General features: G+C 38.2%; 1 protein-coding gene across 1 annotated transcript; it reads right to left on the bottom strand.

Moving 5' to 3' along the window:
* Positions 1–944: 944 nt before the first annotated feature.
* Positions 945–26,918, bottom strand: SLC7A2 (solute carrier family 7 member 2). Its single transcript, XM_054295511.1, has 13 exons — positions 26,888–26,918; positions 23,362–23,418; positions 16,423–16,813; positions 15,038–15,193; positions 11,958–12,123; positions 11,468–11,604; positions 10,599–10,821; positions 7,994–8,133; positions 4,205–4,307; positions 2,823–3,022; positions 2,369–2,535; positions 1,675–1,783; positions 945–1,123 (listed from the first exon to the last, which is right to left on the bottom strand). The coding sequence occupies exons 3-13, from the start codon at positions 16,796–16,798 to the stop codon at positions 945–947; spliced, it is 1,956 nt and encodes a 651-aa protein (XP_054151486.1). The 5' UTR covers positions 16,799–16,813; positions 23,362–23,418; positions 26,888–26,918.
* Between the last annotated feature and the right edge of the window lie 34,030 nt (positions 26,919–60,948).

Genomic DNA, 60,948 nt, shown 5'->3' with positions numbered 1-60,948 from the left:
CTAATCTCAGCAATATCAATTTTGGGACATGTATAAAGGAGAAAATATAGGGGCAGAAGTGAGTAGTAAGGAGGAAAACTGGATGACTGCTGAAGGTAAGTACCAGATTATGTAAGTACCAGATTAAGTACCAGTCAGATGAAATTCTGGCCCTTCTGAAGTCAAAAGCACAAAATTTGCTAAATCACATCTGACTGTCACTGTCAATACTGTAACCAACAGATTATTTCCCTGATGATTTTGCAGAAAACAAAAGAGCTTCTGTTGTGAGAAGCATCCTTCAAAGAAAAGGCATGCACTTAAGTAGAAATCTTGAATGCTACTTAGAGGGACTAAAAACCTCTTAAGTATCTTCACTGCTTAAGTTCTCCATGACCACAGATTAATAGTCATGATTAGCAAAGATAAGCAATTACTTTTTTTAACATAAATAAATGCTCCTCTAATTTTTACCAAGTATCTCATCCATACAATTACCATTCATTTTGCAAATACTTTCCAGGCCTGTAAGAATGAAATTTATCTCCCATGAGTTACTTCAACAGAAAGAAGACAATTTAGATTGTTACCAAAACACATAACAAATATAAGGAAAAGGTATGAAAGGCACTTATGTTCACAGTAGATTGTCAAATACTCAGAACTTCTTGCAGACAGTTCTAAAAGTCCTCATATCTGATGATTGCCAGTGATTTTGGATGACACTTCAAACAATGTCTCCAAATTTTTGCTTGCTATAGGGTACTTTTAAAAAAAATTTAAATATTAATCTCCATGCTGTCAGTTCTGAAATTATGAAGATGGATTAGCAGCTTGTCCAAAATATCAGTTAGGCCTTGTAGTAAACACTATCAAGAGGCACTTGTTGGCAGAAAACTTTTGAAATTTCAGTCTGCAAGTATAATGCAAATTGAAGCTTTAAAAGACTTGTGTGTTTGCAGAGTTTAACATTCACTTGTCCTTTCAGGTGGAAGAAATTGATCCCTTTCATTTGCATTTTCAGGGTCATCCACTGGGTTCTTTTCTTGCATCCCACTATTTTCTGAACAAGAATCATCATCTCCATTGCCTCGATGACCTTCAACACTGTGTCTGATGCCATAAGCAAAGTAAATGAGGAAGCCTTCCAAAAGGAAAAAAACAAAAGTTCATGGGGTTTTCAGGCAAGTAGTGCATTAAAAAGTATATATTTTTCTCTGGCTGAACAGATTTTTGCTAAAGACTATTCTTCAGATATCTGAATCCGAGCTCATGTTTCAGGTCTTCCCTGTTTCTACAGGAAACTCCAGTGCATCATTTTTGCATAATTAAATGCTCTAATAAGTTATGGAAAATATTATCTGTAATTCATGTCTAGATGGAATTAATACCATTTTCTAGATCTAAAAGAGGACAGACTGATATACTGGGAAGAAATCTGTTTTAAGCAGGTTTCTACATAATTTTGGCTATACTTGGCTTACTGGAATTCTTCCTATTACCTAGAGACTATATTTGTAATTTTGACTGCATATAGATACTTCTGAAGCATGCTCTTCCTTTTTATCAGAAATATTAGCTGATTTTTATTAAATCACAGAGATTTTTTTCAAATATTTGAAGGAAAAGAATGTTTTAAGATGGGAATCATGAGTTCTAGTGTATGAAGTGACTGAAATGAACAGAAGTACATACCAAGTAACATCCAGAAGCTAAATCTCATCCAAGTCTCTCCACTTAATTGTACCATCAAGTAAATATTTACCAGTATACTGAATGATGGCAAAAAGGGCAATAGTGGAACCTAAAAGGAAATATTTAATATGTTCCTATTAAACATAATTTTTTTTTGCATGTCACATTTCAGGTATGTAACACAAACCAGAGGTACAGTGTAATCAGTACTAAAGAATTGAATTTTTTTTTGGTGTTGTAATGTAATGAAATTTTTACTGTGTTTAACCAACAGTCTCTATAGATCTTAAACTTTTAAAATACATTATGTTTAATATATATTCTCTAAGGCTATAAAAAACTTTCCAGTTTGTGTGGAACATATACTAGTGAATTTCTGTACTTACAGCTGAAAAATAGTATATCTATCTCTCTTATTCTGAAATGCTCCCCCACCTCCACCAGATTCCTTGACCTTCATCACTACACTTCATGATTTCCATTAAATAACTGATCTTAGAACATAAGTGAAAGTGCAAAATGAAAGGATTTATAATGTGTATTAAGTCCAAAGGATTGTAGATTACACAGACAAGTGATTGTACACTCATCAACTTCTGATGAAGTTGTTTTCCAGCTTTAAGTTCTCTGTCCCACTCCTTAGAACCCATCCAAAGCTGTCATCAGAGAATAACATAGAGAATAAGTTATTCACCATAAAGGCTACTTTCTGCTGGTTCTGAGGCTGCCTTTGGATGAGGAGAATGGTAACTATGAAGGATATCACCAATAAAGCAAGAAGGCCAATACTCCAGGGCTCCAAGTTAGCAATGAAATGAATCCCGTATGTAATGAGGACACTGAAGCCACAAATCAAGCAAGCTGTATGAAAAACAAAATTACAGAAATAGGTCACTTAATCTCTGTGTTGAAGAGGAAGTGACTTTTAAGAAGAGTGATAGCAAGCTTCAACATGAACTGTTGTTATGAATATGTTTAATTAAATGAAAATGACCACAGATTAGATTGATTCATGAATGATAAAACCACAGAATGACACATGTATGACTGGAAGAGGGCATTTTATCAGTGGATTTTTAATTCTGTCTTTAATAAAATCCCACTACAAATGTTAATGCATACATGAGTTTGGACAGCCAAATACTTACCTAAAAGGCCCACTAAGTAGTTAACTATAGTTGCAGTCCGCTCAGTTGGTAAACTGGATGGATTAATCAAAGCCTGAAGACGGAAGTGATTTTCTTCTATCATGTTTATCTGTGACTCACTTACTGCAGATGCTCTTTCAGCTGCAGCCAAAGCTGCTTTTTCTGGAGAGTATTTTGGTTCCTCATAGGTGGGTTGGTACCTATGCATAAAACAGAGTAATAAACATAAAGCACACTTCTAAATTTGAAGCAATATGAATCTAGGAATGTACTGAAGCACTAAATTATTTTCAGCAGACCTTTGGAATTTCCCAAGTTATAACTGCATTGCAACAACATTACTAGTCAGTGTCATATATAAAAATACTATGGCAATCCACTTTTTGGATTGGTTTGTTTGGAGATTGGTTTGTTTTTTTTTTTTTTTCAGTTTTTAAAGCTACCTGAATGTACTAATAGCTCAGATAAATGAACAGTTCCGTACAGAAAGAAACTACAGGGTCTGGTAGTCAACAGCAAGAAAAGAGTAAGGGATCTTGTTTCTGACTTGCTTTCTGTACTCTAAGAGGCTTCTAACTGGCACTAACTGAAAATTGGCATCTGCTTTGTTAGCTTTCAAATGTATTTTAAAAAATACTTACCGTGAGTTCTTTTTAAATAGAATAGGCTTCTCTTCTGAAGTGTAAATTATTGCAACAAGGAATTTGAGCTGAATTTAAGCTGTTATACTTTTCAAAGTTAATTACTTAGCCTTAAGTAATAAAGGCTGACTTTTTAAAATCAGAAGAGCAATACATAATAAAGTGATCTGTAGCTAGGAATATATAATTCTATAGCTTTACAAATATGACCAATACCAGAGTTTTGCTGAGAAGTATTTATCATCTCACATACATTTTCACTCTCTTCTAGGGCCACCACATCTTAAAACACTTGTCTGGTCTTATATTTCTGACTAGGATAATACAAAGCAACTATTAGAGCTTGTACATCCTGCGAACCACCTGGAACGTCAACCCTTTTCACATATGGTCTCCAAAATGCAATATGCCTGATGTACAGCGTAGATTGTATTCATATACAAGTATCAGTCACTGTACTCAAGCTTCTATTTAGTACCTTTGGGACTAATGCTTGGACCAATACTACTTCTGGAAGATAAAAGGTTCGGTTTCACCAGAAGCTTTAACCCGACTCACTGCTATACTTATGTAATATACCATTGTTTACTTAGAGGAGTCACTGCTTATTAGAAACCATTTATATGCTTACAGCTACTGGCTATCTAACAAAAAACATGTCTTGTAAATATTACTTCTGTTTATTTACTGACAAACCCAAAAAACCCCCAGAGTAGAATACAAAGGATGTTTTTAGCTCACCTAAGAATGAGGACACAGATTGCCACAAGTGAATAAGCAAGAAGTGTGCCAATAGACATCATGTCCACTAAAGCCTTTAGGTCAAACAGAAATGCCATTACAGCTAAAAAGAAAAGAAATGGAAAAAAATTCCAGGAGACTGACATAGAATTGTAGCATCATCTACACTGGGAAAGAAATTTAAGATCATCAAGTCTAAGCATAAGTGCCAAGATTAATATTAAAAATATATTAAGCTAAGATTTTAAAATCTGTCTGCAACCTAACTTATTGTTTTACTGACAGCAATATGAGTGAAATCATGATAATCCTTAAAACCACATCTTTTAAGCTACTGGTATCATTCCATACCTGATTCCCTACAGCTGGGAATCTCATTCATATAGACAGGCCCTGATGAGTCCTACAGTCATGCTGCATAACCAAATGCTTATGTCAGACTTATTTGGATGTAAGTGTTTGCACATATATTGTTGAATTTGGGCCATATTAAAAATACATTTTTACAGAATGAAGTTCAGATCCTGCAGTAGAATCTCACCAAAGCTGAAAGGATGGATCCCACTGCCAAACTGAGGAAAAATCACTGAGATGTAAAATTTCTGCTGAGCTGGTAAAGAGCTCTATGTGAAGAGGACTTTCAGGAGTTGTCTCAAATAAAATAGTTTTGTGGGGGTTTTTTTAATGGTTATCCTACTAAAAATAGTTTTCACTTCACCTTCAGGAACGACCAGTAACATCTCTCAGGAATTAATACTGTTATGACCACTGAACTCAGAGGCAGAAACTTCCATGGCAGTGGAAGTTATTCTAGAAGTCTGTTTCTAAAAGCTAATCCCATATTGATTTTGAGATTCTGGAATACTTTTTTTGTCTATGCTGTTTGCAGACAGAAGCACATTATTTATAAAGAAATTAGGAGAAGCTATCAGTAAATGAAAGGCTAATTCCAATTGATTTGAAATACATGTGTTCAAAGAGCCTCTTAAGGTATTTGTATTTTATTAATATTTTTGAGATGCAGATTTTTTGAATCATCAGTAATCTCAACATCAACAGAAACTACTGAATGTAGTCTTTATACACTGTGAGTATATGCACACCCAAATTATTCTATATTCAAAATATTTGTATTTAATATTTATGGTATGCATTTGTTAATGTATTTGCAGACAGCTGTATGAGTGCACAAACACATGGACACATACTCCCGTTATTTGATCCTAAAGGAGGAAGGAAAATGTGATTTTCTGAAAACAAGACTCCTGGATTTCATAACTTTTATATAATCTGGGAGTCTCTTTTTCCAATTAAGACCATCCTTATTTCCTCAATGAGAGTGGATGTTCCTAAATCCAAAAAGTAATTTGCAGTGTAGATTTTTGAATACCTCTAAGCTTTTCATGCTCTAAAGAGCAAAGCTGAGGAAGAACAGAACCTACTAAAACCTCATGAACAGTAGCTGTATTTAATTTTAATCCCAGCTTCAAAAGGCCGCTCTGTAGCCTAGATGTTCTTTAACTTTAGAAACAAGGTGAAAAATTGCAAGTTTCTGAAAGGCCTGCAAGTTTCTTCTTAGTAATTCTTCTATACCAAGAGAAAAAAAGGCAGAGTATCTCTTTTCCACCTCTCTTAGTTCTACTCCAAGAGACAACAGTAGGTACACTAATGGTGAAACTGGACTGACACCAAAACATTTTGCCATGTGCAGAGGTCTGCCATGGTGATTACCACCTGTAAAAAGGTCAGTCATGTAGTAACAGGTGACAGCTGCCTCAGCTGTAGTCTTAACTTGATAACTTTAATTAGGCACCTCATCTTAACATTTCTTACAGCTGTAAAATTATTCATGCTACAAATGCACAGCAAAGTCAGATAACATAAGCAGTCACATACATCCACAGCTATTCTGTCAAAACTATTTATGACCACAAATTACCAAATATAGATTAAAAAAAAATAGAAGAAATGCTGCTCCAGCAGTAGAGAAAGTTGTTTTTCCAGTGAGCTGTTGATGCACCAAATTCCTAAAGATTGTCTAGAAGTCCAATGTGAGCTGCTGCAGAGCTACAGGCAGGGCTGTGTAACTATACCAATCACTCTACCAGCTGGGTAATAGACTATTCTTTCTTCTCATCATTCCTGTGATTTCACATAAAGATCTTTATTTCATCCCACAAAGGTGCACTTTCAAATTCTTATAGGAGAATATGTCAATAAGATAAATTCAAATAAAATAAAGTTGAAATAATAAAAGTAATGCTATGCCATCTATTTGTACTCTGACCAAAGAAAGGGAACTGATAATAATGCTTCATGTGGAAACTATCTGGACAATGACTGTGCCTTTCTGCATTATTGTCAAGTACACAGTTTGAGCAGTTCCAGTCTTGTGGCATCTGAGGATGACTCTGACTATAAATAAAAAGATGTTTGTCTCATTCCTGAACTTCTTATTTAAGAAAAATTTTCTAAAGGTATGTATTTGATATTTGAATTATTTAAAAAACTTATCTATTTTCCTTTGAGCTAAATACTTCTAAAGCTTCCAGTTTTCCCGGGTGATTAGACATCCCACTAAAATGATGATGAAATTTGGGCAAAGCTATATGTACCTCTGCAAGAAGTATGAACCTAAGTGAAAGAGTTGTATGTTAAGAATTTATCTTAGGAGTTGGCAATGGCTCCCAAAATACTGTTTTGGTAAAATATATGTAGGCACATATGTGTATACATATATGTGCAGACACATAAGCTCTCAACCACAACCTGGTAAGCCTATACAATAATTTTCTTTGGAAGACAATTGAAAAAATCCTTGTAGTTGACACAAAAGTTGATCCTGCTGCAAATGCAATTTTTTTCTTATATCTCATTTAAAAAAAAAATGAGTTATTTTCCCCCCATTACAGATGGGATAAATATATTAGGTCTATATGAGACAAGGAAGCCCTGTCAGTACAGCATCAGCCTGAGGGACTCAGACTAAGTAACAAGCTTATTCACCATATGGGTGTTAATACTAAAAAAAAAAATTAAAAATTGAATTCTGTGGCATTAAGGCCATCACCACCACCATGATTGGCTTGATCTGGAGTTCTTACACCCGTTGATTACTCAGTAATTTTTTTCCCATTGTACATGCAAGGGAAGTTAACAAGTAGCCCTTTTCAAAAATATAAAGTACCATGCACGTGCATAGAGTGTTTAAATCTCAGTTTGAAGTAAAACGGGCTTTGAGAGCTTACCAGAGATGACCCCTGCTGTCAAGGTGGCAGAAACTGGTGCCTGCCTCTTATTCACTTTGGCAAGAAAACTAAAGAGTAAACCATCACGTGCCATGGCAAACAGAATTCGGGGCAAAGGGAACATAGAGCCGAGAAGACTAGAACAGAAAAATGTATAGTTCAAGTACAGGTTATTCAAAGCACAATGCTTTCCTGGTAAACTCAACTACACAAAAAGAAAGTTTGGAGGAGTTAATGGGTTTAGGTATAGTTTTGCTTAGGCTCTGTGTTGCTGCTCTTAGGATTTTGTTTGGTCGACTGATGTTCTTGGTTTTGGGTTACTGTTTATTTTGACCCTAGGCTTTGAAAGAACTTGAATAAACCAATAAGTGAAAATCTGAGGTAGAAAAAATTTTACTGGTAGACTACTTTACCTAGCAACAAGCAGATTTGATTATTTCAGTCCAAAGCAAGTCAAAGCTGCACAACAGTGGTTTATTTCCATATATTCAATGTGTTTAGCAGTGCACCTTTCTTTACAAGGATCAGCTCTTAGTCTCACCTGCTACTGCACCAGACGATAGAGTAGCAACTAGTGGGGTCTTCGTTTTGGAATTGATTTGAGCTAGACATTTGAAAAGCAACCCATCCTTCGCCATAGCATAGATTACACGTGGTATTGGGAAAATGGATCCAAGAAGACTGAGTAAAAAGCAAACACATGCAACATGGCAAACACAATTCATGCAGAGTTGTATTCATGGATAAGATAAAAAATGTTAATTAATGGCATGTATAGAAACAAAATGTATGGTTGTAAGACAAAACCAGAAAGCCCCATAGCTCAAGGTATTACAGATCAGACACAAATAGGTTTTTTTAACTGCAAAGTTGATTTATTATTATTATTATATTAATTTAGGTAATAAAATTGCTTCATCAGACAGAATCCAGATTAGCAAGATAACTCTCTTCCCATCACCATAGTTCTGGGTTATTAATGGACCAGGAACATGTTCCAGATCACACTAACTATGCAATTAAGCTTTAGTATTCCTGGAGAAAGTCTGTCAGTCAGCAGCAGCAAATAAATAAGCATAAGCAGCATCCCTTACACTCTATATTTCCACGTAAGCCTGCTGATTAAAGTAATTCACAATGAGCACCATACAAGTGTACTTGGGCAGATTAATTCTTTCAATTAAAGCACCTCTAGGCAAGCTGCATTAAGACTTTTTTTCGGAAGAAGTCAAGCTAATTAATTTAGATGTTATTAGAACACATAAAGCTTTTAAACTATTGATAACTTGAAGCTCTTAAACATACTTCTTAAATTAGGTGGTTTCTTTCCCTCAAAGAGAAATACTTTTAATTAAGAAAAAAAAAAGGCGACATCATAGCCAGTATAACCTCTGCAGCAAGCACACAAGTTTTTGACCAGGTTAAGGGTTTGCTTTCTTACTTTAGAGAAGCAACTATATCACTTAAAGAAGGCACAGCTCTTACATGCCACAGGTGCTGGGTACATCCAGTAATCCTTGTGGGACATAAGTATTAAGGGTGGACAGGAGAGAAGTTTTATTGCAAATGAACTGATTTTGATGTATAACTGTACCTTCCACAAAGAAGGTACATTCCAAAAAATTCCAGAAGTTTTTTGTTGTTTCAGCTTTGTAAGGTTCATTTATCCTACCCTTCTTTATGTACATTTGCATACATAATGGCAGTATTAACAAACATCTTTACCTGGCAAACAAGTTCATGACATAGCACAGTAACAGGAAACCAAAAGTAATTCATCCCAATGTTTTTTCTTCATTGTACCTCTAAACTGAGGACCATGAAATACAGTTTCCTTTGTTTTGTTCTAGACTAACATCAGTCAACAGATTGAAAGATTAATCTCTCCACAGGAGTACATATAATTCTTCAGAATACATTGGAAAAAAGACTGACAGTTCAAATTTCTAAAATTTTCCTACCATCTCAGTTCACTTTGTTTTTCAGTATTAATTTATTTAATCTGGTTTCTTATATATAACTTCTACTATTTATCAATGTAAAGAAAAAAAAAATCAAGGAAACCCTCCAACCTGAGGGGACCATGACAAATATATAGAAAATAACAAAAATAATCCCAGGATGAACTGTGTAACTGTGACATTCCTCAGTCAGTCCTATATTTCTTTTAGTGTCCTTCTGGAACTACTTCATGTTTCTCGCCTCTCCTGCATCTAAATGTTCCTTTTCCTTAAACCATTGCCCACAGTCAACGAACTCATATTCAGGCTAATGCCTGCAGGGTTATGTTGGGAGTGCTGTTACTGTTGGTGCTTCCACAGGGATCTTGTTTTCCTTCATGGAAAGGCAGCCAGTGCTCTTACCACTGAAGCTCATGGAAATGACTCCTTTCCTACATAAGCTCAGGTAAAAGATTGGCATCAGCATTTTTCTATCCCTAAATTCAAGTATCAAACAATTTTTTATTTTATTAAAGTGTTTGTACCATATTAAAATTGGGGCTTAATATATTTGAACACATACTAATATATATTGTGCCTTCCCTGATCTTTATAATCAAAATAATATGTTAAGGAACATTCACAATTTCACAAAGGGAATTAAATTATAATATTTTCACAGCTATAGTCTACATCTCAAATACCCACACAGAAACCACAGGAAGGGATGATGTCAGAAGACAGACTGGCTGCTGGAGGAAAACAGAGACAGGCAATGAAGATGAGGAGTGGAGCTAGTTAATCATGTCTTCAATTTTGCCTGCAAATACACAGAGCCCATAAAGTTGCTGAGTCACTGGGAATGGACAGCAAAAAAAGGAAAAATGGGGGAGATTTACTTTGTCAGTTAATAAAGATAACTTGCAGGTCATATGTTTGAAAATACTTATACATTAAAAAAAATAGGTGTAATAAGCTTCTACCAAAGAGGTAGAGTTCAATAACAGTACAGTTTAGAAAAAAAGGAGCCCAAATTAACACAGCTACTGTCAACTAGACCTGCTTAAGTTTAATACTTGCTTATAATACTTATTGTTAATTCTTTGCATGGACTGAGCCTTCAAAGTGAACACACGAACATACATATAAATGTAACGTATTATTACTCAGCTTTTCCCAACAGAATTAGTATTTCAATGTCTTTACCTTGTAGACAAAGCACAGAGGGATCCCACTGCTACAACGTATTTAGCAGGACCCCATCCAACATATTCAAATGCTACTGGCAGAGGACTTTTCTCATCTAGGAGATAGTATGGCATCATAAGTGTCAGTGCAGCTGAAACCAAGCAATAGGCCATGAAGCAGACGAGTAGGGACACCACAATTCCTATGGGTATGGCTTTCTGAGGATTCTTGACCTCTTCTCCTGAAAAAAGGAAAAGAAAATGCCCCACCAAAAATTTGTATTATTTTTCCCCTTCAGCTTTTAGAGACAAGATCAAAGACAAATCACTTGTTAATCTAAGTCATGGGAATCAGATCTGTAATAGAAGTTTTAAAAACCTGAGTAAAATAAACTGAGACATACAGAAGAGAACTCAGTATTTTGTTGTCAGAAATAGCGTTAAAATAGTGGTAAATTAAAGGCCATAAAATACATTTTATATGCAGAGTAGTCCAAGCCCATAATTTTTAGTTATTTGCCTACACTTCCAATGTACTCAATATACTCATTCCCTATCAGGCATTGGGAAAGACACCTTATATCAGAGAACTGTAAAAGTGAGCAGGTGATTAACATTATTTGAGCAGAAAAATATACTAAGCTTAGAAAGCAGCAATCATTTCTTTAGAACAGGAATGAAATAAAAAGAAGCTCCTCCCTCTTACCAGAAAGACAGCCACGTTCAGGAAAGAACTTACACTCAATCTACATTGACTGAAAGAGCTTTGGAAGAAAGCAAAGTAAGAAGAGTAGACTGAGTATTATATTTTTTGTGGTTCTTTGGTTGGTTTTTTTGCAAAAATATCCCCACGTTAAACATATATACACACACATATAAATACTATACCAGTTGTTGCAATGCAGTCAAATCCAACAAAAGCATAAAAACAGGTTGCAGCACCAGCCAATGTTCCTGTGAAACCATAAGGCATAAAGCCACCACTCCCATACATACTTGTCACATTTTCATAGGATGAGCGGTTCCTATAAAGGACAAAAATACAGCAGAAAGATAATTTTTCCCCCCCCTCATTATTGGTAGGATAAATACATGCACCCTCCTACCCTAGAACTCTAAAAAAAAAGTTTAAATGTTCTCATCATAACAGAGGTCTGCTTTACAAAACTGCATGAGATGACATTTTTATGTCCAAGCTTGTAAGAAAGAGAAGAATAACAGCAAGAGGAAGAATGTCTGAATCAAGTAACTATCATCTTACTTACTTTGAAGTTTGTGACAAAACATATTCAAACACTAATAGTGTTTATTATAATAAAGCATGTGTAAGAGGAAACTGCTCGGAATATGAGAAAGTAAATAGATTTTTAAAAATTACTCTGTTACTGCAGTAAAGTTTCTGAGATATTCTTCACTTTTCTTCCAGTTGTCAACTTCACCTTTCACAAAACCAGAAATAATAACGAAGACCAAGACCAAGATGTTAATAGCAGTGAAAATTCTATTCACCCATGCAGACTCTTTTACTCCAAAAGATAAAAGACCTGTAAAATAAAAATATTTTGTAGATGTGAATGGCCCATTAAACTAATAAAATGGCATTTAAAGAAGGGATACATGTGAAAGAAGTGTGTGCATGTGTGTGTGCGTGTATATGTATATGCAAGTACTGTGAATAATACTAAAAAAAATCACCCACCAGATTTTAAAAAAAGCATTATCACAAACTTGCTAGACTCTTTAACAGCATGGAAATAGGCAAATATATAGGAAACCACAAAAGAGAAAGCTTCTTCTTTAAGTATTTAAAAGTATTTTTAGCAATGGCTACTTTTAACTTCTCAGAGATGCCAATCCATATCTCTGTTTTATGCCATGGAGTAAAAGTAGCTACAAGAATACTATATTTTGTAAAAACAGATTGGTAGAATATATTCCTTTCAGAAGAATTATCTGTTAGATTAAGAAAAGAAGCAGAATTATTAAATTAACAATATGACTGATTGACTCTACATTTTTCAGGGCACACCCATCAGAGTGTGCTTCCTAGTTCATTAATAGCAGCTTTAAAAGAATTGCACACCTCGTGTTTGTAACACTGATGCACAGAGATTCTAGGAAAGAGTCAGATACAACATACATATAGCTTTAGATTACAGAGTAGGACATTTAAACAATCTGATAGTTATTCCATCAGGATTCTACTTTATCATTAGATTTTAAACAATTTGAAGTGCTAGAGTGTTAGCAATTTAATGGAAAAGGCAGTAAGCAGATCAGGAAAAATTAAATATAATTGGAAAGTTTTCACAGATCCTTTGCACTCTAAGCATTTCCACTAATATCACATACATACTTTCCCTCATTATTTAGAGATTAAGTCTGAAAATTTTAAGCCTCTCAAAATAATGTCTAAAAGGTTTCTGACTCCTCTAATGAGATATTTGCTATCTTATCAGAACACAGAAATTATGAGCTGCTCAGGTTTTCTTCATCAATGACATTTTTATTGAAATAGATGTATGCTTTCTTCAGCTCAGTTTTTCCCAAAAAGGCAGTGTCTCAATCAGCCTAATGCAGTGTGAATCATAGTTTGTGCATTTTTATAGTCCTTGCATTATCAAAAAAGCCAAACCAAAATAGAACAAAAAAACCCAAACTCCACACAAAAAATAAACCCAAAACCCTCCAAAATTAAACAAACAAAACCAAAAAAACCACACAAAAAACCCAAACAAAACCAAAAAAACCCAAACCCCAGAGATTTCTGTGTACTCTTCCTCATGCTTAGCACATAACATTTCCTGTAAAACATCACCTGCTACTCTTATGACTCAGCTTTACACAGATCACAATCCAATTACTGTATCATGCTCAGCCTACACAGTCCTGAGCCATCCCCACTTCCCTCCTTTCAGCAGTGGGGAATTCCACCCAGTTCAGTCACTGAGGGTTTGACTTCTGATCACAGACACCTGGAGAGGCAATTTGCAGCAAAAATAGGAAAGGAGTGAAGAAAGAATGATGGTAGGGATGAAAAGACAGGATGCAAATGAAAACTCAGTAGCAGTGATGAACAGCAGGGGAAACATCTCCCCTTTTTTCAAGAACCTCTAATTCTTATGTTCTGAAGCAGCAATGGCAATGGAGAAAACTTGAAAGATGTCAGCATCTAAACTAGGACTGTATAGTTTGGTTTGTGAGTTTCAGTGCTCTGCTTTTCAGGGTGTTAATTTTTGTCTCCTTTATTTGGAAGAGGTAGAACTGAAAGGTCTGCTCCAGTTGTATTCCACGTTCATTCCCAACCCTCCTGAGGACATAAGGGGCTGAACTGGTCCTACAGGCAATTCTTAGCCACAAATGTGGCAGGATGCTGGACTAAACCAAGTCAACTCCCAGATCTTCCTAAGTATAGGAAGCTATTCTTTTATGTACAGAGATCTAATAAATCTTCACATGCACTGGTCATTCATTCTAGCAGCAGGTAGAACAGAAATGTTTCCCTGTGTCAGAAAATCCCACTCAAAACAAGAGAACAGGTTATATACATATAACTTATTTTCACTTTCCAGAGAAGAAAAGCTTCTGCTTTGGCTTAATCCAAAGAGAGACTGAACATGACAAGTATTTGAGATAGGGGTAAGACCTCTACTGAATATTGAAGTGCTTCTAGTATTGCCTGAAAACAAACTGCACACTTTAGAATACACTTCCTGCTTCCTTCACTCCCAGAGCCAGTAGGAACATTTCTATATGGTAAATAATTGCTAAACACAAACATGGAAATAAATTGCAGTATTTTTGAGCTTTCTGATCCCTCAAATAGAAGGTAGCTAGTGTCAGGGTTTGTGATTTAAAAGCATGATACATGAGTAAAGACAAAAATAGCACTTAGAAGAGTAGACAGGAAAGGTTTACTCAGGTTTCAAACTGGTCTGTTGGTCCATATAAGTAAGTACCTCGGGGTGCCCTTTAGGTCAACAAACTCTAGGATAAACAACTGGACACTTAAAAAGGGCAACTTTATTTTATACCAAAAAAGTGAACAATTTAGGTTGAAAAACCCCCTTACCAATGCTCACTACATGCACGATATATAATTTAAGGAGACCACATCACCAAACTACAGAGCTTAACCTCCAGGCCACTCCAGAGGCATTTACTGGTGACAGAGCCATGAAAACACTGAGAACTCTGTAATTTTCCTGTTACCATAAACCTCTAGAATGGGTTTTATTGAAAAAAGTACGAACAAGTGATTAGTTCATACCTCAGTTTCAAGAGAAGAGGGTGCATGTGAAAATTTGGTTATATACATGTAATTCACAGAGCCATTGTGCCAGCACAAAATGTGGCTCTGAACTTCCTTAAGGTATTTCCAGTGCAAAACCCTACAATTTAACACTTTTAACTGTAAAATATCACAACCACCATAAATTAGGCCATATATTTTCTTACCTGATAAAAGTAATATAAGGAGTACAGCAAAGAAGTCAGGATACTCTGCTAGCCCAGAGTAATTCATTTTGAAGTAGGCACTGAAGAAATGACCAATCCGTTTTCCAAGAAGTTCATCAAAGGTGCCACTCCAGGCTCTTGCTACACTTGATGTACCTTCATAAAACATATGCATGTTTAGGCTTTTACAGTGGGATACAGCTACTTCTACTGAAAAGGAAACAAAACTAAGTCTGTTGCTACTTGTATTTTAAAAAGCAGAGCCTGTGATGTTTGTTTTGCTGAAGAATTTTAATGTTTAAGAATTTTGCTTGTTAAATGGTAAAAAGTTTTCCTAGAACCAAAATATACAATTTTTTTTGCCTTGTTTATTCCCAAAAGATTGATAAAATGACAGAAATTATTTCTTTGTCATTTATGCCTGATCCTGGATGAAGCTTATTTCGAGCTATTTCTAATTTCCATGACATATGTTAAATAATAAAAAGTAACATAAGAAAGCACTTTAAGAAAGAACATAAAGGAAAGTTTGCCCACCTGTAAGTAAAGCAAAAACAATAAACTAGCAAGACATATGGCACTAGAGTCTGTATTTAAAATTAAACACTCCTGTGGCAAAGAGTGCACGGCCAAATACAATTTGGCCAATCTTATTTGTATAACTCTCCTCTCAGGAAATACATTTTAATACAATACTGGGGAACATCAGTTTCATTATGATTTGAACAACCATCCTGTAGGTACACATCTAAAGCTAGTTCATACACAATATAATGGAAGTTCAGAACACGTTTCTCCAGAAGAAATAATTCTGAAATCAAAAAATGTATCTCTGCTGAAGCACTGAAATAGCTGTTTGACTATCTGCCACATAAGTATTTATTTTATTCAACTCTAGTCAACTTTGTGTTTTATGGGATTACCTCATAGGACAGCAATTAATTAGCACAATGTAGCAAGTTAGTACTTTAACATCATGACTTTCCTGTAAGATACTATAGTGGAGTCCCTGTAAATGTCCTTGCTGTACATACTTAAAAAAAAAAAGTTTATTGGTTTTACTGAAATTATTTTTGCTGACCAAAGATGGCAAATAAATCTTGTTTATTCTTGTGCATCATCACAGCATTGTCTGACACAATCTTCATACAAAGTATGTGCTTCATATGTCACACTGTTACAAAAATATCTTGCAAAAAACCTGCTTGCAATGGTGATGCACAGAAGAAAGTAACCTAATCAAATATTTTGGTTATTCCATCTCAACAAGACTAAAAAGAAAGAGCAGCTAAGTGTAGAGACAGAAAAGAAAAAGAGCCCTAAGTCTGTATCTTTTATCTCCTGTCTCAGAAACCCCTGGGAGCGGTGTTTGCTGTTTAGCTTACCTATGATGTAGGATAAAACGAGGTTCCAGCCAGTGATAAAGGCCCACAGTTCACCTACTGTAACGTAAGTGTACAAATACGCAGAACCAGTCTTGGGGACACGAGCGCCAAACTCGGCGTAGCAGAGACCTGCCATCACAGACGCAACGGCAGCAATGAGGAAAGAAACAATGATGCTAGGTCCAGAATCAGATTTGGCCACTTCTCCAGCAAGCACATAAACACCAGCACCAAGGGTGCTCCCTACTCCCAGGGCTATCAGGTCCAGCGTTGATAAGCATCGGCACAGCTTGGTGTCCTCGAGACTTTCGCCGCCGATGTTCTTCTTCCGCACCAGACACCGAATAAAGGACAGAGCCGTTCCACAGGGCAACATGGTGGATGTAGAGCTCTGAAATAAAGAAAATTATTCCAGAATGCAAAAGGTAGTGCAGACTCTGGTGAAAAACAGTGGGAAAAAGTATTTGCATGAAGAACATTAATCTCATCTACTAACTAATATATTCACACTGTTTTGTCACATTAGATAAGATGGCAGGTGCTTTTTCCCCTGGAAACAAATTAGGGATACACTTTTCCTAATTTTATATGTAACACTTATGTCCCCTGGGAAAGAGATCCATTATCCTTAGGTTTATTACATTGCTGTAAAAAAGAACAAATTGTTTATAATTATCTGCTAATGGCCACTTCTTAACCACTTCTAAAACAGACACAGACTATTATCTCATATATCATAGAGCCTTTTAAGATAAGGATCAACAACATAAATAAAGGGTTTGGGAATCTAAAACTAAGACTATAAACAGCAAAAGTTTAAAATACATTATTCTTCTGAGAGCACCAATTCAATATCCTTTTGTCTTCAAATACATAGTTTTTGCCTTTAGAATTTGCTTCAGTAAGAACTGCTTGGAAGAAGATTAAAATAGTGTTTCTACTCTCTCACATACCAGTGAAGTTTCTCAGATCTAATTATCCTTACAAGAAATCTTCAACATTCTCAGTGCCTGTCACAGTGGAGGATGTGATCAGCTCTAGGACACAAGCTGGAATTCTGTGACCAACCCGGTCCTGGAGGCCAGCAGGTGGGCAGTGCCTCTCTGGCTTGCGACATGGGTGCCTGCTAGGAGCAGCAGTAATCCAGCTTCCCAGCTAAAACAAATGGTCACTGAGGGTCCAAAGCATTTGCTTGGGAGGGATGCCATGGGCATCCCATAGAAAATAGAATTTTAAAGAGGCAATACTAATGGACAAGTTCTATCTTCATGTATTTGTTTGAATTGTATCGTTGACAGCTAAGAGTTTGGTATGACCATCTGTCATCTTCCCAAACCGATGTTTGTCTTTGCAACTCCTACCATAAATATCTATACTCTGCTCTTGATTTGTTATGTGGAACCCTCCTGGGAACTGAAAATCTATTTAATTTAGACAAACATTCTGCTGGTTTATTTCTTCCTGGTCTGTATCAGTTTCCTAGAACAGTAAAGGACATTTCTACTCACACTAGCTCAATCCACTAACAGCAAGGACTCCGTATGAAGATGGATAGCTCAATTAACAGTGCTTGATCCTAAAACAGAGAGTCAGAAGCAGAGAGTACCAGGAACTCTGCCATCTCTATATAAGATTGCTTGGGGAAAAAAAATCACCAGAGAAGAGAAAGGACATTTTCACCCTATATATGTAATAGCTCCCCAAGAACACTCAAACATGCCACTTCTGCCTTCAAAGAGCACCCTTAAGAAAAAAGGTCTCTATTCCCTTTTAAGTAAAGGGAATTTGACAAAGTGTAGTGAATGAAATTTGTGGGATCTCAGTCTCTCAGAACTGGGGTGCAGGGTGAACAAGACCCCCCCCTGGGGGGCTCGGGAGTCCTGGAATGCTGCCAGAAATGTCTGGTGGCTGGACTTTGATCCCACATGGGAGATGACATCAGTATGAGGACGGGAGGATTTCACTGGGGTGAATGGTGAAGGGACAAGTTAATTGGAGTGTGAGATACAGGGTTTAAGATCCCTGTACAGGGGGGTCTAGAGAGGCAAGATGGAGGGATTGGGGCGTGCCCTTCTCCTTCTTCTTCTTCCTCTAGGCCTCCATCTTCTGTGGTGATGTTGGCACTCCGGGATTGGACCTTACTAGGGGAACACTGGTTAATAAGGGTAGAGGGTATTGGAGAAAAATGATAAATATTGTATACGTAACTCCGGGTATAAAGATAGGTGACCGCCCCAGGGGCTTTCAGTGTGTGCCCATGGCTGACTGCTGAGCAGAACTCTGTCAGGCCAAGAGAAAATCTTTTAGATAAGCAATTAATAAACACCAAGACCAAGAACAAATCTGAAGCTTCCTCTCGTCCTTTCGAACCCGGGGGCCCAAGGCCATCTTTGGGCTTCTCCCCAGACCATCTAAACAGCCGAGAAATCCACAGAAATTGAATAGCTGTGGATAGTGATGCTTAATCCCCTTAGAAAAGTGATAGGTGGCCCAGGACAGTGGGAGGAAGCAGACAGGCAAGTTTCCAAAGCTCTGCTGCAATTAGGCAGTCTTTTCAGCACACCAGAGACAAGAATCTGCCCATGGTACACAGACTCATCCACTATGAAAACCTCACCAGTTACAGAACTCCAACAATATTCACGTCAGCCGACATCCACATCTTCTAAAGCAATTAGCATTGAACTGTTCAGGCAAAATTCCCTGCTGCGTCTCCCAAGCTCTTTAGGGAGAGCCGCCTTTCTTTGGGCCTGAGGCACTCCACTCCCACATAGCCAGGTTTACTTTTCCTGGGCTGTACTTGGACAAATATTTTGAGGCCACTTTTTTTTCCCTCTACAGTTCTGAAGCTGTAGCAACCACTTAGGATGTTATATTAATATGCTTACTAGTCTGCAGCCCATGTGAAAGGCAGCAACGCTCTTGTGTCTCCATGCCCTTCACCTTAGCAATTTCAATGTTGCAGAAACATAGCATTTTTTAAGGAATTATTTCTCCCTCCCCACCAGATAATATTTAATTTCATAAGTCATTAACATGAAAAAATATTCTGGCAGATCTTGTTCTCAGACCACTAAGGAATTTGTTGTTATTCAAATGGCATTTCAGCTTGTTTTGCTTCTCTACCATTTGGGACGAGAAGTCCCGAAAATTGTACAGCCATTTATTGCAGTGGCCAGTAAGTGATATTATATTATGGTTATCTCTACTATTATATGCTAATACCTCTGGATATTATGCTTTTCTCTGCTGAGAAGGAATCTCTATGGCAAAATAGGAGGAGTTTTTTCTGCTTCTGATTTCTGCTTCTTAGGGAGAGGAAGGAGGCTAGTTCTTGCTAGTCACAAGCCAGTAAAGACACTACTTCTGACAGAAACCCAGCCTTTCTTCTTCAGCCTTTAGAAACTGGAGCACAAACAAAGTTCAGTATACAAACTTTGTGTCAGTAGAGGAAAAAATAACACCTTGTGCATGGCAAACTTCTCTTTCTAAGTATATCCATCCTAACACGGACTTGACAAACACGTCTTTTTACAACAACCAGTGGAATCCAGCACATCTTCCACAGTTTCCTACACTTAGTATGCCTAAATTCATAGCAAAAAATGCCTGAACCCTGCTTCTCAACTTCTGTTGCTGTGTGCCAAGTCCAGCACTGTACCTCAGGCATGGTCCCCTTTCAGATTTGGCTGAGACATTCCAAGACTTCATACTTGATAAGACAGTGCAGCAGGAAGAACTGATGAATATCTTACAAAGATATCTGGCTTCACACAGGACCAAATGACATAGCTACAAGGTGACAAGTGTCCTCAGAAATAACTGACAAGTATAATGTTTTTCTGAAGTGTCTCTTGTACAGCAGATCCTTTAATGCATTACCCCTGCAAGAGAACAGCCTGGGCAATGGCTCACTGCTGATGTGTGCTCACTCACAAGCAGTTTATCAGAACACAAAGGCAGAGACATCTCATGCTAAAATATAAACCTACAGGAGCAAAGAAGGTAACAGCTGGGTGTGCCTTTTGGTGGCAGCATTGTCCTAGACAAGCTTATACTGACTGCCACCACACACTTTTCTTATATGGGGTCTTATTCCTGCAGACCTACAGATCTTTCTGAGTCGGACAAATAGCAGTTTTCTTCTCTGCTCATCTTTATGGCAGAGAGAAAAATGAAGTAGGGTAAATGAGCATACTAAAAATTATCTCTCCTACTTTCGACTAGCAGGTTTCAGTATTTTCCTATCTGCTCCTTTATTCTTCCTCCTTTCCCTGCAGCCCCACTGTGCCTCATCCTAGCACACGACTGTGGGCTCTGCTTCATCTTGGCCTCCACTGCTGTGAGCTCTGCCAGCGCTGGCCTGGGCCCCTGCTAAATGTGCTGCACATTCAGAGCACTGGCTCTGCTCTGAGCCTTCCTGGGAAGGCATATGTGACTGCTTGGGAAAGGGGGTTTTTGATAACTACACTGGATAATCAATCAAGGAGGAAGTGAGTACTTCCGAGGCATCTCTGGTACACCTGTCCTACATTTCCTGGAGCAGAGTTGGATACCTGCCTGCCTTTGAACAGCAATGTTAGGCATGTAGGCTGCAAGGACCACCAGTCAGGGTGGGCTGTGCTGTTCATGCAGTTTAAACAGAAAAAATATTGAATCCTCACTTTATACAGAGTTTAAAAATAGGCAATGAGTGATAAGAAGCCACAAAGGAAAAACCCCTTGAACTCACCAATAGTGTGCAGTTACTTCTAATTAAAGTGTGGAGACAGCCTGATTAGTGTCTCATGCAATCCAGACTGTGCTAGGCTCCTCTTTGAAGTCTGCTTTACAGAGAACGCTGCGCCACAAGCCCAGCAAGTTTCGCTTTGTTTCACTTCACAAAGCTGTGAAGTCTGCTTGTTCCTGATGCTGGCACGCTCCTGCTGCTGCACACAGCCGAGGTGGCAGCTCTCTGGCTCCCATCTGCTGGCTCACCAGCTCCTGAAGGCTCTTTGGACCAAGTTTTAATTTAGCTACAGGTTATGCTGTAAACGCCGAATACACCTCCAACAGCCCTTCAAAAAAGGCAAGGCTCAGTTCAACTGCCTTAGCCTTGAGGACCAATGACCAGCCTTTATGGAAACCTCCTCCTTCCTTGAAGGAATTCCTAGAGAGAACTGCTAAACTATCCACACTACAGATTAGTTTGACCCCTTCAACCACCCTCAGCAAAGATACAGCAAGGAGGAGAGTAAGACATAATTTAGACAGGAAAGGAACTCGACAGATTTATCTAACAGGGAGAGGATAAAACAAACAAAACTTTCTTATGTCTAGTGGACTTCCATAGCATTTGTCAGAGTACCTGAATAAATAAGCAGGTATTTCTCCAAACCCTTTTGTTCTTTATTGTCTTGGTTATTTTTTTTCTCTACAGCATCTGCTGATAAAATCATCTTATTTCAGCCTCTCCTGGTCAATTGTAAACCAGGTAATTTTAATGCTTGTCCGCTACACATCTGAATGCCAGTCCAAGAAGATGAGTTCTGCCTTACAATTCATATCAGCTCTTTGTTCAGGTGGATGATAGGGAACATTTAATCATCATCTGTTGTCAGCCCTCTTCTGTCAGGAAATGTTTGGTGTCAAAAAATGTGTAACTAAAAACACAAGGGACAAAGTCTCTACCTGAAAAGATTATATTAATATTTAAACCTGCTTTGACTGCTCCAAAGTCATACAAAATTTAACGTTTTTGCAAAGTATTTTTCATGTAAAAAAATCCAATCTAACCTCCTATTCCACACAAAAATTAAAAATATGTGGATATTGGAGCAAAAAAAGGTAACTTCCATCATGTGCCAATAATTTTATTTCCATTAAAATAAAATTTTAATTTGATTGTCTCATACATGGTTTAAGTTAGTACACATTAAACTCAAGCTACACATGGGAAAATCCAAAGTTTTGCTGCAGTTGCCATTCAGCTTTTCCCATAAATTTTTCCATTAAAATTTTTAATAAAAAACCATAAAAATCGCATATGGAAAGCAAATGTTATAAAGCAATATGAAACCTCTGAAAGTTTTAGTACTGTTGAGACTTATGTTTAATGATTTTTGAAGCCAAAATAAAATAAAGATATTTTCCTCAAAACTATTCTGTTGAGCTAGTATTATATAATATACTATTAATATTAGATGCAGTAGTTAAACATGTTAAACAGCATACTAATTAAGGATTAAATACTCCAGTAAGTTTGTAACATACAGAAAATGTGAAAATATAAATATATACTAGTCAATACAGATTAATTTAGCATATTTTTTCAGCCTCATTTTTCCTTAAAAACCTGTAAAAGTTTATCCATTTTTTCCTATTAAGTACATGTAGCATTATTCAAAATTGCAGTACTACATTTATTAGGTCTTGTGCAATAATAGATGAAAACAAGGTCTTGTGAAATAATGCAAGTAAAAGAACACAGAGATGAAGCAGAACTAGGTATAATCTATGATTTGTGTGTATGTACACACATGCACAGGCAATACATTATTTTACTGCAAGTGTCCTAAAAATTCCTGTGGTGCTCAAGACTTTGACAAAACTCCTAACGGCTTGAAATATTTAAAGTATCATATTTCAATAATAAACCATAAAAATGGAAAGCAGCACCTGTAACAAAAGTATAAGATGCATAAAAGGGAAAAAACAAAGCAAATTTTATCATTCAAAAAGCAGAAACACCTTCTAGGCAGACTGGGAAGGAAAATATAACTGCATCTTCTATATATTAACACAGAATTTTTACCAAAGACAGAATAATGCTGTAATGTAAACAAACTGCATACCACAGCTCTTGCTACTCAAACAGCACATATGTTAAAGGCAAGGTTCCCTAAGATAACCTAGGCTGCTTTCAGGTTACTTCTTTCAGCAGTAAACGTCATTACTAACCTGATTCAGAGAACTTCTGCTGGGCAAACTTCTGCTCCTCTTAGTCCCGAACTCCTGCTGTCATAAACAGAAGAGTAATGACTTAAAGTGATTTTATTAAAAGACTTGCTTTGAAAGCCAGCTGCGGACGGTGCGGGAGCCCTGGGCCCTGAGGGGTGGGGAGGCTTGGCTGCCCAGGTGATTGGAGGGCTGCAAGCTGGCCAGCTATTTGCCCAGCCAAGAGGCAGGGAGGGAAGGAGGGAATCTCACTGGCGTTCAGAAAAATCCTATCCACTCGTCATGTTTTCAGTGCACAAAACCCAACCAGAATGCCATTCCCTGCATTTAAAATGCCTATGTCAGGGAAACCAGTCACACATCCTGAAGGAAATGCATGGGGAAATCCCACTATGACACCCTTCCATTGCCCTTGTGAAAAGCAAACTGGTTTTGAAGCATATTGAAGGATGCTTTGCAATGTTTTGGGACCTGAGTAAATTTTAGAAGAATATATGTAATTTTGAAAGTATTGCTGTGGCTAGAAGGAACACAGAAGGCAGTATATTTACAGAGATGGGTCAGAGCCCATTCTGTTGAACTGGGGTAGATGTACCATAGATGATCTTCTCCTTTATATGGCTTGAAATTAAAAATGCTGAAGACTGGACTTAGAACAAGTCAAACATTCCTGTGACACAACCAATAAATAAATCTGAATTTCTTAAAAATTAGCTTCCAGAATAAACCAAACCCCAATGTATAATTTACAGCTCTATTTTTATTACTTCCAATGGCAGACAACCCCAATCTAAACATGCAGTAGTATTTCCAGCCAGTATTGTTCACATCATATTGTTTCCTTCTAACACTCATGTTTCAATCACTTCATTTTTGTTCAGCTAACATAACATAAACCTCGCAGAGAAAAGTGCTATGCTTCTCATCATTAAAAGGTCTTTCCTAGGAAAATAGGTAGAAAAACACATTGTGTAGCAGCCAGCTGCAACTTTCCCTCAGCTTTTACTTTTCCCTTAGTGTAAGTCTGTCAATGCTCCAGAAGCAGAGCATTTTTTGCTTCATGAATAGCCCTACTTCCTGCAGTGACACACAAGGGAAGAATACAAGCTTTCCTCAACTCTCCAAGATCCAAGGAGAAATGCATCCAAGAAAGTTTGCTTCACAAGGATGGGCTGTGTTCAAAGACCAGGAGTCCAACTTATGTTACCCAAGCCAATTATCTTCTGACAGGCAAAAACAAATTAAGAGAAAAGGTCTTTTTTGCTGAAGGTCTGCTGATGACCATGCTAATGCTTCTCCTCATGTTGGCCTCATCCTTGTTAAAGATGAACTTTATCTCTTTCACAGTTAATACACAGTCAGAAGATAGAACAAGAAGTTATGCTACAGATTAGGTTTCTCATGCAGAAATGCATGACAATCACTTTTAAGGAACATCACTCTGACCTGTGACAATATCTAGGCAATATCTTTTTTTTATCAAACTAGCACTCTCTAACAAGTCCATGAGTGACTCAGGAATTACTCAGATGGTTCTTTAATGTCTCCAGTGAAGAAGACTCTGAATCTCTCCGAGCAATCTCTGACAATGCTCTAGTCACCTGCACAGTAAAGAACTTCTTCCTCGTATTTAGCTAGAACTTCCTGTGCATCGTTTTTTGCCCTCTGCCTCCTATCTCTTATCTTTGCCTCTTATATTTTTGCCCTTTGCTGCTTATCTCCTATCTGTGATAACAATTCATCCCTGGTAGCACCACTACACTTATGGATCATTACAATGACAGGACTGGGCTGCTTTGGTTTATCTAACTTTCTAAAACTTAATCCTGAGAACAGTAGCACACAGAAGCTAAAGGCACTCAAACCTAGATGCCTCCTGACTCGCAGTCAAGAGGCAGAGAGCACTCTGGCTGTGAAATACAGTGGTTTGCTTTATTTCTGGTTTACTTTTTTTTCCTCTTTCTGAAATAAAGTGGTTTGCTTTATTTCTGGTTTACTTTTTTTATCTGTGCCACCTCGACCTAGAGCACTGGGGGTAGATCAGTACATCCCCATGACGCGGTGTTTGGATCAAAGGTCCCATGGACAGACGCTCAGGCATAGTTTTGGGTGTGTTTTCAGTAACACATGCTTAAAACTAACATGTTGCCACCCGGGAAAGGTCATTTTTGTAGATTCAGCTGAGAGGTGTATCTGTGTGGCTGAGGGTGTGTGACAAAGCAGCATGAGAGAGACGACCATAAAGGGCTGGGTCTAGTGGGGGATCAGTGAAGGATGCTCAGCAGACGTGCTGCTCTTTGGGCAAGACTGAGCAGACAGTGCTGTCTGGAGGCAGCTTCCTGCGTAGCATACCCAGCTTCTCTATCACAGGACATTGCTGTTTCTCTCCAGGAAAGAGCTGTGGTAGATCCACTTTGTGGCTCCCGGTTTCCTTCCAGTTACAAATCCAGCTGTGTTTGGACCAACAACATTAAGTTCTGACTTTTCTGCTCAGAAACCACATCCCTTGGATGAATCTAAACAGCCTCATCCAAGACGTCTCTGCTTTACATACCCCAAGGACTTTTGTAGCACATTCTTTGCATTAAAAAGTTGATCAGGAATTCTCTTCTTGCCAGGAAGCAGTTGGCCACATCAGAGAGAATTATCTGAAGAACAAAACTATTTTATTTTATTTTCCTATGAAAGTCTCCTTTTAAGACTTTCCCTTAGAGTACATTTTTATACAGTTACACAGAAATTCACACTTGGGGGATTTTAATTTTACAAAAAAACCCCAAACAAATATTTTTGGAAGTCTTGCACAAACTGAAACAGAGTTCTCAGATGCCCAAGGGACAGAGTGATTAAAAGCTGCTCTGTTGCTGATTCTGACTCGTCTCACAGGCACAGCCTCACAGCTAGGGGCCGTGGAGTTTTACATAACCAGAAGTGCTAACTGTGCACACGCACATCCATGTGCTTGCCCATGTCACTCGCCAAAGTTAAACATGAACAAAAGTGCTTGCAGGCCCAGGCCTTAGTGAACCATGGCAATCTCTCCACTTTGCAACCAACTGTAACAAACTCAACTTTTGTCATGCACAATGAAAAAGAAACACAACATGTTTTGTACACTTTGTGCAGCTCTGATGGGTTATGAGAAGATGTACTGGTATGCATAAGAGGATTCATCAAGTAGCCAGAAAGAATCTTTTCAAGATAAAGTAATTACATTTTAGTGGTTCTGACTTGTGGTTCTGAAAATAAAAATCCAGTGCAATCTGTGAGCTAATCTACACAAGATGATCATAAATGTTCAAGAGAGAAAAAATGTTTATAAAGCTCAACAGTGCTGTAGGCTGTCTCTATAACATTATGACAGGATCATTTCTAAAGAGAATAAATTACAATTCAACACTTTTTAAAGGACTTCCTATTTATTAAAATAAAAATATTTTTATTTTAGATTGCTTCTCATGGTTTAAGCAGATTACTGAAACTAGTTCCTACAAAATATTGTATAGATTAAAATAAAATTATCACTTACCAAGTCTCTCAACTTTTCTTTAATAATTCTTTTTTCAGTTTGTACTTAGGAAAATACATCAAATCCTGAATTTCTGTAAAAGAAATTTATAAAAAAGAAAACACATACTAGTAGACTAATCTAGGCAGGAAGAATAAACCTGAAATCGTGCATCATTTCATATGTAGCAGGAAGAAGGGCTACATTAGCACAAATTGCAGTTATTTTTTAATCCAGGAATGAGTAATTTAACCTAATATTAAGCATGTCCCGAACAGCTACTAGCTGCCATTTACTGAATTCCAAATATTCCCAGGGGTCTAAAGGAAATTTTTGTAGTGTTGACTCACAGTGCTGTCCCTTAAGTCTAAAATCAGATTTTTCGAGAAGGAAAGTATCTATTTAAAGCCATACTTTCTATAAAAAAAAATCCAGACATCCTTTTTTGACCTTGAATGCAGGATAAATATAGATAGGAAATTTCGATTTAAAAGTTTGTAATATATACAAGGAAAAACCAAGAAAATCAAATTTAGAACTAAGACTTGATCTGTAATTGAAAATAAACTATGATGCCATGCCTTGCCAAAACTGAAATGATTCTGTTTGCTTCTCCCTGGACACCTGGGAAAGGTGTGTCAGATGCAGCTCCACACTGCAGCTTGGGCAGGAGCAGAAGGCACCCCCAGCCAGCTGAAGCATGAGGACACTTCTCCCTCAGAGGCAGGAGGTTACAAAGGGGCTTTCAATAAGAGCAAGGACAAAGATCAACAGAAAACAAACTATTAAGGCACGGTTGATTTTTGCAGTGTAAGCTATTGGGTAACATCTTACTCTGCTTTTTTTTTTAATAAGCCTATTAGAAATTACAACATATTGGACTGAAGCAAACGTTAAAAGAAAAAAAAGTATTCCATTTCTGACAACATCCATGTTTGAGCCAAACGTGGGATTGCACATCTAAAGGCCACTTAGGTTGGTAACCAGGCACATTTCATAGAAATCATCCCAGCCTATGGAAATTTAACTGACATTTAAAAGTAGTACTTAATGTCAAAAAAGACTAAATACCAAACTTTTTAACCCAAATAATGAGGCTCTGGGTTATTAATTATTAAAAGTTGTATTATCATGTACAGAGATAACAATTTTTCAGTTGTTTTGAATGTGCTTCATTTATGCTTTTCAAGATCACCCTGTTCTAGTTATCACTTTTATCACTACCTGAATTAACCAATCCTTCTGTAATATAGGACTTCCTTTGACTTACTGTTTTTCACCCCAGCCAATCAATCTCTTTCCTCAGTTTACTTGGATGTTCTATTGCTGGAGTATCGGTGAGGGGTTTTGGTCATTTGTTTTATCAGGAGTTTTTTGTTGTTGTTGTTGTTGGTTTGTTTGATGGTTTTTTTCTGGTTTTGTTTTTACTTTTCTTTAAAAATTTTTCAACTGGAAAGGCTAAAAATTATCATTTTCTCTGTATCAAAAAGGGAAATCTTTCAAGTTACTATCTTAAATGAACATTTTTTTCCTATTCAAAACAGTTTCATCCAGAAAATTTCTATTAACTCCATTCCTACTTAACAATCACTTTCCCTTCTGGAAAATGACATGAAGGTTGCTTTTTTCACTTACTCTTTTTAATCAGTAACAGAGCTTTACCTTTCACCCCATGGTTACCAAGTTTTCAGTAACAGCCTCTTGTGTAAAACACAAGCAAAAGCCTCTCAGAAAGTTAAATAAGATCAATTCCCTCTATTCTGTTCTATTGAAAATCTGACAGAATCAAAAAAATAAAACTCTGAAAAATTAGTTGAGATGTATTTACAAATATAGTCCTGGAATATTTTTTTCAGTGATGTTAGGAAAGATACACAATGACTGCAGGATCCAATTTCAGTCCCAAACATTTCCATGATGAAAATTTTACAGATTTGCACAAAAGCTGGTGATTCTTTAAAGGGACTTAGACACTGGTTTTAAAGTAGAAATAGTGAGAATCTTTTCACTTGCATAAAGTCCTGAGGTGGCTTCTGGAATGAACATAGAATCTGTATTTTTTAAATAGCTTTGCCTGTGTGCTCCTGGGCACTTCCAGAGGGGAGTTAAAAAGCCCAAAAACCAGCCTAATTTCATGGTGGAAGAGTGGAAATTAGGCAAAGAACTCATGGTTCAGCTCCACTTCTCTCTCCTCCCTTCCCAACCTCAGCTGGCTGGTTTGATGGCTTAGGCAGCACCAGCTCCAGGGGTTCCTACTCTGCTGGGATTGTCCACTCCCATCCCTCTCTGCCCACCTGACCATACACTAATGGCTTCCAGTGGGTCTTTCTGTTTTAAAAGGCAGTGCAATTAATATTCTGTGCTGAGTCACTGAAAACCCTTTAAAGTAACTCGATTTCATATGTATTAAAAAGTGGCCTTTCTCCTTATTTTCTGTGGGGGCCAAGAAAGGAACAAGAGCAAGTGGAGGAGAAAGAAAAGCTGAATATATATAATTTAAGACTAAAAGGAATCACAGAAATAGCCGCACTTACAAAAATATCATGGAGCAGAGGAAAGAAGGGAATTCCTATTACACATCTTGTTTCTATACGAGTTTTTAAGGCACATGGAAAAGATGCCATCTCAAATAGTTTAAAAACCCAAGAAAAATCTAGGTCTAATCAAGGTGGCACAACTTTCTCATAATGCAGTCTAAAATGAAGCATGTAGTATAATAATAATAATAATAATAATAATAATAATAATAATTATTATTATTATTATTATTATTGTTATTGTTATTATTATTATTATTACTATTATTATTATTATTATTATTATTAGCCAAGAGTTCAAAAATAAGAGTTTTTGAAACTTAAGTTTGCTTTCTTTTGCTTACAGAAATCCAAGAATTAGATGCACATTATTTATATTCCATATTTCTTTTATCTTAAGCCAAAGCCAGTAAGAATTAATTTAAGAGATTCTTGCATAAAAGTTTTGAAAAATCTCCTTTGAAACCAAATATTACTATGAAATAATGGCTAAATATTTAAATTAGGATTCTTCACTGGATCTGTACTGGACTTTAGATATTAAATCAGAGTTTGCTTCCATTCTGTGTGAAAATGGAACTGTGATATACCCAGCCCCACTGCAACACATCAGACATAACATGTCTGCTAAGTGCACTGCTGTGATTTATTTTAGGTTTATACATCAGAACAATACAAAACAACATAAACATAAAGGGTTACTTCACACGATATAAATAAACTGCATCTGCAATGCTCAATCCCAGAAGCATTAGACAGCATTCTGTGGTCTGACGTTACTGCTGTTAAAACCAACCCCGGATTCCTCGCAGGTACTTTCTGCACCCCGCAAAATCAAACACCACTTACTTCAAATATGAAATCTCCAGAACAATGAGTCCCTGCAAAGTCACTAGAGAAACCCTGTTACAAAGCACTACCCTTTGACATTAAATGTTGCTGTTCTAGACAGACATTCTCAGTATATACTCTACATATCAAGATCACATAAATCCAAACATCTAACATGATTTATAACTGAGATAACTAATGCCAGAGCATTCCCTTTTCATTCTTGGCTTTAAATAGCACCACTACATTTAATGCCTCAGGAACAGAGTTGGAAGAACATTACAACCTTCAACTGGGTAATATTTTGGAAAGACTTTCAAATTTCTCAGTATTTTTTAAGTAAGTCAATAGACAGCTTGACTGCATGTAACATCTCACAAGTAGAACATGACTAACACTTCAAAACACAGCAAAAGCCAGTACTGACCTCGACAGGTGCCCACTGACATCATGCTGACAGATTTCCAGGGTGGTTAGCAATAGGTACAGCAAGTGACCCTAACCAGGCTTTCCAGAGAGCCTGAACAGGCTGCACAGCTCCATGATGCAACATAACAGAGCAAACCCTCAACAGCTTCTGAGGGTACATCAAAAACCCTCTGTGAACTTCCATTAGGAAAGAAGTATCTATTGTATTTTGATCAAATTACAGCTATGCATGACACTTGCATAACTGTGATGAAGACCTGCTTTTAGATCCATGCAGATTTTACGTGACCTAGGAAGACTGAGACATTGGCAAGTCTGCCTGAAGAAACCAGACCTCTTGGAATAAATCCAGGTTCAGCAATAACAGGAGGATCATTTCAGCAGAGCATTGAGGAAGCACAAGCACTGGTTCATAAAGCAATGGGTGTTATGTAAATAATAAACAACATACAGAATAGCACAAACATTTGAGAGAAAATCCAACTCAGGTGTTCATGTGTGTTTCTGTATTCCCAGCCAGCCAGCACAATAGTTCTTTACTTGCAACCTTATCTTCAATATAAATCATCTGGAGGTATTGAAAAAGCAAACAGTTTAGCAGTTTCACAGTTTTATCAGGAGGCAGTTCTACTTACAAAAATCAAAAGTCATTTGAGCATTAAATTGCATTTACTCTACCTATGAAGTTACTTCACTGACTACCAAATAGCCCAGAGGAACAAACCACATGAATGTTGCCCACAGTAATATAAGTATACAGCACTAACTGATGATGCACTTGTAAAATACTAGAAAATGTGCTTTCAGGGTAATTTGTGTCACATAGCAAACAGGAACTTGTTGGGACAGCCATTACTTCTCCCACATGAAGATCGGGTGAAATACAGTTTTCCAATTTTATTCTCTTGAGGCAACAGAAGATCCCATAAATGTGTAACTTTTTATTCTATCTTCAGCAAACACAAAGCACCTCAATAAACATTCCATACTACCTCCTCTGCTCAGTAACTTTCTTCCCTTGCCACATCCAATGATCCTGAGTAGCATGACCAACATTGGACTGAAAAGGCCAGGGGAAATCACACAGACCATTCCCTCAAACATCCTCTTTTAAGTGAGATGTACTGAACGTAAGCAATACTGAACATCAAGCCCATTTAGTTACCAACTTGTAACTCATATTTTGCTCTTCAATTCTATGTCCATATATGTCTTCTTTTCTTATCTTTTACTTATTTAAGTGAAACAACATATTTCTCCCTTTATTTATTCCTAAATCAATCACTTTTTCTAAATCAATACAAAAATTAACCTCATCCTCAGCCACCCTGTGAATAAATCATAGGGAAAATCCCACAGAGTGCTAGATCCTAATACAGCCAAATATATTTGGTTTAAAAAAACCACTCCAAGTGCACAAGTCAGGCCCTCAAAAGTCCAGACACTGCAATAAGTAGAGTAGCTGTCATCAAGGAGATATCCTTCCACACTTGTTGTGTATATGTGGCTGTGTGCGTATTCATGAGTGCAGACTTAATATGCAAAAAAGATACTTTTATTATGGCTGGATCACAATTTTGGAGTAAAAGCATTCTGCTTGCTCACTTCTCATGAGCTCTGGAAGCAACAACAGCAAATTCAGTTCTGGCTACCTGTGTGAGCAGAGGCAGGGTCTGGCCACAGCCCATTCCTTACCTGCCCAAGGAGAAAAAGGAGGCCAGGACAGAGTCACTGCCTCAAAGGCCAAACCCAGAGAACAAGCTGCCAGTTGAAATGCAATGGTCTAGGAAATCACAGGCAGGAAAGATAAGACATCTCATTTTAGCAGCTGCTTGCAAAAAACTTTGGACATCAGGTATCTTGTTTCATAGATAAATTAGAATACAACCCCAAAGGGGTAAAATACTGAATGGAAAATGTCATAGAAATTACTTCTGATTTAAAAATGCCACCACTTCCCTTACTAGTAGTAGATGGAATATTTAAGCAACCTACTGATTTTGGTTGCTTAAATTTGAACCTGATCACTGGTTAGTACCACCTGTAAATGATACATATTTTCATAGTGGGAAGAAAAAAATTGGCATGAAGTGTAAGTACCTATTCCTCATGGAAATAATAAAACCATGAATCTTTAATTTTTATACACCAGGAACAGATATTCAGAAATTAATTTTGTTTCATACAATTATTATAATCAATGTAAAATCCTTCATGCCTAATCTAAAAAAATTTCTTAGCTAGTTTCAATGATAATCAACGGAGAATACCTTGGCTAAGACCCTTTCTCACCTATGCATTTCTTTATTGGCCTTCAGAAAATGCCCCTTTGGCATTTATTTGTCCAACTATTGCTCTTTATTTCTGTCTCTAGAAACATAGCCAGCAATGCACATGCATATCTCATGCATCTCAATTTCCAGCAGCTGAAGAGGCTTAAGAAGAACCAAATGTTCCCTGTGATCAGACTCTCATAACTTCCAGCTACTTTCTTTTATTTCCCTGCATTTTGGACCTTTTTCCACATTTCACATATATACTAGGTTCAATTTTTCATTATTTTCTGCCTACTTCAATCATGATTCATCAGACAGGAAAATACTAAGTTACAGTAATTGCTCCACTATGAAAATATTCTTGAAAATGTTTCAAATTGCTTCTAGTTATATAGTAAGAATTGTTTGTTTTGGCTCAAAAAGAGCCCCTAACATAATTCTAGTGCTTAGAAGAAAAACAATTTGGAAATACTTTGATGATAACAGAAAAAAAATCACTGCTGCTGTTCATCATTTTTCCACTGAAATCTAAAAATAATAAGCTGAAAGACCAAAATACCTCCAGTTTTGCAAATGTTATGTAGCCTTCTCAAACAAACCATCTAGAGTTCAGCATCTGTTACTGAACTACCTAAAACATTATCTATCAATGTTTTGGTGAAGAGGGGGGAAAAAAGAACAAAAATGCAGGAATTATTAGTCCATGCATCATCCATTTGTAACAACATGATTCTCTCAGGTTATTTGGTCTGTGATAATAATTTTGTAAAAAACATCCTTGTTAAATGCTATCAATCTGGTATGAAGACAAATAACAAGCTCTAATTGAAGTAACAAAATAGGATGGAAGTTTGGAAATTCAAGGCAGGAAGTCTGGGTCTAGATAAAAGGATTTGAAGGACAAAAAGCTCCTTGCAATTTTGTGCATTAAGAGGAGCTGTGCACTTCCTAGCAAAATTTCAGTGGTGCACAAATTGGATATGTTTTATTGTGCTAGCCAAATATAGTTTTAGAAATCTATCATTATATACACAGCAGAATTTCTGGCTAGAAAAAAAGGTAAAAAAAATCAACCTTGAAGATAATCCAGGTGATTTACCTGGAATTAATTGCCATCTTCTGATTTAGGCAGGGATTTATTCCCTGAAGTCTAAGTTCCTCTCCATTTCCAAATTCTGCACAAAAATTTAAAAAAGAAGACAAAAATCAGTGAAATCTGATGCTCTGCTTCAGCACTGCAGATACTTAAGGAAGCTGGCACAGCAGCCTGCCTGTTGTGTACAAAACATCTGCAATTACTTTGCCTCTGAATGACAGAAGATGTTCTACCCCTCGTGTGTAACTCTCCAGTAGCACAAGCAGTTGTCCAACCTCGCCATGGTTATCCCTAAAGATGAGCTAGATGATGACACTCTACAGTCTCTTGCTGACATAATGTAGGGAGAAAGTTTTGAAAATTGAGAGTACAAGTCTGAAAAAGAAAAATGCTTTTCTTCTAACCATGCACCATAAACAGGTATTTCTTCTGAAATTTTCAAGACAACTCATTTTACATGTGAACTATTAGCTAGGTACTGTCCTGAGCAGGAAAGCTAAGACTTCACAAGGGTACACATGGACACATTTCATTTACTCTGCAATTCCCAACAGCTGCAAAGAGAAATGAAAAAAAAACCCCAAAACAAACTCCAAATCATTAAAACCGATCAATTATCTTCAAAAGAGGCCTTAAAAGACTGGGGTTTTTTCTGATGGGAATTGCAAAACCCACCACAAACAGCAGACAACTGTGTGATGGCCAGGCATACTTCTGAAAGGGTGTTCAGGGCAGGCCAACAGCAAATGGATGAATTGTCCAGAGCAGAAAAAATAGGTTTACTCTTGAAAGATATTGGTGGACTCTGCACTGGACTGCAATGATTGATATGAAACTGGTGACAGCTATTAGGCCAAAACATGAGAAAATGAGAGAAAGGCAGTAGACCTACTGAGCCCAGAGATCAAACAGATCAAAGACAACTACTCCTTCAGAAAAGACGACTCTTTTTAAATTTTATTTATAACTTTGCCCTCTGATCATAGTTGTATGAGTGTGTGACATTAGAAATTTTGTCATGATCCAGACATAAATTATCCAAAAGAGCAGCAAATGCATCTGAGAAAGCAGATACTTTACCATTTCATGCCTATCACCATAAACTCTACACTGGGATAAATGACGTGCTGACATGCCATGACTTTTTCAGAATTAAAGTAATTTCATGTTTCCTTTCATTCTACTTGTTCCTAATTCTATAATGCCAACTCTGAAAAAACCAAACCTCTCAGAAAGCAATTTCATATGAATAAAGTTATGTTTTGCTAACAGGTTCTCTTCAAAGACAACACATAAACAGAGCATGAAAATACCATTCAGCTGAGGAAATTGTTAAAACTATGCATCTGGCTCTTCCTAAACTTAGCTTAACTCAATTTATTCACATTGCTTCTTTTCTTCTCCCCTTCCTTCCAGAAAAGACAAAAGACTAAACAAAATAATGTTCACAGTTTTAACTGCTTGGAAGTAAAACAAAGCACATTTGTTAGAGCTTGTGTAAAAGCAGGGAGATGGATTCTAAGTGAATGCAAGTTGTGTCCAGAGTACTTCTGTGTTCAAAATTTATCAGACTGAGTATATGGAACACAAAGAAAGCACAAGTAAGAAGCACATGCTGGATCAGAGGCTATTTGAAAAGCGCAATCAAAACCAGGCGAGAAGTCATGGATAATGAGGAGTTAATTTGTGGCATTGGTATGAATTTCGGAACAGTATAAAAGATCAAACAGAAGATACTGACCATAAAGATTATGACATCACTACTTCCTCAGAATGAACATCTCTCTAAGAATGAACTGGGTATTACACAGACTTCTACTCTTAGGCTGGCCATCAGATGTTAGCCACAAATTATTCCCTATGACATCTGTGCTTAATACAATTCAGCAATGCCCAGAGACAGCCAATTGTATATGCAACAGAATGCCCACCCTGATGGGAAATATTTTTAAGACTTAGATTAACAGAAAATCTCTAAAAAAATGAAAAAAAGAAAAACTGAGAAAGAAGAAGAAAGAAAGAAGAAGAAAGAAGAAAGAAGAAAGAAGAAAGAAGAAAGAAAGAAGAAGAAAAGCAATTTTCTGTCAGCTGTACAGATTTTGAGCAGTTTTGAGAGTTTTGTATTATTACTAACAGTAAAATGACTTGGTGACCCCATTTATTTGTATAATTCTTGAGGTTTATGTGACTCAAATTCATGGAACTAATTTGTCTGGATAACAGCTTTACAGAGGTTCTGAAGAGTCTAGACATTTTTCACTGTGGGAAAAAAAATGCACAGTCCTTTTTTATGCAAACTTTACAAGTAATATCCTGCAGTCATCCTGTCATATTACAAATTGTAGTTCTAAAGTCAACAGCAGATAAACTAAAACATTTAAAAGTAGCTGTGTTTGTGCAACAGTGGAAAGTATCAAGGGAAATGGAAATGGCCTTTGCTTCAACTATTTTGCAAGAAATGATGCAGCAAAGAAAATGTCAGTTATCTGCAGTGCTGTGGACTCCACACAACTAAATTTTTAAGGCATGTGAAATTTTACCTAATGATAATATATATTATGTGATAAGATTATGATTGATATGATATGATATGGTATGATATGATATGCTGATATGAAAAATAAGCTACTTTTCAAAGAACTACTTAACTATGTTATTTCCTGTCTACACTGAGTGAGGCTCAGGCAGAAGAAATGTAGGATCCATGAGAAGTTTGAGTACTGTTTCAAGCAGTCTAGCACAGCTTGACTAATTGGAGAAAGAAGAAAATTCAAGGAGGTGAGGAAAGACCAAATACTTTTTTTTTTGTGTTGCACCTCACTCACTCCCACTATAGCTGCAATTTTAGCTTACAATTAGGTTTCAAAACTTACCTCGTACATACTTTGGCTTTACTCCACTCTAGCCTGCCAAACTATTTTCCAAAACTGGTTTAACCAGAACTCTTTCAAACACTGCTGCCAAGATATTTAAGCTCCAAAACAGGAGGAAAAGGAAGAGTTGGAGTTTATTTCTTTTAAAAGGTAAAAGAAAATACTTAATCCTTTATGCTTGATCCAGAAATTCAAATTTATGCATAACCAAAAAAGACTGAAATCCCTTCAAAATTAGGGCTTTGTCATAAAAGCATTTGAATTTACTACAGATTGTAGCCACATGGCACAATTCTCTCTATAAATATACTTTGAACCCCAGTTAGTGAAACAAAAAACTTTCAACTGTGCTAAGATAAAAAATATCTCTGCATTGATTCATACTGCAGTAATACTCATCTCAGAATCACGGCCTTAGAGCCTAATCTAAAAAAAAATTGATAACATGAGAAAAGTAGAGTTAAGCAGTGAAATGTGCATGTGTTGGCAGGTTCATCTGTTTTCCTACAGATGCACAATGAATATGCTTGACTATCAAAATACCAAGAAGCTCCAGTGTAGCTTCTGCTGGTCCAACAAGACCAAACAAGAATAAGGATGGAAACAGTCAGTACAGTTCATCTGCCAAACACACAGCCAGGTTTCTTTCATTGGTGCTTTTTAGACTATTCAGATTCTACATTTTCCTTTACACAGCAAATGCAACACGTTCAAGCACTGTCTTCACACTTCCCTCTTTTTGGCAAAGCTTCATGGAGGTGGATACTCCCTTTCTAGGTGGAGTCACATGGCAAAGACAAGGGTAAGCAGTACAATTTGTTCTTGGGGAGATTTCCCCAGGAAAATCTTCCACTTCCCCAGGGAAATGGTGGATTCTCAGGTGTTGGGTACTTTTAGGATTCAGCTGCATGGGATGTTGGGCCATCTTTTCTAGACCATGCTTTTGCTGTGAAAGATTGGACCAGATGATCCTTGATGTCCCTTCCAAACTGGTTTTCTATGATTCTGTGTTTCCATCAGCAGAAGATCCACAGTCAGTCTGGAATAAGAAATTCCCTTCTTTGGGTACTAAATTTTATGAAAACACATGTGCACACCATCAACAGTCCAACCAAAACCCTTTTATTTTATTTGAATTTCATGTTGTCATACGTAGCTCATTTTGCATAGAATACTGCCAAGGTAGATAGAGATGGGTGATTAAAAGTGCTGGAAAATATCTCTTTTTCTGACCATTACCACCAACAAAGAGTGCCATTACCACCAACAAAGAGTGAATGAATGCATCAGTCTCAGAGCTTGGAGATCAAAGTGGGACCAGCTGCTGAACTGTCAGCAAAATAAGTTTTGAACTGGAATCAGAAAGAACAGGAGAGTTATGCACAACAACAGAAACCCCACTGATACCACAGAGCAACTGTCTGACTGCAGCATCTACAGGCAGAGCCAAGTTACCCTTGCTAAGTTTACACTGGCATTTTTTGCTCAGATGAATATTTTCAAAGATGTTTTCCCTGTCATCCAGACAAATCACTGTGCCTTGGTTCACTCCATGGAACAATCCTGAGGCATCCTTCTGTATGAAAGGGAATTTGGATATGTATTCCAGAACAGCAACCAAGTACACTCCAAGTGGAATGGAAATTCAACCTGTGGCACCAGACAAAAACTAACCTGACATCCTCCCAACTGTCCCAACACATAGCAAAATGTAAGTGGTGTGGTCAGTGAATCCACAGCATCAGAAGTTTTCCTCTGCAGCTCCATTCCTGTAGAGCTGCACCAGGTGCTGAAGTAGACACTGCCACTGCACACAGATAATATTGAATGCTCAGGTGCAAAAGTTGCAGGCTGGTCTGCAACCCACTTGAATACAAAGGTGCTGTCAGACTGTTAAGCTCTGTGCTGCCATTGCTTCATCAGCAGCCATAGCACAGCTGGAACTAAAACCTCAAGCCAGCGTTTCCACCAAAATACGTGTACCCTAACCAGATACTTGCTCCTGTATTCTTCCCTTGGGCCAACATAAACATTTCTGTGGCGCAAAAAGTGAATTAAACTGGAGAATGGAGACACATTGGGCAGGCACTAAGTCAATTTTGAACCAGATTGGTCTCCTGATACAATTTACTACAGAGCTGCACAAGTTCTTTTAGCAACACTACTGCAGGGTACACATGGAGAAGGATTGACTACTGTAGGCAAGACTTAAATATTTCATCTCTTTTTGGCACAACCATAACTCCAAGTAAGGACAAGATTATTCTCAAGAAAGGCCACAACAGTCTGAATGGCAAGATTAAAGTCCAGAATGTAACACTGCAGCAGTGTTGATGATGAATGACTCATAACAATGTGTAAAATCTGACTCCATCACTGGTAGGAACACATGCAAAAGACAAATCCATTTTAAGTAAACTTGGACAATTCAGTTGTTCAGTACACAGCATTACTGGTACATCTTAAGGGAATAGAGATATTTATAATGTAACAGTTACAAAAGTTACTTTAAGTCTTATTCCATTCCAAGTTCTGTGAAATTAATTGAATACTGACACCACACCCTGCACCCTGATGTGGCATTCACTCATGGGAAGGCCAAATGAAACTGACTACAAGTTACTTGATCTGAAATACAAAAAGCACATTAAGGATACTACAGAAATAATACAGACATTATAAGTTCTGCTTTATTTCTAAGAAAACACAGCCTAGGTTCTATTTCAGCATGCCTTATTTTCAGTGTGCATACTCTCATTTCACTCCAAACTGTAGGAAAAAAGCAGCTAAGAAAGACAAGGACAGCAACCTACAGAGACTGCATTTGTATAGGAGGGGTTTATTTACTTTCTTATTTCAGTCTTCTGTTTCCACAGTTTCTCGAGAAGACCATTATGAAAGCTCATCCCCACCACATGCTGAGATGGTGTTAATACATGAACTTGGCATTAAAGTAGGAAGTATTGCTCATATATCTAACTCCATACAAAGCAGACTTCTTCCCCTTCCTTTCAGTTATAAATTTCTTACTGATGACTGTCCACCTGCTTCACAGGGCCTTATATACCTTTTTAGTACACAGTGTATGCCTTAGTATAACAAAAGGGCTGTGGCAGGCATGTGGGCAGTACCTTCTTCCCACCACCCAAAGGCAAGCTGGTGTACTGTACAAGCCTGAGGACACACACAAACAATCCCAGTGCAGCCTGCTGTGGGAGCATATTCTGAAACATCAGTTTGAACAGCACTGTTTCACATTTTGCAACCTGGGGAGCGGGATTTTAACTCTATTGTTTCTTTCTCCTTGGTCTGAAGCATATCTCACTTCTCCATTTCTTGAAGGTCACTACAATACCAAGTATCACCTCTTCAGGCAGAAAAATATATTTCTTGTAATGTCTTCTACCTCAGAGTCTGTTCTCAGAACCTTATCTTTCTCTTCTGCCCAGTGATTTACTCAATTTATCAGCAAAACTGAACCAAGCCAAATACGTTTCAGCAGAACTGTATCAGTCACAAAAAATAGTAATGTCAAGGACTGCAGTATTTCTGATGGGGCAATCCAGACTTTCCCTTCCTGGGCCTCCAGAGTAGAAATCCATGTTAAATATTCAGCATTATGCAAGTTCCCTGTCTGACTAAGTTTCCTATCGAGGGAAACAACTTCTATAGCCTATCCAATTCACAGATTTATTTCCCAGGTTAGTTCTGGGGAGACTTATTTGTTGTGGTTCCTGAAACCCTGCTTTCTAAGTCTGCTAAGAGAAATGCAGAAGTATTTCACACTGATGCCAGCAGCCATGCTAGCTGTTCAGGAGAACATGACAGAAGTAGCACTGTGAATAAAGTTGCTTCATACTACCATTTCAGGTCTTCCTTCAGCCTTTGGATCGGTTTTCCAAGGGGGTGTTTACTATCAAAGAAGATTCTACATATAGCACTTGGAAGTGTCTCCAACTGCTCTGACTTTTCCTTTCAACTCAGATGATGTTTTCCAGAGCTTGTAGTCTCCTCCAGCAAGGTGATGAAATCCAAAGTCACATATTTCACATGCCCTACTGTGTGTTTGCAGAGTCCTGTTTCCCTCAACACAGAAGGAATCAAAGTACCAGCAGAGCTTCTTTCCTTACAGTTCCAGGTTTCTTTACAGCCACCCCTCCAGGGAACACTATGAGCAACACTCACATCATTCTGTTCCTTTGCTGCCTTTCTGCTATTTGCAAACAGCTGTGATTAGCCAACTCACTGTCTCTGTGCTATCAGCAATTCCTGTTATCAAATCCTTAGAAAGCATATGGAACACTGAAACCCACACTTCTATTAGCTAGGTTCCAGTCAAGCTAAAATACTGTATTTCACTGTTCTTTTATGAAGATTAAAGGAAGATACTTATCAAACTCACCATCCTCTACAGGAGTCACTTGTACCAGTCATCACATAGCTGTTTGGACAAATATGCCTGTGCTCATGAAAAAGCACAAGAAAATAATTTTGAAGAGAAATAATAGTCTAGAAAATTATAGTCTACTAATAAATGCCAATGAGAGTTGAGAGAGTGCTTGGGAAGGGGAGGGAAGAGGAAAGATATTTGCCACTTTGGTAATTTCACTGGTTCCTATGAAAATATTCTCTATATTTTCAGACAAAGAGATCAGAAACACGTCAAATATGCAATACAGGAGCTACAGTTAGATGTGACAGATTACAAGTAAGAACTATCCAAAATTCTTCATTCAGAACCATTTCACATACAAGTCATTCACCAAGGCAGTCTATAAGAATATCAGCAAAAGTGCACTTGGTAAGTATCATCTTCTTGTTTGAAAAGTTATTAGTTTTTTCAGTTCCAGTCAAAGGAACAAAACTATGGAACTGAATTCTACAAGATTTCATTTGTTGCAGGAAAGAAATGATTCTAAATGCTAAAACTTCTAAAGTTTGAGGGATACCACTGTCATGGACAAAGTTTTTCAACTACTGAAAGCTTTGTCACTTCAGTGACAAAGATGTTCTAAAAGGAAGTGAAGACAAAAATCAGAGGATGTAAGAGAAATTACAGTGTGTTTTACAGCTACGTGGAGCATGATAAATAGTTTTTTCCAATGGCTGTACAATTGAAGCAGCTCACACTGCTCAGTCTGTTCTCTCCTCTGTGTCTGTTCCTGAGCTGTGGCTGCAGAGCCATGTGTGTGGCCATTCCAACTGGAAGAGGGAACTGATCTTCAATCAAAAGCATCCCAAGAAAAGAGATTAATGTTTCCTAATCCAGTTCATTGCACAGAACCACAAGCAGCTGTGCAGGCACAGAGGGATGGTTACAGGAGCAGGAACAAGAGAGAGCAGCCTGGAGCACAACATAAGAGTTCCTTATGCTGACACTGCTTCAGTAAGAAATGCACAAATTGTACCTCTGAGCCCATGCAGGCCCGGAAAACTGCTTGTTTCACAGAGCATAGTGGATACATTTTAATTAATTTCGATGAAAGAGTGTAAACATTCACTTTACATAATCAGGAAGCTGACTTAATTTATTGTGTGTGAATAAAAATGCAACATAAACAGTATTTAACTGCAAATTCTGCTCATTTTGCATCTGGTTCATTGAACTAAGTGCAACCCATCTGTTACCATATAGGACAGAAAAGCTGTCAAATAGGAAAAAAAACCCCTCTTATTTAATACAACTCTAAAATTATTTGCTTAGACAGCTAATGAAGTGGAGTATATAGGCAATTAAACTCCACAGAAGACTTTGCAGAGTACTGTAAAATTGAATAAAGGTTTATAAATGTTTGTAAGTGAGACAATTAGAAATACAAAATGGGGTTATTAAGTCTGATGTTGAAACTAATTATTTCAAAATAGGACACATGCATAAATTAAAAAATAAATTGAAACAGTCTAATAAATTATTTCTAAGAGCTGTACATTGCATGGGAGACTGTAAAACATTCTGGACCAGATACTCAGAAGCACTGTTCCACTAGGGAATAAATGTTGAGACAATTAGAACAGATTTCCTTCACTTAGAGAAAGTACATTACAGGGCTCATTTTTCCCTCTCAGTTTCTTCTCTCCCTACCATGCAAAATCCACACAATGAAACCCTCATTGCTCTCACACATTCATTCTAGCAGAACACCTCATGGCAAATGCTATATTACTACAACATGGTATTTTTCAGCATCAGGCTCTACCACGATGATGAAAGTTGAGTTTTCATGGGACAAATGGGATTTCTCCAAATGATGCACAAACATCTACTTTTAAACTCCTGAAAACTTATAGTAATTGCCTCAAAAATCTAAAGGTGCCTAAGCAATAGCTGGTTGACATAATCCCCAGAAAAAGTTATACAGTTTCAGAGGTTGGGCATTCAAAAGAGAAGGAAAAACTAAGCAAATGTGGAGAAACGAACAAAAGGCAAGACTGGTAGGAAAGTCATATATTAATATCATATTGTAATTGGCAAACCTACAATAAAAATAAGCTGTAAAATCTGAATGTATGATTTTTGGGAGTACGTGTGTTTGGTCAGGGCAGTGGAAGATCACTGATTAGTCTGCATGATGATCTTGGCCTAGAGCATCCATGAACTCAAGTTCTGGTGTGACTGTCAAGCACTTCAGCAAAATAAAACAGTTATTGTTCCTAATTAGGCAAGCAATTTCTAACTCTGTATTGTTTTTAGATAATAAAATATACTTAATAAAGGAAGAACCAGAGAACACATCAATTGTGAAGTCACAACACTTTCCATATAAAACATACTTATGAACATGTCATTCCTGCAGATATATTTAGTGTGTCCAATACTTTCAGTGTCCAAAGTATGCAGTTAAATAATTTTGGTGTCCATTGTCGGACTGTTCTAACCTATTTATTTTTTTGTCAGGTCAGCAAGAGTCAAACCAAAGACCACAAAGTAACATCTTCCTCCTAGTGTTCTGTAAGCAAGTCAGCACTGAACATTCTACTTCTAATACATTCAATTTTCCTGCCTTTTTCTAGACACCTGATATGACTTATAATGTTCCATGCAGCACAAAGATTTATGCAGAATGTGACTGAAAACCTAAAGCTCTCAGATAATCTGGATCTACCATAGGTCTTGAACAAACCTGTTCACACTCTCAGGAGCACACACCACATGACTCACCATTGCTTCTCTATGCAGCATCTCATCTTCAGCTACAAACTACCACAGGCAACCTCACAGTGTTCTTTTTTCTCATGTTACTGGCATAACACAAGTTTGCCACTGCTCCATCTCCACACATTGCTCATTATTTTCCTAGATGTTGATGAAAAACCCTGGGAAAACCTCTGGAAAAACCCCTGGGAAAAATTCTATAAAGCCCAGAGAAAAAAAGGAAAAATCCTGGAAAAGCCTCTGGGAAAAACCCTGGAAAAATCCACGGAAAAACCCCTGGAAAAACCATGTATTTCCCGGAGCAGAAAACCATGAAGGTATTCTGTACAAAGTGATGTAAACATGAAGTATTTACTGAAAAAAGGAGCTGGGAAACAGCAAAAACAGCACTCTGAGACTATGAGGAACAGCAACTCACATTTGATGCTTCCTTGGGAGGTATTTTAGTATTTTTAGTAGCAACTATTCTGACCAATTTGGGTTTGGGGCACTGAATAAACTAAGAGAAATGGTAAGATACTTGTCAAAGGATGGCAAGGACAGGTACACAGGCTACCTTAAAACAATGAAAACCTCAAAGCAGGTCTATAATATACAATAGGAAGTCTCCCCATAGATGGTGTTTTAAGAAACATTGATTTCTATTGCTCTGGACTTCTCCATCTGACAGTGAATACTAAAATCGCAAATTTCATAGTGTTTCTAACCAAGCACCATGTACTTCTTGGTAATTCATATATTTGAATTTTTAATATTGAATCTTTTTATTGATCTAGTTTGAGATAAGTGCAATTTTTCTCTTATTAGTTTGCTGGCATAGCAATTTACCTAGCGCATACTCATGCCTTCTTGAAAAATATTCATTTTCAAAAAAGCCAAATTCATAGATGTAGAGGGTGCGTTCTACAAACAGGCCTGAAGAAAGCCTCCAGCTCAGGACTTCCCTCTTCACTCAGGATGAGACCTTGTCCTGCCTGTAGAACAGCCCCTCTTTATCAAAAAGTGCCCAGGGCCCCGCCTTGATTCTTCATAAAGAAAGAGGGTGAGCACACGTTCAGTGTAGAGAGATAAGGCATCAAGATTTTCTAAGAACATATTGCTGAGGAAAAACAACAACCACAGAACATGTAAATTACTATGTACATATTATTGCACATAAAAAACCTGATGTTTCATGATACTTCTTCAGTACTACCCTAAAAAGTTCTCCTTGTCTTCAAATCCTTGCAGCAAGAACAGGGCAACTAAATTCTGAAACTGATTGTACTCAAAGACTTACCAATACTTTAAAGTTAGACTGTCATTACAAGGATCAAAATTACTGCCTACTCATCTAAACTAATGGCTCCAAAAAGCACACTGAAGCACTGTACCTTTGAAAAGAATCACACATGCATGCTAATTCTATATATCCACAAGACTTTCATCTAATTCACAGTGCTGAAAGTTATTTCCTGGCAAGTCACATCCCATCATTTTCTCTCAACTATATGATAGTCCAAAATCATTTGAGGGCAAAATAAAATCAATATCAGACCAAATAATTCATAAACAGTATACTCAGAAGAATTAATTTAGGCCCTCACAGAAGTAATCAGATACCTGTACAGTATCCAAATGTTTCAATTTCCTTAAATAACATGGAGACGTTTCTCAGTCTAAGGAGACTGAAAAAAGGACAATAACAATCCCTTCCAAATTCTGTTTCAATGATTATTTATTCCATAACCACAATGTGCATGGTACTGCACAAACAAAATAAAATAAGCACAATTGCTTTCCCATGTTGTCAAGCAGCTTGCAATACAACTCCAGGCAAAGAATAACTACTTCCAACAAAGTGAGCAAAGAGCAGAGATCAGCTACATGAATTCACAGAGCTACAGAACAGCTTATCCACATCATTCACTGTTACTACAATAAAGGAAATGAAGATTATATTGCACTGAATCCAAATCCCTCCCCCTAAAAAAGTCACTTAAAGCATAATGTTCTTTAAAGCAACAATAAATTTATTCCATGCATTTCTCAAAGAAAAATATTCTGGAAAGAAAACGCACAGGTGGAGTACATTTGTATATTAAATACAGATGATGGAAGAAAAATCTGGCAAACTCACTTGGTACAATTTGCCTTTTCCTTCATTCCAGTCCCAACTGGCAAATGTTCCCTAGTTAAGCTAGCTCCCTGCAGAAGATTATTTTGCATTTTGCCAGTTGACACCTTTCTATGTTTGGTTACCTTGCTAACAACAGACAAATTCACAAAAATTCTATTAATCAGTTAATTGGATTAATGCAATCATCCCATTCTAGTAGTACATCTGACATCATAATTTTCAGAAATGAGGTCATTTAGTGAGAACAGCAATGCAAGAAAACGGATGTTACCATCACAAAGAGGCAAAACTACCCTGCTATTAGCAATAGAGGGAACTGCAGCACAACACTGATCACCAACACTGACTCTGCCTGTTTTGATTACTTATCAGAAACAGCAGGTGCTGTGTGCACTCCACTGCACAGGGAACAGAGAGCACCAAAACCCACCTCTCCCCAGCAACTGCATGGAGGTCTTTTGGGTCATCTTCATTAACTACTGTGTGTGGAAGGAAAAGTTAACTCCAAAAGTGAAAGGGAAGAACCACAGCCAGTGAGCAATCATGATGATAACATGATGGATGATTGCTTCCTCCTCTGTGGCTGGTTTACTGCTACTTGTCAGACACATGCAACCAGTCAGACACTAATGAGAGACTATACTCTTCCAAAGTAAGTGTTGTGGAAGTCATCCTATGGCCTGAATTTTTATGTAAATAAGCTGTAGATAGTGTTTCTAGAAGCCATAACCCAAACTAGAGCAGACAGTTGTCATCAGAGCTCTGATGCTAGTATTCCATACCATTCAAAAGTTCATTGCTGTCTGGGCAAAATTTAGAGAGGCTCCATCTGTCTTAGAGATTCTATAAACTTTACAATATGTGAATGGAGATGTATTTCATTTGTAAGGACCTCTGTTATTAAGTTGAACCATAAAATGTTCTACTTCATTTTTTTGCTTAATTCTTCATAACAGATGTTGGGGGGCTGCTTACCTATATTCACAACCATCACACATATACTTGGAGTCCATGTGCTCTAGGACAGAATCTTTACAGCTACAGTAAAGGATAGATATGGCAATTGTCTATGTATGCTATGCCAGTAGCACCTCTCCACCCTCAATAAACACAGGCTCAACACCAGCCATTAAACTATCAATTTTTTAGACTGTCACAACCTGCCCACCCTATTTTTTACAGGGGTTCAGTTCACAGTGAAGTGAGAAGGAGGGATATTCATGTATGCAACTGCTGTAGATCATGTATTGTCATTAAAAGACCTGGAACAATCATCTTGCAATTGGAATGCTTTATTTGAGGTAATTTCTTCTCCAGTTGTGTGTAGAACAAGATGTCCTGAAATCATCCTGTGGTCAGTCACATTTCCCATCAGCATCATACATCCATTCAGAAATCTCTCATTCCACACACATGCAATCTGATGCAGGAACTCGTGAAGACAAGGACAATCTAAATGATCTTTTCCTTGGAGTATGTCCACTTGGATAAATAAGAATTTTGAGATCAGGCAAGATAATACTGTGATCTTGGATGATTTTCAGCAATGACTAAGCTTAGGAGTCCCAGAAGCCACTTTACTAGTAACCTTTAAAACTCTCACTGGAGTTGTAGTGGCAGATCACTTATACAAATGCTTTTCCCAGCAGAAAGGAGGACACATTTGTCTTTTTCTGAAAGTTCAACTGTTTGCTTCCAAGAGCCCTGTCACTTGAGTTACCAATACTAAATTTCTCAGCTGCTAAACCAGTGGGATGGAGTTCTCTCCAACTGCAGAGCGAACAAAAGGATGAAGAATTGAGAAGCCTGAGGATCAGAATTGTATCATGATGCTGAAGAATCAAGGGCCATGTGCTAAATGGTATTGTGAATATGGACACTTTCAGACACGTGAAAATTTACAGACACAGAAACATGGCTCCAAGTACTTTTTACTGTACTGTACACTTTTGAATAATTTCAACAACATATAAAATGATTTTTAATATCTTAGTATGGAAAAAGCTAATATGAATGCATGAAGTTCTGCTTTGAAGCCACAAATATGCATTGAAATGGCATTGCTAGCTTTCTACACCTTTGGCTACATGACATTAATAGATCCCTAACTAAAATATGCTAAGTGCACTAATTTATTAACACAATTATCTCAGGCACATGGTGTGATTTTTCAGCCTGTCCTGTGCAGGCCAGGTATTGAACTTCAATGACCCTTGTGGGTTCCTCCCAACACAGGATATTCTGTGATTCTATGGTTGTTAAGAAAATTGAAACTCATTTTGATTTAATCTGTGTGTACAAAACTAGAAACAGCTACCTTGTCATTTATCTTAGCAAGTACACTTTTGTGAGATCAGGAACCTTGGTCAGACCATTTATGCATGTCCACAGTAACCAACATACTGAGCTTCAGGATCAAAACTTCATTGTATTTAAACTTGACAAAGTGCCAGGTTTCATCTACATCTGAATAATCAAATTGCATTTGATTGATAATACTGTGATCTTGCATTTTAGTAACATCACTTAGAAGACTGCTCAATGCATGAATAATCTTTATCACAACATGTGGCAAAAGAGTAAAAATGCATGTCATTCATACAAAACATCACTGCACTTTTCATAAGATACCAATATGGCTACTTATGTCTTTGTGGGGCTGTTTTATTTCTGTGCCAATCTGTATCAGAACCCAATGGACTGGGGTTTAGAAGAATTGTGTGGTCAGGGGAAGAGTAAAATGAAATCAATTGCAGACATGAAGATCTTACAGGAACAGGGCAAGCAGGCATCATTTCTTTTTCAGTCTGGGCATGTAGTACATCATAGATGTCAATGAAAACAAACTTTTGTGTAGGCATGATGCCTATTTTTACTGTTGATGTTTTAATGCCATTAGGTAATGCAAACCAGAACTCAAAACATTTTCCACAGAGTTCCAGGACCCACTGTGTACTGAGTCTGCTCAGTGTCTACAGGAACTTTGATAGAATGTGTTTTGTCTTTCCAGCATAAACAAACCACCATCAGCTTGTTTCAATATATACAAGTTCTCTATGCTGTGATCCCTTGTTTTACCTTCTCCATCTCTGAAACATCCAGATGCCTCACAATAGATTTGTTTTTATTTTAACTGGAAGAATAAAAAGAAAGAAGTTTGAAAGCTTGTCAAATAATGTTGGGTATTAATATACTTCAAGCAAGGGCAGCCTTGAAGAAAGTCCTTTCACACCTTAGGCCAAACTTCAGGAAACTTCTGTTCCTTTCCTAGGTAAGTTGCTGGAATGATATGTTAAGCACTAGCATAAAAATCAGCAGAAACTACATGTGCTGTGATGCTGTCAGAACTGAAGTGGTGTGAGACCCTCCCCTTCCCCAAACCTAATGTAATTCAGCCAAATTAATGGAGTTCACCCAGACCCTGCATCCAATTGATAATGCTCTACCATCCAAACAGTATCACAAATCTCAACTGATACCAAATGTTTTAAAGTGGAAGGATTATGTTCTGCAGCTTCTGATACCTTAGATTTTAAACTTATTTGAGTTTAAAATCTAAGGTATCAGAAGCTGCAGATCTTATTTTACTTATTTTACTGAACTCGTTTTCTCCAGCTGTCAGTAGCATTATATGTAGGGTCATATATTCTTCAAACACATCTCTAGATTTAAACATGCAAAGTTGGCAGAAAGGAATATTTCCTAAACTTTTTTCCCCACAGTTAGGGATCTGTACTTACTTCAGGCTCTCCACAGAAGTGTGACATCCCCAACTACCCAAAACACATGAAGAGCTGGGGTTGCAGAGCTGGGGTCGCACTGTGTGCTTTGGGTCAGTCACACCTGCACGGACCCCACCTCCAGGTGTGGCAGTGCCTTCAGCGAGCTCGTCAGAAACCCAAGGAGCGGCGTTTCACCCATCGACGCCCCCAGCCCTTTACAGTAGGAGCAAATGCCGCCCCAGGACCAGCAAGCAAGGCGCCACACGTGCCGCCCAGGAGCCCTCAGGAGCCTTTCCCTGGTGTCACATGCAGCCCCGCGCCCCTCGGCTGCCGCAGCCCGGCGCCGGAGCGGCGGCCCCCAGGGCCAGCGCCCTTCTTCCCACCGCGGACTTTAAAAGGCAGCAGGGAACTCCTGTGCTTCCCTGCCCAAGTTACCGAGTTATTCCTGGGAGCGAGGCGGGAATCAGCGCCCCTCCGCTCGCACAAGCCTGGCTGGAGCTGGGACGGAGGATCCCTCCCCACCGCGTCCAAGCCGCCGAGAGGCCCCCACGGCGGCGTTTCCCCAGCCCCTCGCCCGCGCGGTCCCGAGGAAGGAAGGAAGGCGGAGAGGGGAGCCACTTACGCGGCCGGGCACGGCTCCCTGCGGCGGCGGCGGCTGAGCGGCGCTGCCAGCGGCGGGGCTCTTTGGGCGGCCAAAGCCGGGGCGCTCCTCCCCTCAGGGAGCCCCCATGCCCGGCCTTCCCACACGTGCGGCGGGCAAACCCCACCCTGCCGACCCCCTGGCCGCCCTTCCCTCTCCTCCTCCCCTCCGTGGCCAGGGCACTGCGCTCCGCTGAGCGGCGCGGGGGCGCAGCGGGGATGGGAGAATTCCCTGAAGGGTCCGACCGCGTTCCCCGCTGTGTAGCCCGGGGGAGGGAGGCCCGCCCCGGCACCGCGGTCTCGGAGCCTGTGCGGACACCCCCGCTGCCCCCGTCCTCACTGCACATCCGCGGGAGCGACCATTGGGGTCCCACCCGCGACGCTCTCCCACTCCTCATTCCCAGCAACCACGGGCTTGCCTAGCCGTGCTTTGCCCCGAGTGTTTGATGTTCCGCACGCGAATAGCCCTGGCCGGGGGTTCGTGAGTGATACGCCCTCGGAAACTATTTCCCCGCAGCATCATAGGGGGGAGCCTGTGGGTATTTGCCTGCCCTGGCTTTGTGCGGGAGGCACGAGGAAGGGCTGCTCCAGGGCCGACCTGTGCCGCTTGCGGATCTGTTTTCCGAGCCACCTTTTAGAAGCCGGTGATGGGATTGTGTAAGGAAGCTCCAGGCAGTGGTGACAACGAAGGTAGAAGTGCCGCCCTGTCAGTCCTAGCAGATAACACTTTCTATGCTTGTTTTGGGAGACATCATAGGCAACACTTGCCTGATGACAGCAGAGAGTGCCATAGGATGGGTACAAGTACAATGCCGCTTCTTTTCATTCTAGTGTTGTCAATCACTGCCTTTTCCTACAAGCCTTGTCGTATCTGTTTGAGATACCTGGAACTTGGCAGCTCTATCTATCCACAGATTGGAGAGTGTTAGTGCTTCCATCTTCTTCAGGCTAAATAATTCAAATAATTTCTCTCAGCCAGATATCTTTAAAAACTCATTTTAAGGCTAAGAATAGCTACTGCTAAGATTAATGCTGAGAATATCCAGAAGTCATCATCTTTTTCTCTCTGCATATATTCCACTTACATAGGTCCTTTCCTTTTAACGCTATAATCTGAATCGTTCAGCTGGTTCAGGGTGGTGATTATCCCACTCTGCTCTGTGCTGCTGCAACCTCACATAGAATATTGTGTGCAATCTTGGGCACCAGAATACAAGAAGACTATAAAGCTATTAGAGTGTGTCCAAAGGAGGCCTACAAAGATGGTGAAGGGTCAAGAGGGGAAGGCATATGAGGAGAGGCTGAGGTCACTTGGTCTGTTCAGCCTGGAGGAGACTGAGGAGATGCCATAGCAATACTCAACATCCTTATGAGGGATAGTGGAGGGGCAGATCAGTACCTCTTCTTTCTGGTGACCCAACAGGACCTGATAGAATGGTCTGAAGTTGTGTCAAGGGAGGATTAGGTCAGATATTTGGAAAAAAATTTCACCCAGAAGGTGATTGGGAACTGGAATAGGCTCCCCAGGGAAGTGGTCACTGCACCAAGCTGTCTGAGCTCAAGATGCATTTGGAAAACGCTCTCAGGCACATGGTGTGACTCTTGGGGCTGTCTTGTGCAGAACTGGACTGTGATGTTCCTAGTGAGTCCCTTCCAACTCAGAGTACTCTGTGTGATTCTATGAATACATAAAATCCTTGGACACAACTTTACAAATTTTGGCTATGGATCTGCTTGTCTCATTTTTATGATATTCTCTCACTAGATATGAGATGGATGTGTGTACGTATATGTGTAAATATGTACATTACATATTCATATACCCACACACATGCATCCCTACTGTCAGGAACTGCCTTTTAAAAAATTCCATCTTTAACCTGGCTAGGTTTTGTCTTTCTCCTTCTACAGGGGAAACTCCTTCAGAACTATGTATCTGAAAGAAGTCAGACATCTATAACTCTGGTTGAGTTCTCATTCCGTGAGTCTCTTTCTTCCTGCAGAAGATCATATAGAGGGCCAATCTGACAAGATATGAAGAGGAGAAACATATTTGAGGGGGTGACTTTTTAGTGACTTAGCACTCCATAAGTGAATTTATGGCTATAAATTAAATTGTGCTCTGTTTGCAGAAAAATAATCATGGACCATTCTGTTAAACATTTATGTTGTGTTCCCTTGTAGTTGGACTCCTTTTACATTTAAATTCTCATTAGAATTTTCCATCTTTCCTTTCCTGAACATTTAAGGGACAGTGTCATCAGCCTACTAAGAAATAGCTACATCAGTAAAGTAAGCCATACAGTGAAGATTTTTATCAGAATACACATCGGTTACTGGGAGGAATCATGTGAATAAGGGGCAGCCTATTCAACCAAAACATTAGCAATCAGAAAGTTATTTGTCTTTGCCCTTCCATGTGTGCAGAACAACAGTTCTGACTAAATATTCCAATCCATATCAGGAAATTATGTATGTGATACATAAAATCTTCTGAATACTACTGAAGGGTAATTTTTGAGTAATTGGATTTGTAAACACAAATGTTTCACTAAATGCTCTGTATATTACATTACATGTGAGAAGTCAGATGTGAAAATAATTAAGCACAACAGAATAAATTAGTCTCACCAAATCTGTGATACAAAATTATTTTTGTGAAATTTCCAGTTACCCAGCATATTCTTGCTGTACTGTATGTGCTTTTATTGCATGAATGTGAAATGATCATTCTCCACCACATTCTTTAGCTGATAAATGCAAGGAAATTTTTATCATATACAAAACAAAATGAAAAAACTACTCATCCTCTTTCTTTCCCTCACGCTTCCTTTACCTGAGTGAAGCAATTGAAACCTAAGACTGTGTTCTCATTTTGAAAATTCTAGTATTATCCTCTGTTGATGTGTTCCTTTCACTTTCCTGTTTTCACTATGGTTTTGTATGTAATTGTTTCTGTTCTGAGTATATATTATCTTATGTGTCCTGTTGACAGGAGGAAATGTTGAAGAGATAGTACTAATATACTCAATGAACCTATAGTAAACTTAATCTCTTAAGTTTGAACTTGTGAGCTGTGCTATCTGGTGACCTGGGGGGAGTAGGCTAAGCTCTAGCCTCCTCCCTCTTCACCACCTAGCTCATGGCAAAGCTATTCATAGACAGTGGTCCTTTGAGGAATGTAAATGCTGTAAAAATGAAGGCAATCTTCCTTGCAAACAGGTTGATGCTGATATGGCCATGACAGAATTCTGTAGCAGAGCAGAAGGTTCATGTTTTGGCTGCCTGGACTAAGAACTTTTATTATGCAGGATAGATTGTCCTTTAAACTTCTAAAATACAAACACAGAGGGGAAAAAGGTTTGTAAAGGAAAAAAAGAAAAGCCAAAAAGTATTTTTAATCTCTGTAAGTAATTAATTACCCATTTTTAGGGAAAAAAAGAAGTATGAGGATTTAAAATATTTATATGAATACTGAATGACAATTTTTAACAGTTGGGGATTGATTTTCTTTAGAAAACTTGTCCGTGTAGCGCCAAAAATGAATTATTGCTTTTCCCCAGTAGGAAAAAAAGTTCAAACAGGACTTGATCCTCAGCTGCCAAAAGCAGGCTTGCCATTTGAGACTTCCAGGGGGTGTACCAAGGGGAGTGTAAGGGGGAGTGGCAGGAGAGCTGCAATCATCTCCTGTTTCCAGAGAACGGCACTGAGGTAACTAATAACTATCTCCAGCAACCCATGGCAAGTCTCAGGCATTGAGCAACTGAGGCCATGTCAATGAAACTTCTAAAAGGAGAAGGAGCGTGCCAAGAAACTTGGCCAGACTAGTCAGCAAAGAAAACATACTTTTTGTTTCTGTTTTGAGCAGGTTGCTGATGTATTAACCACTGCTTAGCAGTCTGTGTTCACAGGCTCAACACAGTCTCTTCTGGGATCAGAATTTACTGAAGTCCTTAGGGTTTGATTAGCCATAATGAATCACATGAGTGGCCTCAGTAAGATAGTATTAGGTGAACTGCTGAGGCTGAACCAGCAGCATGAGTTTTGCCCCATTTAGGGAAAAAAATGTACCTTATGGGATTGTGAGGGTTGGCTTCTTTTCTGCTTTTCCACATGACCTGTGCATCAACTTGACACCTTAATTTGTCCGAGAGAAGTTAAGGAGGTAATCTCTTAAATTAAGTTGGGGTACTGATATTGGTTTTCTACTTTTTCTAAGACATGAAATAGCTGCAAGTTTTTAAATCTCATCTATGTGGAGCTGCTAGTTAAATTCAGAAATTGTGCTTATGCATTTATGCATCACATGCATTACTAAGTGGAGTTCTGCACAAAATTAGCATCTGCCAATGCAGGCTGGTCTGGTAAGGGGAAGAGCAGAAAGAGAGCTACAATGTGTTGCAGCAGAATTTAAATGCAAATGCTTAAACATGGTCCTGTAGAAGTGGTGCTGTCGAGTACTGTTACTGTCATCAGTTCTGCAAGCTCAGAATAGCTTCTGAACCAGAATCTTTTCTTCTTTCCCAGCATCAACAGAACCCATAGACTGTATGACTTAATGTCCTCAGACACTCAGCTGTCTTGAAGCGTCCAGATTTTCAGTTTAGAGGGAAGAAAGTACCTTGCCTGAGATTTATAAAGAAAGCTTGAATAACCAGATACAAATGCCGTCTCATTGGGCTTCTGGGATTCCTAGAAAAAAGTTCACACTTGAGAACAAACAGTTCTGTGTAAAGGTTTGTATGTTTCTGTGCAAAGGATGCCAAGGTTATCTTATAACAAGTTTTTGATTCTGGATTCTGGGAACTATTTATATAGAGCTTTGCGTCTCTGGTATTACATTTTTCCTGACATGTGAACTTGGTTCTCCATAAGTCTGGAGGCACTTTAACACTCCATGCCAATTGTGTACTGTAGACAGATGATGAGAAACATGAGCTGCTCTACACATTTCAGTCGGACAGTTAATTTTAATGCCAAAGGCAATTCTACATCAAGGGCACTGGTCTTTAATTAATTAACAGTCTATTACTTTGATGTTCACCATACATTTTAGTTTCAGTTCAGCAGTTTCACACTGTATCCTTGATCTCCTTCTTATCACAACCTCCAGCTCTCCCAAATCAGTTTCTGTGGTTCAGCATGTCTCTTCTGCTCAGAAAACTGACCAAAAATTTTTAAAAATCACTTTTGAGAATAAACTAATACTTTTAATCAGCTTTCACAGGAAGATTTCATTGACCTTTGGGTTGCTGTGCAGTCCCTCAAACAGCTATTCTTCCCCTTCTCTGTGGCCGAAGATGTGAGAGAACTTCCCACAGTAAAAGGGTGGGAGAGAGCAGCCAGATGTGAAAGACTTAAACAGCCCTTCTGCCCTTGCAAAAGAAAGAGCAGAAATATTCCCCAAGGAAAATAATGTTTACAACTGGGGCTTGTAATTGACTACAGAGATGTCACAGATTCTATGACTAGGTACATTGCATATGTCTTAGCTCATCAGTGTTCCAATGTGTATGCTTTATAACTGAGTATACATTATGCATATATGTGCTCTGAAGCTGATTAAAATGACATGTTTGCAGCTTTTTGATGAGATGAAGCTAAATTTTTAAGTGGTAAGGAAGAATGCAAAAGTTTGGATATTGCACAGAATTTTTCTTCAGGATTTAGAACATTTGCTCTTCAAGCTTCTTCTTCAAAGAAAAATATCACATAGATAACTTTCTACAACTGCCGCTGGCACCCACAAAATGGTGGCATTGTTCCACTCCTGCAGTTACTATTCATCAGGAACAGATGATATCATCATTGAAAATGTATCCTGCAAAATTTTATGAACCCACCAGAGGATTTTAAGGTATTAAATCTAGGGTATTATTCATATGATGGATTTGTACTCACCACCTTTCTGTACACTGCTATTTGTTTTCTTGAATAAAAGTAAGAGTCATGCAATATTATTGTTTTCTTCTTTTGATATTTGAATTGTTCTGAGCTTAACTGAGCAACAAGTGATAGAAGACTTTATTTTTCTCATGTCATCAATAATTATATTTTTTCCTCTCTAGCCACCCACATATGTACTTGAGTCCTGCCTGTGGCCACTCATGCAGGAGGAGTAAACAATCTACTGCATAGAAAGCAGTGAATCACAACTTTAAATGTGAATGAGTATTGGCATAATACATTTGCATATATCTGTTTGCATTATCATTTCTTATTCTTTGGCTGATCTTTACATTTGTTAAAGTGCTGATGCACAAGACACTGTATAGTAAGATTACTAAATACATAGAAACTGCAAAGAAAATCTTGTCAAAGAACTGCCAGCTGTCACAAGACAATTGGCCTCATCTAATCCTGCTTCAAGATGTATATATATTATACTGAAATCTGCAGTGCAAACCTTCCAAAAAGAAGGTTTTTATCACAGCAAATAGAAGACTGGTAGGCGATGTGGTTGCAGCATATATTTAAAAGGCTAAGTTTTGGGAAGAGAGACGAATTGTTTATGTTGGCAAAATATGTTGGCAAAAGAAGACGTTGGCAAGAGAAGATATTGGCACAAGAAGCCCATGAATATATTTGGCTGAGGTGTATGAGTCAATATCTAAATTTTTGTAGTAGTGATATATGTGGAGAGGGGAAATAAAGTAACTAGTCTCAAAATGGAGCTGTCTGATTTGTGAAGAAGATGATATAGGGGAGTAAATCACAATAGCTTCATGATTTCCAGAAGATCCCCTTCAGTCCTTTGTCTTTCTGAATGGGTGGATGTATTTTAATTACAAAAGTAGTTTTGGGCAGCACTGTCTATGTTAGTTACGTTGCCCAGGAAAGATTAGGCCTAAGCACAATGATTTAAAGACAACTTGTTTTTTTATTTTTGATGTACACTTTTTATAAGAATGAGCATTCATGGGTTTGATTTATTTCCCAATTAAAAAGAGTCCAGGAAAAAGAGTGTGTTAGTATGACCCAAGGAAGCAAGACATCCAACACAGAGCTGAACTCAACTTGTTACAACAACACTGAGGATTATCAGATTGGCTCTAAATGCTTTGTAAGACATAGAAATTAACACCCTGCAAGTGCCTGTTGGACACAGACTGTACTGGTTTAAAAGCAGTTCTTTGCAGGGTAATTTTTTCATCACCACCAGAAGTAATAGAGAGCATGACCTATTAATCCTGGTATTGAAGACCTTCCAGCCCCAAGTTTTGTGGTATCCATTTTGCTTAAATATAGCAGATTTCTCATGCTAAAGCTAATGGTAACAGCTATGGTGCAGTGTCTAATCTTGCAACTATTATGGTTTACATAGTAAATGTCTGTGAATATAAAAGTCAAAAAAGGTGCAGCTCTCTCTCTGTAACTTACGACTTGGTCTTTTCCTAAGAAATCCTGTATTATGCAAATTTCACAAAACTGAGAATCTGTGTACAAGGTAGATGTTTCAGGCTACGTGCTTAAACAGAATGACTCATCATAACCAGAATCATATAAGCAGTTTTTTGGTCACTGAAGTACAAAAGCTCCAAGTTGTCTCTCTAAAAGGGAATATCAGAGCCTCACTGCTCTGTTGTTAAGAGATATTCCTGTTTCATCCTCAGGTGAATCCATAGACAATTTATATATTTATTCTTTCCTAGAGTATCAGTAATATCCTCTATTTGGAATGACCTTCCCTCACCCTTTTCTTCTCAGATATTATTTTCAGGAAGTTACCCTATTCTCTCTCTGATTTTATTTTGCCAGGCTCAATAAGCAAAAATCTTTCAGTCTTCTCTTGTGCAGTAGATTCTTCATATCCCTGATCAAGCTAATTGCCTTTTCTTACACCCATTCAAAGTTAGTTCCTTTTTCTCGAATTTGAATGAAAAAATTTGTAGACTGTTTCATATAGGAGCTTACCAGGTCCTCTACACTGGCTACAGGACACTAATACTTCCTGTATTTCTATACCGCATTCAAACCAGGATTGTGTTGGCTTTTATTGTGTCTGAACTACAGCTTCAAGAAGTTGATTTATTCTTTTTACATGCAATTTCAGATTTTTAGAAAATGTTTCATGTATTTTAAACACCTGGCTCATGGAAGTATGAAAAATGGAAGGTGATTAAGTCTTTTATTCAAGTAGGAGAACTTTAAGACAAGGGGATAATTCAGACAAGATTGCTTTGAAGAAGAAATTGGGAGTCCATGCTAGAATAATCAGAGTCAAACTGCTAATACTGAAACTTCAATCTGACAGAACTTCAGGCAGTTAGTAAGAAAACGTTACAGAAAGCCCGAGTAGAGGAAAGTGAAAAGAAACAGGATTTCATAGCAAAGGCATTAAGTTTGAAGTCTGCCACCACACAAGTGAAAGGGAAGCTAGCCGCAGTAGAAAGAAAGAAAACGCATATTGCTTAGTTTACTAAATTCAAGAAGAGGGATCTTGGATTTCTCCCACACCCTCTTGTGTCAGATTCCCTGGTCTCTAGTAGAGGTTGTGCTGACATTGCAGCATGTTGTTTAGGTGAGACTCTCACTTTCTTTTCACAGCAGCCAAAAACTTCCCGAAATTTTCTCTCTCTCTCTCTGTCTCTCTCTCTCTTTTCGCTCCATCCCCTGCCATTAATCCCATTGCCATATTCACTGCCTTGAGATGTTAGTAAGGAAAATTGACTGCCTTTAAAAGTCAGACAAGGTACAGTTCCTGACTATTACACTTTTTATAAACTCTCCAGTTTTGTGGGAAAAATAAGCCATCAGAGTACATAGAAATTTGCCATAAAATCAAGAATGCTGAAAAACGGAATAGAATAAAAAAAACTAACAAAAAACTCAGGCTTTCTGTATTGCTAGGCACATTTCCAACACATCAGTCTATGCAGCGTGGACTTTCCCATGCCCAGTATGGAAGCCAGAAGTGTTACTGCACATTAATAGTTAGCCTCTAGAAGCTGTGTCAGTGTTCTTGTCCACAGGGACTGATCACATATGGGAATGGGGGTGGATCTGGCAGTGCAATGTGGGAGCCAGCTCCCCTCAGAGAAATCAAAGTGGTGAAGGTCATCCAAAAGTGGCTCAGAGTATCGTTGTCACTTCAGCTTGCATGAGCAGCTTCCCACTGAATTTGATGCTGTCTTGCCCAGCTTGTTATCAGGAATACAGCACTGACTCAGCAGTGTCACAGAGATGGATTGATGTTACTCCTCTCACATTGCACATAACATTCATGCTATAGAGCTACACAATCCTAACTTAGCTAGTTTTCCTCTCTTGTCTCTTTCAGAGCAGCAGTGTAGTGTAGATGCAAAGAATGGTTCCCTCCAACCTGCACTGAGTACCTGTGGAGTTTTCCAAATCAGCTCCTGAAGTTCTGTGCCTGAAGTGGGTTTATGTGAACTATGACATGGATGGATTTGCTGCAAGTTACTTGTTTTTCCTCTCCTTTTCAAAAAGGACAGAGCATTGTAGTGACAACAGGAACAAAAGAGTTTTGCTGATCCCTTCACCCCCTTACATAATAAGGATACAATGAGTCGTTCCAACTCAAGTAATGCAAAGACTAAAGAATGAGGTTCAGATGCTGAGCACTTGCTGGCATTTATGTTAAACCTGATAGTAAAAAGGTGACAAAGACTGTATGTATTGCAGTACGGAAGGTGCCAACCCAGAAATTCTCATTCATTGAACAGATGTACTAACTGGAAGCCTGTTTAAAGGCAAAAGAAGAAATGCCTTTTATTCAGTTTTTAATTTTGCAAGGTGTTGCACAGCCCCTGGGAAGATTTTTGGGATGTCCTATGCAGGGTAGGGGATTGGATTTGATTGGATTTGAAAGGGATCCTTTTGGGTCCCTTCCAACTCAACATATTCTACGATTCTGTGATTCTCTAATGACTTTAATCCTCCCAATTAAAGCCCCTGGAGTTTGGGTGAGCTCAGTGTATTGCAGAATTAGATTCCTAATGAAGAAACAAAATCCACCATTAAAAAAGAAAGAGTAGTTCAGGGGGAAGGAGGATGGGGATTATTCAGAGAAATGAAGACTTGCAGCTGTCCTACACAATGTGTCATCCACCAGCAATAGCAGAAATATATTTTCTATTCTTAACTGCTACTTATGTGGGCTTTTTGGTGTTTGGGGTTTTTTGTTGTTGTTTTTAGGTTTTGTTGGGGTTTTTTTGTTTGTTGTGGGGTTGTTTTTTTTTTTAATTCAGCTTGAAAGAGACTTTGGTCTACTTCCTCCCAACAATACTCTGATACATTTGTTATGACTGCTTCTGCTGAATAGGAACTTTCACGCTGTTCTCATTTACACCCTCCAAATAAGGCTAATTTTAGCAAGATGCTTTTAAAAAGTGGCCTCAAACTTGCCACTATTTAGTTCTGTCAAAGGTTACATTCAAGAGAAAA

The sequence above is a fragment of the Melozone crissalis genome, unplaced genomic scaffold, assembly GCF_028551555.1.
Source record: "Melozone crissalis strain CALT ecotype California unplaced genomic scaffold, PUWL_Pcris_2 ptg000006l_1, whole genome shotgun sequence".
In the NCBI taxonomy this organism is placed as follows: domain Eukaryota; kingdom Metazoa; phylum Chordata; class Aves; order Passeriformes; family Passerellidae; genus Melozone; species Melozone crissalis.
Note: the sequence above shows the minus strand (reverse complement) of the source record. Positions and strands in the feature narration are given on the sequence as shown.

What these genes read in the sequence shown, in the direction of transcription:
- SLC7A2 (XM_054295511.1), bottom strand. Translation starts at nt 16,798, where the DNA reads ATGTTGCCCTGTGGAACGGCTCTGTCCTTTATTCGGTGTCTGGTGCGG. An exon ending in AACTTTACTGCAGTAACAGA is followed by an intron (nt 11,605 to 11,957) that starts GTAATTTTTAAA and finishes TGTCCTTTATAG; the next exon opens with GAACCGCTCATCCTATGAAA. An exon ending in ATCTGTGTCCTCATTCTTAG is followed by an intron (nt 3,023 to 4,204) that starts GTGAGCTAAAAA and finishes TTTTATGCATAG; the next exon opens with GTACCAACCCACCTATGAGG.